We start from the raw sequence: 54,237 nt of genomic DNA, 5'->3' as shown, positions 1-54,237 counted from the left end.
ACTATGTGCATCTGCAGATACACCAATCAAAATACTTGAAATAACCCCAATAAAATGACTAAGAATGAAATATTTTAAAACGAAGATAACAACCAAAGGCAGAGTGTAAATAACAGTAGTCTTTGTGATTTTTTAACGCATTTAAAACAGAGCCAATTTGAAAAAAATTTTAGTTGTTCGGAAAGAGAAAAAAAAACTGAAAATGTGAATGAAACCATGCAGTTCCCTGTCCTCGTTGAGCGAATGTATCCGTTTCCCTTCACAATAAAGTGCCAAATCCCAAAGGTCCATAACAGCCAAACAATTTAATAAGATACATTCAATTTCATTGTGCAACATCGTGTGTCCGTTGTCGTTGTTCAAGTCCGGCGACAACGGACGTACATACGCCAATTGTAAGTCTTTACGGCTAATTGCACTTCATTCTACGTGCTTTGGGTTCTAATAAATAATAATAAACACAATGAGAAGGGGGGAAAGTCGATTTTTCGGGGGGTGGGGTGTTTGATTTTTCCTCAAGTTTTGGAGTGCGGGGGGATGGGGGGGGGGGGGGGGGCAATGCTGTGTAATACCGTGATTCCCAACCAGTGCGCCCTGGCACATTGATGTGAAAGAAAAGAATCTGATATCCTTCATTGCTCCAAAATAATCTAGCTTTGTTCAGCTATCTATGCCGTTTATGGATAGTGACACAAATCTTTCACTCCATGGCAGGAGGTACGCAAGATTCTTCACCTGTGAATCAGTTTGTGACATTTGTTCCAATTCTAACACGGGCCAAAACCGGAGTCTTTAATTCGACCTGCAGGAGAAATTTGAAAGTGAGGCGGAAAAAAAACATTTTGGTGGGGGAGGAGGAGGAAGAATAATCATTATTTTGGTCCTTAGACTAGTGGGAGCAAAGAAAATGTTTTGATTTGAGCTCCCCTTGAAGTACTGTATTTTTCAGTTCCAAATGCCTGCAGCCTAAAGTCCCGTCTTGAAACACGACCCTTGTATCAGGTGCTACGATGATAAATCAAAGCATCTTTTAAGGTATCAGCAATTAAGTTCTTGGTTTCCCTTCTCTTTTTTTTGTTTGCTTTGAAAAATCTTGGGACGATCATTTTTTTTCATCGTTGTTTGTACAATGAATGTAACGTTTGCAGTCAGTGGTTGTAGCCATCTATATGTTATGCTATCTAGTCAGCTATCTAGTTAAAGATATATTTGCTTGAAGTTGCTGAGATGCTATTTTTCAACTGTAAAATATGTGCCTTGGCTCAAAGGTTGGGAATCGTCGCTGCAATAAACAAAAATCATATAAAAGTAGAAAATACCATTAAGAAGCACCCTGAAAGCAACATTTTCCCTCTTCCATCTGGAGCGTCGATTGAAGGTCTGCGCATGCGCGTGGAATGCCAATTTCGGTCCACCTGTCGCGGAGTATTCCGTGGTGCGTTCGCAGCCACGTCGGAAGTTCAACAATTACGTCAAAAAAGTTGAAAAAAATAAAATCCTGTGGTCCTTCATTTAAGAAAAGCAGTCATGGCGGATGTCTTCGCCAACGGGTGACGGCGTCCCTGCCTGGCGAGTCCGGCGAGCCGCCGTCACAGCTGCCACTGCCCGGCGGCGGCGGCGGCGGCGGCGGCCGCCGCCATGTGTGTGCGGTCACAGAGGCCGACGTGGTGCCGCTGTACCCCGTGGAGGCTGGCGCTCGGGTGGTGGGCCGTCGGGAGGCCGGGATGCTGGGTGCTGTGGCACAGCTGCTCGCTGTGCGCAAGCCACTCGGCGTCTGGTCGGTGGGTGACAAAAAGAAGTCATCAAAAAAAAGCGCCGTGAAATCCAATGTCATGCACCAACAGACACAAAATGGCGGCCGTGCTAGTTACGATAATGTTGGAATTAACGTTCGTCCAAAACTCAGCAAAAAGACTCATTCACTGTAATTAAGAAGCAGTTCAGACTTTTTTTTTTTTTAAAAAAGTCAAATAAATAAATGTCCTGATTCAACCCGTGTTCTAAGTGGCCACAGTCATTGGAGACACCTGCCCACCTATAATAAGTCCCGTATGAAAAATATGTGACTTTTGCCAGCAGTTATATTTTGTGCTGCGCCGTCACAGCGGCGTACAACCACGCCGGGTAACACGGAGGGACTGTTCCTAATAATTCGGGATGAGGTATAAATCACTCAAATATCATTAGACGCGCTTTCAGTATGATGTCACTGTCAAGTGGGACTGTGGGAGTATTCGGCGCCATTTCGGCTGAATTTTTGACAACAAACGATACAAAGATCAACTCAGTGGGAATGTAATTCAGCTCTGTGGTTCGTTTTACTCCTTCTTGCTTCTTCCTTGTTTTTTCCCCCTCTTTTTTTAAGTCTCCCAAATTCAAATCAATCAATGAAATAATCAATAAGACGAGTATGATGTCAACTCTGGTTGATTGATGGATTTATATTATAAAACAATACAACGTCCATATTGGCAAACTAACGATCAGAAAGTACAAATAAGATATCCAAAAAGTACAAGGTTACGTATAAAGATAACTGAAAAATGTCTTTAAGTACAGTAACAAAGTATTTGTACGTTGTTCCGAAAACCTTTACCAATTTCAAACATAAAATAAACAAAATGGACATGATCACTTTGCACCATGTTTCCGTTGTGAGAAGTACAGTAATGAAAATGTGTTTACTTGTGTACTTCAGAAAATTTCAGAGTCTGTACTTTAAGTCAAGAAATTGAATCAGTCCTCGTTCTTTGGCCACTTTTGTTTTTATAGTTGGACTTAAGCGCCCACTTTTGTCACCTTGGGTGGTGCCGCTATAAACACAAATAAATTGTTACGATTCCACAAATACTCGTAGTTCATTCGAATAAGTAACCTACAAGTCAAACGATCAACCCAAAGTGTTAAAAAAAAAAGTCAAAGTGTAAAAAGCGGCAAATGTTGACGACGGCTCTCGTTACACGGGCGCATGTAGCGCCCAGATACCAAGAAATTACACTTGTTTGTCGTATTTCTTTGACCTCATTTGCCCGCTGAATGGCGCCGAAATGTTCGGGCAAGCCCTCGTCGTCGGATGGGTACGCTTGAACATCGCCGCAACGTACAAGTCAAACGATAAACGCCGGTGAGTGTGAAAACCAGCACGTTTTTATCGGATTCTCGGCAAAGGCCTGATGGTGTCCCTAATGTTGTGTCTGGTTATGAAATCAGATTTGCCAATTTCGCTGTATGTTTAAAAAAAAGGGGCTGGGGGGGGATGAAACACATGTAACCTTGGGTGCATTAAGTGGACCAAAATCGCTTCTGAATTCACGTGTTAATTCTAATTTACTGTATGCCACTGAATGCAACATTAGAGTTTAAGACTTTCAAAATGGTTGGAAATTGTACTTGCACTTTGTGTGTGTGTGTGTGTGTGTTTTGCCCCATTTATTTTCCGTCATTCTTGATGGATTTTTCTTTAATATTTCACTGGACGGATCACATTTTAATGTATTCTTACTTCACGTTATGTTTGATTTCATTTCATGTCATGATTTTTTTTTAATTGATACAATATTTTTTTCCTCATTAATTGTACTACAGTAGCATTTTAAATTTCTATCTTAGACGTTTTTTTTGGGGGGGGCGGTCATGATTGTTGATATTATTTATGCAAGCTTCTACTTTTTTTTCTTCCAGTGGCCTTTCTGCTTTTTTTTTTATTTTAAACCCCCATTTTAGCCTTTCATGGTGGTGTCGAATTTAAATTCAAACAAATGCAACTAAACACACTCACACACACTCACTCCCACGGTTTGTTCGGCGACATCATATTTGGACTCAACATTGCAGAATATTGTTGGGATCGTATTTTGCTTTGTCGCATTTACACAAAACTAGCTAGACGATCGTTTGATGCAAAACTGCAAATTGCGTCGAATGAAAATTAAAACACTCGCGAAATCCCTCCGCGTGACGTCGCCACACACACCCTCATTGAAGTGTACGCGTACTTCTCACAGCTTATCTGTTCGGCGGAATATTATGGGATGTCGGCCGACTTCTGATAACACAGTGAAAGATTTCAAATAGTTTGTTTCCCAGCAGGCACAACGTGTGTGTGTGTGTGTGTGTGTGTGTGTGTGCGTGTGTGTGTTTCCTAGTCCACGAGAAGTCACACGATGTCAATCAAAGTTGTCTTTTCAAATGCAACTTCCCAAGTGCTCATGTGGAAGCCCGAGTGCCCGTCCAAATCAAACAAAGCGAGGTCCTCAGAATTTTTATTATTTTAATTCTTGTTTCAAACTCGTCCTGTGGAGCTTTTAACGCGTGAGATTAAAATATTATCGCACGCGCAAATTCATCTAACTGCAACCGATTCCTCCGTGAGCCTCCCCCCCAGCGCGGTGCAGCTGCGCGTCGAGCCGAAGGGGTTGGAGAGGAAGCCCGGCGGCGGCCTGACAAGCCCCCCCCCCCCACACCTCCCACACCCCCTCTCCCGCCTCTTCGGAGAACCGCAAAAAAGAAAAGCGAAAGCAAAATCTCGCGTTGACGTTGAGTATTAAGGTTGATTTACATCGTGTCGTGTTACACGTGTTTCCGGGGTAGGGGGGCGGGGGGGGACAATGGCGGCTTTTCGGATTTGGCTTGGTATACCCTTTAACGCACGCATGACGCAGCCCACAAAAAATGATAACCACACTTTTGAAAGTGAAAAATCCGCTCAGGGATGCTGAAAGAGATGTCGACACACACACACACACACACACACACAAACACACACACACACACAGGGAGTGAGAGCAGGCGAGGAGGCGTGCATCCGACTTACTTTGCTGCTCGGTAATGGATCGGATCCCCAGAATGTCGGTGACCGAGTGCGACGAGGGCCATATCCGGTGCATGGCCATGTGTCCGGGGAGCGCGGGCACGCCCGGCGGCGTGGCCACCTTGGAGCCCGGGTAGGAGTACAAGTGGTTGTAGGGCAGGGCGGCGGGCTGCGGCGGGTGCGCGTGCGGGTGCGCGTGCGGGTGCGTGTGCGCGTGGGCCTGCGGCGGCTGCTTGGCCGCCTCGTAGGGGCCCTGCTGAGCCAGGTTGCCGATCTTGTTGCGCAGGATGCGGCTTATGGAGCTGACCGAGGGCAGGTTGAACTTGTCGCACACGCCGTCGGCGAGCAGCCGGTCGCGGATCTCCCAGGCGAAAATGCCCGGGTCGCGCTGCTTGTACGTCCGTATGTGCTTGACCACGGCGGGCGTGGTGACGCGCGGCTTGCTGCCGCCGATGGCGCCGGGCAGGATGGAGCCGGTCTCGTTGTAGCGCGCCAGGATCTTGCTGACGCAGCCGTGCGAGACGCGCAGCTGGCGGCTGATGTCGCACGGGCGGATGCCCAGCTGCGCCAGCTCCACGATGCGCAGCCGGATGGCGTTGGGCAGCGGACGGCCGTTGACGAACACGCCGCCCAGCTGGTTGACCTCGCCGAAGGCCGGTTCTGCGGGCCGCAAGGGCGAGAGCGCTTGGTTAGTCGCCGCCGGGGGGGGAGGGGGGGGGCTTCCCAAGACGCTTTTTTTTCTGTTCTCGCACTTGATATCAATTCCACCGAGATGCGACGCCTTCGTGTTATTCTTTGCAAGCTTCGGAGCCCAAGTCACTAAATCCGTTTTTTCTTCTCCGGATGCACTCAAAAGTCAATCTGGGGTAAATTCAAGATCAACTGCATTTTTATTTTTATTTTTTGCACGCTTGCATCATCATGCTGAAAACCAAAAAAAAAACGGGAGTTCACGCCGCAAGGCCGTAATGTCTTTTACGCGTGCATGCGGAATCCCAAACACATCAAACGTCATCCATGAGTCGTTTATGCTTCGGTTATGCTTGACTTGCTTGCACGCGAGTATCATGCTGAGACTCAAATGTTTCAAAGGCCCCAAAACGAAAGAGCGCCGCGTGTCTTTTGCTCTATCGGATGCAAAATACACGCTTGCGTCTTGGCGGCTTACATTTCAAGTCTAACCTCGGGATACATTTTTTTTTATTATTCGCAGCACATATGCTGGCGTCATGCCGAAACACGAGCATGAGCAAATCTACAATTATATATATATATATATATATATATATATATATTTTAGATATATCTAATATTTAAATAAATCACAGCCCGAGTGGTTGCGATACACTTTTTTGGAGCACGGTGTCGAAACGCCAAGTGTATCGATAAGAAACAGTTTTGCGCGTCGTCGAGTTGAGAGTCAGTTCGAGTGGATTTTTGCTCTCCGATCGCGCTGCCACTCACGCGCATCGTGCGATGGCTGAAACTCACCTGCGCGTGTCACTTCATGACAGGCTCGCGCATTGCTTCATGCTGAAACTCGGGAGTCGATGTCCGAAATTAAAGTATACGCGCAAGTGTATGTTCCTGCGTGTACTTTGCTCGGATCAAAAGCAACTGCAAGTTGCTTTTAATTCATTTTGCAGAAAATACTTTGGATGGGTTTGATTTTATTTATTTATTTGTTTTTTTTTTACTCGATGCAGAGATTGTCCAGCAATGTGGCTGCAAAGTATAGTTATGCATCCTGATAAGATAAGATAAGATAAGATATGAGTGTCAAAAAATGGCAAATCTCATCATCAATATTTTTTTCCAATATAAGGCTGAGATTTACATCTAGGAAAAAATAAAAATTAAAAAATAAGCTCAAAGCGAACTATTACAATTTCCATCTCAACGTGCACAAATGGCCAAATGCTGAAACTCGAGTGCAGAACACGAAACACTTGGAGGTCGTGCTGACATTTGGGTGCGTCCATATACATTTGGATTTACAATTTTTATTTATTTTTATTTTATTTTTTGAATGGATGCACCGGACTGAGACTTGACTGCACAAAACGCCAAGCAGTGACGTGATTGCGTTCTGGACGGTTCCTTGCCGAGACCGGCGAGTCTCAAAAGGCGAGTCTGGCCCAAATAATGCCGAGACTCGAATGTCTGAAAAGTATGAAGATGAATTCCGAGCTGGATCGTTATTTGGATTTTATTTGCTCCACCGCACGCGTACCGCCTTGACCCCCGAATACTGAAAGTCAAGCGTGTCCAATCCCAAACGGGTTCATTTCCACAGCGTTCATCCTGAATCGAATGCTGAGATTCGAGGGCGTACGTTCACGCTCGGATTAATCTGCTTTTGTTGTTGTTGTTGTTGTTGTTGTTGTTGTTGTTGTTGTTGTTGCTGCTTGGGACGCGAGTGGGGCAAAAAAAAATCAAGTCCAAAAGGCCAAAAATCGAGACGCGAGTGAAATAAAACTGCACAAGCCGCCTCATGGCTTCATGGAGCTCTTCTATTTTGTCATGTTACGCCTCGATTTTTTTTTTGGGGGGGGGGGGTCGGTCCTATTTAACTTTTTCAAACCTGTATTATTTCTCTCACATTCCGTTTGGCATTCGGACGTCAAAGAATTCCATCGCACATGCAAAAGGGGGGGGGGGGGGGAAATCGAGCCCACTTGGAATCATTTTGACGCTTCACGCCGAAACACGAGCAGTGTTTTGAAAGTTAGCTTCTGACAACTTTCCGGCGCTGCACCCCCCCCCCCCCCCACCCCTTTCTTCTTACACAAACTTGGACCCGCACGCCACAATCAATCCTATCCGGCAGCCGTCTCTCCGTCCACCCCGCCGCGGGGCGTCCAAAAGTGCCCCCCCCCAACCACCCCCATCGCGCATGCGTGCTCGTTGTCGACTCACCCATGGCGTTCAAGCGGCGAAGCAGGAACACGGCGGCGTCCGCTTGCTGCTGTTGCTGCTTCTGCTCCCGCACCGCGTCCAGCGTGTCCAAAACAACCACCGGGGAAAAAAAAAAAAAAAAAAAAACTCCTCCTCCACGTCGTCCTTCCCCCCTCCCCCCCCACCCCACCTGCAAGCAGCGACCACCCGGAGCTGCTTGCTCTCTCCGGCCCCGGCAGCGGAAAGCCTTGACGAGACGGGCGCGGCGGATCGCGAAGCTCGGATGCGTTTGGCGAAATGAAGTCGGCCAAACTCACGAGGCGGCTTTTTTGGCCATTTCCTCGGCGCACTTCGGAGGCGGGGCCGCGAGAAGGCTTCCTCCGTCGCTGATTGGCTGAGAGCGAGCAAGGCGCGCTGCTATTGGTTCGCGGAGTCTGACATGACACTCGGCCCTCCCCTCCCTCCCTCCCACCATCCTCAGCCATCACTCTGATTGCATGTCACCGCCAATGTGTTTGTTATTGAGACTGATAGTACACGAGTGGCCACATCCACGCTGCGTGGGTGCTGACCCCCCCCTCTCTCTCCTTCCCTCCCTCCCTCCTCCCAGGGAAAAAAAAAATCCCACTTCAAAAATCCGATGTCATACATTTACCCAACAGGAACGAGCGATTTCAGCGATAAAGTGTGACGCAAAAACAAACAACAAGAAGCAAATTCAGCTCTGGCGGGGGCGGGTGGGGGGGGGGGGGTCTTTGTTGGTGCGTTGGGACACGCCGCGACGCGCACGCACTTTGCTGACATATTTTGCCGATAATCTTCAGGTACGTGCTTTCAGTTTTCAACGAGAAGAACAACAACACGGCCTGTTGCTGCGATTATTTTTTTTTAACGCGTAGGCAAACGCACGCTTGGTTTTGGTCGAACAAGTGAACAAAATTGAGCAACCAAAAAAGACCCGTCTGGAGTCTTTTTTTTTATTTTATTTTATTTATTAAAGGAGGTTAATCAACTGTGAAATGTGAACTCATTGTTCGTGTTCTGAAGTACTGTACCACGCCGATGTTTTTGGAGCGAGAACGCGTGATAAATGATTTGTATCATATGTGTGTATACTGTATATATATATATATATATATATATATATATATATACACACACACACACACACACACACACACACACACATATACATATATATTACAACATGGAATCACAATCATATTTATGAGAATGGAAGGCAAAATTTGTGTTTTCCCGCCATAATCCATATTGGGGCATTCATATTCTAGAGATGTGTTTTCTCTCTCTTCGGAATGTATTGCAGATTTTTACTTAATTTTAGATTATTTTTTACTCTTGCGGGGTAGTAAGAATTTTTCTATTTTCGCAAATTTGCTGGATAAAAAAAAAATCCCTGTTCATACGTGTCTGTGTGTGATTGTTGCACGGCCTCCATACACCTCGCTGCGTGCGTCCGTGGAAGGATGAGGCACGGGATGGATGGACGTTCGGGAGCCCCCCCCCCCACACTCCATCCACGGGCCCACGCAAGGCAACGTGGCACGGTCACGCGCGTGAAGGTTGATTTGGGCTCTTGCCTTTGGGATGCGTTGGAGTTGATGGCGCCGTCGGATTCAAAGACGATGCTGGACTTTGATGAAGTTCTGTACGCGCGCTGAAATGTTCCTTTCCCCAAAAACGTCGAAAGAGTCAAATTGGTCGATGGGCCCAAATGTCTTCATTTGCATTTCAATTTAGCGTCTCCATCAATCACTCCGACAAAAAAAGCTGATAAGTTGCAATATATATATATATGTGTGTGTGTGTGTGTGTGTATATATATATATATATATATATATATATATATATATATATATATATATATATATATATATATATATATGTATGTGTGTGTGTGTGTGTGTGTGTGTGTGTGTGTGTGTGTGTGTGTCTATATAGTCTATATATGTCTGTGTGAGGAGGGGGGGGGGGTTAAGAATCATATTTTTTTCCAAGAAAAGTTTGTACTGAACATGAATGAGTTGGGCACGTCGACACCACGCGTTTCACCCGCTCGAGTATTGCACAAAATAAGCTCTTCCTGTTGATGAACCCCGATTTTAGTGTTTTTTTTAGACGTTTTTTTGTCTTTGACCAATTTCATTTCTGCATCATGAGAGGCAATACCCTAAAAAGTCATTTTAAAAGCAGCCTGCATATCATCCGTTTCCGTGATTCTTGTTCGCCCCCCAACCCCACCACTACCATCACCACAAATCAAAATAAATACCAATCGAAATAAATAAATCGTGCTCACCTGAATTATTGGCGTGCACGTCGCTTCTCCAAGTACGTGTGCGCAATTTTACCAGCTTCTTATTGACACAAAAGTGCTGACGTTGACACCTGGCCTACGTGACAAACGCAACATATTGACACGCAGGGCAATTTTTCCAGCTTTTTTTTTGTGTGTGTGTGATGCTTTGCTGTCACTTGTAATAGAAGTGAGAAATGTTGCTTCATATTTCAAACTGCAGCATTCAAAAACCCCCTTGTTGGGCCTCCGTGTCACAGCTTGAAGGCACACCAAGTGACGTCACTACGCGTGGGCATGTTGGCGCTTGCCAAAAGGATGATTTTTTAAAAATAATTATCTATCTATATTTCACCGTTTTAAATTATATATATATATATATATTACCCTAAAAAGTTTATATTATATATATATATTATATTATATATAAGATATAATAATATAATATAATAATATATATTATATATATATATATATATATATATATATATATATATATATATATATATAATTTTAAACGGCGAAATATAGATTTTTCTAGGTTTCAAAATTAAAAAGGTGAAATTGGACATTTTTTTAAATTCCAAATTTTAAAGCTTTTTAAAAAACTTGAGTTATATTTGGATTTTTGTTTTTAGTATTGTTATTTCTCAGTATGTCATTCTGAATCATTCTTCATTCATTCATCCAGCTATTTCAGTGGAACAATGCCGAAGAGATAGGCTATGACATCGTTTGTGTACAACGACACCCCCCCCCCCCCACGCCCGGAAAAAAAAAACAGACCAACATGCTTCAAATCAATCTTTTTCCACTTATGCTTGAAAGGGAGTGGCAAGAACAAGAAGGAGTTGTTAATTTTGCTTGGTCTTAATCGTGTAGCAGGAGAATTAGACAGTAACAACCACCTGCCCCCCCCTCCTCTCCACGAATATAAAATATATGTGTGTGTGTGTGTGTGTGTGTGTGTGCGCGCGTGTGCGAGCACGTGCATGCACTTTTAGGGCCCCATCGAGATGCTACAGCGCCACCCGGCGGTAAAAGCATAAGGTGACAAAATGGGAGTGACAGGTGCTGCTGTCAGTGCACGCAAGCGTCCTGTAGAGGGCAGCAAAGGTTCACACATCGGAAGGAAGCGACGTGCAACGTCACAAGGCCTCCAAAGGGCACGTTTCAAAGACAACACTTGAGGGGAAAAAAAGATTTCGAAATACTTCTAAACACAAACAGGCTCATAGCCATTACTTTCGAAGGCCCACAAAAAGGAATATAACACAGGAGGATTCCACAGTGAGGCTTTTCTGCAGCGACTCGTCTGTCGAAATTCAACGTTTACTACCCACAATGCATTGCAATTATGCGAGAGCTTTTAAACACAATTACATTTACGTGGGAAAACATGAATTATGACGTTTCAATTCAAGAAATAAATAATAATAATAGAAATATAAACCTTTTTTTCTTTTAATCTTAATGAAATGCCCCGAAACTGTTACTGCGGGCAGAATACCTTTAAACGTGCTAGTTGTTGTTGTCGTTTCGTTTTGCTGCTTTGTTCAATTTCAATTAGCGGAACACACACAAAAAAAAAAGAAAAAGTCCACATCAACAGTCAAATGTTATTAACAGTCACGGAAAGTACGGACTTTAATTTAGCAATGTACGAAGCACGTTGCTCAAAAGGGGCGTGTCATATGTATATTTTCATATTTATAGTTGTTGGTTACTTGCTATACTACACTGGTTTTGATAAAGTAAATTGTTTTTTTAAAAAACAAAACATATTTACCATTAAAATGTCCACAAAAGATTCCAAATTTAGGTCACGCATTGAACAGATTTACATTGCTGTCATTTTCTAATTCAAAAAATGTAATCTCCTTTTAGTTCACGTGCCAAAAGTTCATCAATTCAGACCTGAAAAATCCCAATTGACAGCTCCAACTAAACAGATTCAGAGCCTTCCCCATTTCAAATTCAATTTTTTTTCTGAACTTTTCTTTTGATAGCCCAAAATGTTCAACTCTTCAATGATACACGAAACAAAATGATGACGTTCAATATCATTTCACATCAGTCGATATCGTTTGAGTATCTTTCCACATCATTCGACCTACTTCCATATTTGTCACATTTCAGCCGTCAGATGCAAGAATCAACAGTTTTCTAGCGTACTGTGCATTTTTTGGATTGAAATGGTCGAGTTCAAATGTGCGTCCTCTGTTCGATATCGATACAGGCCAGGCGCGGCGCCCACGTGGGCTCCGCCACCCCAAACCCTCTTGGGTGGTCGTCCCTGCCCAGTGTGTGGGGTGTGTAGGGGGGGGGGGGGGGGGTCGGGGGGGGGGGGGTGGGCTTACAAAGGAGGACGATGTCGAGCATTTGTTCCGCGCAGTCGCCATTTTGCGTTTGATTGACGCCCAAATGAGCGCCACAATGTGCGTCACGTTGGCAGGATAAATCCCGGCTTGTTCCGTGTTGTCATGGCTCTCAATGGGAGACCCCCGCAAAGCAACCCCCCCACGCCCCAACCACCACACCCCCGCCTTCTAACCCTCCCCAAAGCGATATTTTTACACGTGTGATGCGATTAGTGTTAAACACGCCTTCACATGCTGCTAATTCCCATTTCGTTCTTCGAGGTTGGGGTCACTTGAAGAGTTTCCCTTTCCAGGGGTGTGAAAACTTTTGCGCGCAAGGGCCGCTTTTGTTTTTTAACATGAGCAGAAGAACCCAGTTCTCCGAGTTTATTTCTTGATTTGGAATTTACACTTTATTTTAAATATTAAATTTGATTTTAAATTGTCAATTGGTCAAATGTTTTTTTTAATACGAATGCTGGATGTTAATTATTATTTTCATGACATGAAATGTATCAACTGTTTTTAAAAGATAATGTTCAGTGTTAATTATTATATAAACGTGTTACCCTTTATTTTTAATGTTACGATTCACTTGAAATATGATCTATTTTTTAATGATTTTAAATGATTTGATTAGATTAAGAAATATTTAAAACGGTCAACGTATAAGTCAATTTCTTTCGTTGCAATAAAGGAACGGGTTTTTTAACGCATTTAAAACATTCCGTGCCTATAGAAAATGGTTAATTTTTACGAAGATATTTGTATTTGATTCATTTACCAAATATTTTTAAAGCAAAGCAATGCGATACAGCTCATCAAATCCTACAAAGTTCCTGTGACACATCTGCACTGTTTCGATATGTAGGTAGACAGATAAGTTCATGTAAATTTTTGTGAAGCATTTATTAGCGAGTTTTAGTTGAATCACACACACACACACACAAAAAATAATAATCACATTTTCTCCCAATTTTGATTTTTGTTAATCTGACACCCTTAAAACTGCTGGGTCAAAAGTAACCCAATTTTGGTCACTTTTATTTTAATAGCTGACTGCTACTTGGGTCAATTTGACTAAAACAATCCCCCCCCCCCCCAAAAAAAAACGTTGATTCAGAACAACAGAAACTTGGCTCAAATTCCCCAAAGAGTGATTTTTCAGGGCGTCTAAAATTTGGTGACAAAATGACTTGGAAAAAAACAAAACAATCCAAACCTTTCTCATTGTGACGTCACAACACACCTTCAAAGACAATGCACCGAAAATAGCCCCAAATAATCCAAAACCCTTCTCGAGATTCTGCCAAAATTCATTCCGGACTCCGACCAAATCCTCAAGTGCCCCCCCCCCCCCACGCGCACAATTGTGTGCTACCAACTTTGCACAAATTAGTTGGACCAAGTCGTTAATTGGACACTTTATATGCAAATTCTAAACACGTTGTTTGGGCTGCAAGGGGTGGGGGGCGGCACTGGGATGTCAGGGTGGGGAGGGGCGTGGTCATTGTGTGTGTGTGTGTGTGTGGTGGTGGGGGGGGGGATATGCTCCGTCGGGGCTCTTGTTGTCACTCGCCACCCAAGACGGTGATTGATGGGGGCGGCAATTAGCGTGACGCGTTGGGACGAGCGACGCGTCTCCTGGTGACTTGTGGCTTTCCTGCGCTCATTCGTCACCACCTCCCGCAACCAAGTGACACCACCGCCGCCCCATTCATCATAAAGAGGGGCGCGGCAGGGGAAGATAGTGAGGGGGGGGGGTGGCTTATATAAAACCCAGGATGTGTTTATGTAAACACTGTTGGACCAGTCCGTCAAGTGGACTTGCCGGAATCCCTTCAAGTGCTTACTCTTTTTTCCCCCCCTCCCTCTCCTAATTATTTATTTGCGCCGAGCAAACACACGGTGGAGGTGGATTTTTTTTAAACTTCTTTTTGGGGTGTGCGCCCACATGGCAGCGCCCACTAAGTTCAGCTTCTCCGTCCGGAGCATCTTGGACCTGCCCGAGCGCCACCCGAAGACTGTGCCCGGGTCCTCGTCCCCTTTCTCGGTCGCGCGGCAGCCCTTGGACCCCCTCACCTCCATCTCGTCGTCTTCCTCCTCCTCCTCTTCCTCCTCCTCTTGGATGCTCGACTCGGACCCAAGCTCCTGCATGTGTGAGTCTATCTTTTTCTGAGTGGAGACATGCATGAAAAGATGGGACAGAATGACGAATGGTGACAGAAAAGTTCGGCAATCACAGAGTTCCTCCATCCGAGAGTCTCGTCAGTCAGAGTAAAAAAATAAATAAAAATAAAATAAAAATGGACATGTGATTATCACCTGCACAAGGCATCACTTATGTGTAATGCACAGTCCAGAGAGCTGCATTACGCAATCATCATCGTTAGAACTGTTGTGATCACGATTATGTGAAACTCAAGTCAAAAGTAAATCGATCCGTTAATTGACCAAAGTGTTGGTTATTTTTGGCCCAATTCGAGTCTTAGAATTGGATCACTGCAGCCATCGAGATGGAAATTTTTCTATATTTTTTTTCGGTGGGGGGGAAGGGGGGTTCTCTGAATTGTTTATTGGTAAAAAATAAAACATTGATCTTCAATTTATTTTTTTTTCAAAAATGAAAATTTCCTGTACAGATAAATGCTATTTAAAAATAGATAGTTTTGTGGGGGTTTTTTTACAAAACATATCTGCAATTAGACAATTTATTAACATAAACGACTGTTATGTTAATATTTTCACTTTGTTTGACTATTTTTTTTTAATACTTGAAATTTTGAGTTCACCAACTTATATTAGTTGAAAATAAGGGACATTAAAAAGTGACGCCCACCCAGGTGAAAATCTGGTTCCAGAACCAATCAAAATTAATGTCAAAAAAGAAAGCCATTCATTGCGAATTAATTTCTTAATATTTTTTAAAGCAGGTCTTGGTTTGTTTATTTGTCACTGTTGGACCTCTGAATGACAAAATTGGAATGAATGCCATTAAAAAAAAAATAATCCCAATTTTCAGTGAGTAATTTTATTCACGAAAAGCTGACTTGTGCCCCCCCCCCCTCCATCCCCACCCCCGCCGCAGCCTGGGACGAGGGCAGTAGCCTGGAGGCGTCGCCGGACTCCACCGAGCCGGACTCGCCGTCGCCGGACGCCGAGCCTCGGCGCGCCCCGGCGGAAGAAGCCAAGAAGCAGAAGAGCAAGAAGCGTCGCGTGTTGTTCTCCAAGGCGCAGACGGTGGCGCTGGAGCGCCGCTTCCGCCAGCAGCGCTACCTGTCGGGCCCCGAGCGAGAGCAGGTGGCCCGCCTGCTCAGCCTGACGCCCACCCAGGTGAAGATCTGGTTCCAGAACCACCGCTACAAGACCAAGAGGGGGCGGGGGCCGGCGGACGACCCGCAGGAGATGCGGCCGCCGGCGCCGCCGGCGCCCCCGCCGCCGCTGCTACGCAGGCTGCTGGTGCCGCTGCTGCTCGGCGACGGGAAACCCTTCCGCGCCGCCTCGTGCGTGCTGGACTGCTCTGGGGCCTCCCCGCAGCCGAGGACTCTCCGCTGGGCCCCGGGCGCCTACCCGGGCCTCCAGCCGCCCGCAGCCGCGGCTCTGCCTCCGCGCCATCAGCACTTGGAAAGCCCCGCGGCCTCCAGGCTGGCCTGGGCGGACTTGTGGGGCGACTCGGTCCACTTTGCTTCGTTCAAGTGACACCAACCGACTCCGAACAAACGCAACTTATAGATGTTGGGAGATCTCTTTGCACTTTTTCTTTCGGCGTATTTCCGCTACTTATATTTTTGAAATGTTGTTCACATTTTTTCGTAATTGTGGTAGCCTGTAGATCTTTTTTTTTACTATCCGGTGCTATATGTATGTTATTTCGTTTGCTGAATGATGCTCAATATTATGCAAATTACAGGTCAATATTATAGAATGGATGTTTAAAGGGAAAACGTCTTCCTGAAGCTAAATGTTGCATTATTTCTCTTGTAAAGGAATGCATAAATAAACCATTTGTATATGCTGTTAAAAAGTACACACACACACCCGACGTGTATTTATTTATTGGAGGTCAAATTGTTGGAACAACAAAGCAAGATTTTTTTTTGCTCCAAAACAATTTTCGGAGAGTGTTTTTTTTTTTTTTACTTCTGATTTGACGCTTGGGGGAAAATTAGACTTGTCAAGTCGTATTTTTGTTGAAAATTCACATAAACTTCAATTCTTTTGTTGAATTCGCCAACTTTATTGACTGGAAATTTTGCCGTTTTATTTCGTGACCATTAATTTGAATACTAACGAAATAAAATGACAAGAAGAAATGTAAAATAAAATTAAACGACTCACCAATGTTCACTGAGCCGCACATGTACGCGGGTGTCCCCAAACGTTTTTAAACGCACCGTAGCTTGTAAGTGGCCAGCCGTGCTGTGATGTTTCCTTGCTGCCTTGGTAAAACAATCCAGTGTGGCTCCAAACACCGAATCGGTTCCGTTGCGAGCAATTGGCATTCCTAACAGTACCATTTTCAGCGTTTCTCAGAGGCTGTGAGCCACGGCGGGTAGCGTTCATAATTCCTCGTCTGAAAATGACGGACAAAGCCTTTTCCTTGCTGGGACACGATATTGTAACACAATATATACTTTTCGTGGAAGGTCCGTCTTGAAAATTGCGCGGAAACTAGTTCCGGAAATCAGATCAACGTTTTCTTCTTCGGCCATTTTGGGGTTAAAATGCAGTGATAGCGCCCTCTAGCAGGCGCTAATCCAATCACCGAACGCGCACATCCAATCTCGACGTAAATCCTTCATGCTGGCCCCGGTGCGCAGACTCGTGATCTGATTGGCTATTGCAACCCGAATGTGCCCGTTCACTTACTTTAATTTACCTGGCAACACAAGCTATCTGAAATACGATTGGTTAAGAACTCTACCATTATAAATAAGTTATTTATTGAGTAAGTGGAAATAATATGACGTAAAGAATACAGAGAATAATTTTGATGACATATTTATGGAAGTAAAATAAATTGCATTTATGTTATTCTCAGAAAAGCATTCAATTTACTTTTCTGATAATGTTTAGGCCAGCAGAGAAGGCCGTGCTGGCCCTGACGGAACGCCACTGACAGTCTTTTACATCTTGAGTAGACTGGAAAGTCTTTTCCAAAGTCATTTTCGCGAGACCGCCATTTTAATCCGCGACGCTAAAACACGACGCGAAAGGCGGAGAGGAGCAATACGGAGAACAAGTGTAGTTTTCATCACCGAGAGACTGCGAGGGAGGCTCTTTGTAAGACTGCGTAATGAGTGTTTGAAGTCATGTGGGTGTTAATGCTGGATGGCGGTGTTGCGCGGGGGGCAGACAGGGAGGGGGTCGGGTGGTCTTGTGTTTTCCCGCCCCCCCAGTAATGTTGTTTGCTCGTCCTGTGACCCCGCAGCCTATCGTCCTTGTCACCTGGTCCTTTGTGGCCCTAGCCGGGGCCACCTTGCATCACATATGGAGGAAGGAGGGGGGTCTTTTTGTCTCCCCCACCCCTGAATGGACCATTGTCTCCCCCCCCCCCCCCCCTACCACCACCACCGCCACTTTTTCTTCCCGAGGTGGGGGTCCGCAAAGGAGCGAGACAAAATGTTTAGTGTTTCAATTTGCCTGATGTTTAATCAGCCCCTGCGGGCAATTTATGAGCACGGGGGCCACAATGCCGTTGTGGGTGTGAGCACGATGGGGCCTTTTGGGGAGGGCGGACAAAGAGCAGCTTTGAGGGGTTGCCATTGGTGTCTTCAAGTTGCCCCCAAGAATTGGCGGCGGCCCGCTCATCCCGTCCCGCTTTTGACTTGCTCGTTTCACACCAGTTAACTGGCCGGGCCGCTCGCAAGCTGGAGGAGTTAGCGGATATCGCGTTACTCGGTAGCCGAAGAGAACCACCGATAGAGATACCGTGACGGCGATAATTACTTGTTGGAAATCAAAATTGAAAAAATAAACAACGGGTTATATCGAGGCGGTTTTGTTGCAGTTCAAACTACTTGTGGTGGCCCGGTGAACCAGTGGTTAGCGCGTTGACCTCACAGTGCAGAGGTACCGGGTTCAATCCCGGCTCCGGCCTCCCTGAATGGAGTTTGTATGTTCTCTCGCGGCCTGTGTCGGTTTTCTCCGGGTACTCCAGTTTCCCCCCACATTCAAAAAACATCGACGGCAGGCTGATTGAGCACTTGAAATTGTCCCAATGTGTGAGTGTGAGCGTGGAGGGTTGTTTGTCTCTGTGTGCCCTGCGATTGGCTGGCAACCGGTTCAGGGTGTCCCCCGCCTACTGCCCGAAGACAGCTGGGATAGGCTCCAGCACCCCCTAAGATCCTCGTGAGGATAAAAAAAAAATTAAAAAATTTATACGTAGAGTCTGACTTGCTTCAAACCGTGTCATGAAAATGTTACTGGAGAGCCAAAAAGAACCAGGGGCTGATATACTGAACGTATTCTTGCAGTTCAAGCTGCTATTCGTAAGAAAGCAAAAAAAAAAAGAAAAAAAATAGAATGAAAAGGTTTTCATTTGTGTAGCATTGCAATATTATGTCCACTAGATGGCGGACAAACACTCCTATTGCCAGCGCGCAACTTCAGCGGCCTGCAGTAGTGTTTTTTTCCAGAAGGGGGCGCAAGCTTACCGTGTTTTTGTACACTGGCCCGCGTGTGACGCCACCAGGAAAGTCTTTATGCTTGACAGGTTGAGAAAATCACATTCAGGGTCTGTACTGAAAAAAACAAAAAACAAAACACATTTCAAATACTATACTGTTGCTATATTACTATAATCACACTTTCTAATTTTTCTTTCGTGTTTGTAGTTCAAATGAGGAAAAAAAAGTCATTTATATAGTATTAAATAGACAACATTTTTACCCTACAAAAAGAAAAGGCATAGAAAACGATCTTTATCGTATAAAATACATTTGCAGGCTATAAACGATAACAATGTATTTTATACCACGACGTATTTTTAAATGAACAAACGTTTCATGTTGAGAATACATTGTGGATTTTAAAATAAAAATTGATTTTATATTGATTTGATTATTTTCTGTTTCAAATGATAAATCAGGCCATTTCTATATTTGAATCGTAAAAATGTTCGTCGATTGCTACACGTCATAAAAGAACGATATTGCAAAATATGCATTGCATTTTCAAATTAAAGTTATGCTGAAGAGATAATATGTTGAAAAAATGTATTTCATATGGTGAAAATAAATGGGAGCACGGTGCGTTTATTGAACATAAAAAAAATATATTCCAGGATGACAGTACATTGTTTTTCAAATTTTTTGAAAATGGATTTGGAGAGTACACTGAAAAAAAATGGATCAGTTGAATCTTACCGCATTTTATTTTGTTAAGTGTTTCCACACTTAACAAAATCATCTGGAGGCAGACACACATTTTGAAGTGGAGGCATAGCCGTCTTCAAGAATGGATCTGGATGCAGATGATTTTATTTGGAAATCAAATGGAGCACATTCACCACTCCATTTTGTATGTGCGTGTGTGTGTGTGTGTGAGAGGGCAGGCGGGGGCAACTGTCCACTTGATTTCCCAATTTCATCGCCGGACTCACAGTCACATGCGCACGTGTCCATAACAAACAAACACGGCGGGCCTGCGAGGGCACGAACACTCATGGGGGGGCTGGGGGGTGGGAGTTATTCAAAACAAAGCGACTATGAGGACCGAGTGTGTTGTTCTCCTCTCAAGTCTTCCCGAAGACGAAGTACGAAGACGTCGACGCCAGACAGCCCACTGGCCGCTCTCGCGACGCTCATCAAGAGGCCCTCAGCAGTCAGTGCAGTTAATCAAGTGCGCGCTGACGTCACCACAGACCCCGCCCCCTCCACCCCCTCACCTTCCTCCGCCTTAAACGCGTGCTCCGTGGACCTCCGGAGCCAGCCACGGACAGCTCCCGCGCCAGCCAATTAGCAACGACCAGGAGCACTTGCCACAACTACGAGAAGAGGGACATTTATTATTATTATTATTTAAAAAAAATTAAAAAAAAGAACAAGAGGAAGAGGAGACAACCCAGCCCAGGACAAATAATGTCGATGAGCCCCAAGCATACGACCCCCTTTTCCGTGTCCGACATCCTGAGTCCGCTGGAGGAGAGCTACAAGAAAGCGGCCGCCGCCGCCGCCGCCGCCGCCGCCGGCGGAGGAGGCGGAGCGGCGGCGGCCAGCAACTTGGGGGGCTACCGGCAGCTTCAGGGCTCCCACTCGGCCATGCAGCAGCAACACCACCACCATCACCACCACCATCAGCAGCATCACCACCACCACATGGGACCCAACTCCGGCGGTGGTGGCGGCGGGGGCGTTGGGGGCGCGGCGGCAGCGGCGTCGTACCACATGAGCGCCGCCGCGGTCAGCGCGGTGGGCGGCTACTGCAACGGCAACGTGGCCGGCGAGCTGGCGCCCTACCAGGACGGCGTCAGGGCGGCCGCCGCCACCGGATGGTACCCGGCCAACCCCGCCGCGGACCCGCGCTTCTCCACTAGTGAGTACACGCACACACACACACACTCACACACACACGGGAACAATTTTCAAGGACGTTTTGACGGCAACAACGAACATTATTTAGGCACACTTTTTAAAAATTTCCTCCTGCCAAAACAGGGAAAATCATGATAGTTTTTATGATTGAAAATGTAAAAATAAAATATGCTATCCCCCCTTCAAAACTATCAAATACAAAACATAATTTAAAAAAATAATATTTTTTTTTTACCATATTCACCCCCTATCCCCATCAAATGTTATTACTCGGGATATTTTCTGTATAATTTAAAAAAAACTTTTGCGTGGTGAAAAAAAAATGCTCGCGTTTTTCCAATTTAAAGAAACATTTTTTTTCCATTTAGCGCTTACTTTTTTAAACTTATATGTAGAGAGGTTGCACGTTTTACAACGTAAACAACCATATTCAAATTCAAAATATAATTTTTATTTAAAATATGAAAAAAACAGACTATGCGATGCTTTTTCCCTTTTCAAACTAACACATTTTATATCGAGATTTTAAGCGTTGACTACATTTTTATTATTTAAAAAATAGAGAATTATCATGAGTACCTTTGACATGTCTCCCCCCCCCCTCCCTGCACTCCATATGCGTGCGTTGATTCGTCTTGTCACGAAATAATACAAAGAACGTGAAAAAAACATTTTTACTCTTGAAATTGAAAAAAAAAATATCGAGAGTAACAAAACCTTTTTTTGTGTGTAATTGTTGACATCCATCACAGCAAAACACCCCCCCCCCACCACTTTTTACTATTTCATAATGTTGACGCGTTTTACATTTGAACGTTTAGTTTTTAAATGATAAGACTTATATTGATAAATACTGACATAATTTAATACAAGAAAATTGAAAAGAAAGAAGGGAACATTTATTTTCATTTTCAAATGAAAAAATGGCAAAATTGTACTGTTGGAAACTCGAAAATAAGACCTTCCCATTTAAAATTTGGAACGTATGTCGAAATATTCATTCTTAAAACTAAATACTGGACAATGTATTGTTATGAATAATATAGTATCAATACGATATTTTTACGATTATTTTTTTAACTGAACATATTTGCATGTTCATACATTCAAGAACATCACATTTTTTCGTTTTATTCTATTAAATCATTTCATAACAATAGTTGACTCCTCCCCTTTTATGGACATTGGCAGTTAACATTTCAAGCAAGTTACAAGAAAACCCCCCCCCAAAACGGTTCTTTTTTTTTTTAAATAGAAAACAAACCCACGTTTTTATTGTAACTACAAAACCCTTTCTAGTCTAGTAGAAAAATAATTTTACTGTTCAAAGTTGAACATTCAAACTTCTTCAGATTTTTTTTTTTTTACCATATCAAAATAGAAAAAAACTCGGTGCTTTCATACTTATTTTGTGACAGATTCTTGCTCCTCCAAGTATCGGCCGTATTTTCTCATGTAAATAAAAAAAAAAGTATTATTATCATATAACTACAAGCAGCAAATAATGACTTTGTTTAGGATTTACAACGAAGAAAACAAGACTTTAGAATAGCAATATGAAGAAAGAACATTTGTAAATAGAAAATAAGACATGTCTTAAGTACAGTAAAAATTTAGAATAAAAGTCAGTGCTTTATGCGTTTCCTTTACATATGAAAGTGGTTTCAATCCGAGTTCAAAATGAACACGGGTGGGCGGGGCTGACCGATATTTTGCCGACGTCACCTTTTGTATGCAAATGCCAACGTTAGTGAATTGGCATTTTTATTTTATTCCTTTGTTTTTGCAACTCATGTTGTTTGGGGGGGGCAGTGAAAGTCCCCCTCTCCACCTCAAGATGTACGCCCCTGTCTCTAGCTTTCAGGGAACCACTTTTTGGGCTACTCCGTCGTGGTTGTCATAATTTTTCAGCGCGCCAAATGAGCAGCAAGTGATGATTATTTGTAAATTTCCCATTTAATAGCAGTAACGTGCAGTAAAAATGGCACTAAAAGTGTTGTTGGTGTGCTTAAAAAACCTGTTGAATTGAATCATGGTCATCTCAGGTGATGAACTTGTGGTGCGGTGATGTCATTTTTTTTCACGCGTTCATCTCGCGCATCAAGTGTATAATTTCGATTGAAATCCAGTCCAAGGATTTTGTTTTCTCCCCAGTGTACACGAAGGACCAAGAATGCAACATTGAAGCACTTTTTATATATTTATATATATATATTTAATATATTTTATAGATTAAATACACACCTGCCGTTTTGGCACCAAAAGTAGAGTTAAGGAAGAGTAATTCACGGTTGCACGTGATAAAATTGTGGCAAATATTTGATACTAAAACAGACTTTTGAAAAAAAAAATAATTTCATTTGCTTTATGAAATTATTTTTTTACTGTTCAGTTGAAGATATACTGACCACGCAAATGCACTTTTGGAACTTTACGTTTTTTTCCCCTTGGATTTGGGAAAGTATTTCCTTTGAAGACCAAAAAAATTGCTATTAAAAAAAGGGAAGACTGGGTGCATAGTTTTTACATACAATTTTGCTTTTTGAGGTGGAGTTTGTGCACTGAATAAAAATATATTTATATTTGTGTTTGTGCCCCCTCCCCCCCCGCAGTCTCCCGCTTCATGCACGGCTCGTCATCGGCCATGAACATGGGCGCCATGGGCGGGCTGGGCGGCCTGGGCTCCTTGGCCGAGGCCCACGCCAAGGGGGCCGTGCACGGCTCACTGGGCTCGGCGGTGCCGCGCCGCAAGCGGCGCGTGCTCTTCTCGCAGGCGCAAGTGTACGAGCTGGAGCGCCGCTTCAAGCAGCAGAAGTACCTGTCGGCCCCGGAACGCGAGCACCTGGCCAGCATGATCCACCTGACGCCCACCCAGGTCAAAATCTGGTTCCAGAACCACCGCTACAAGATGAAGAGGCAAGCCAAGGACAAGGTGTCGCAGCAGCACATGCACCAGCAGGAAGCGGGCTCGGCGTCCGCCTGCCAGCAGCAACAGCAGCAGCAGCAATCGCCCCGTAGGGTGGCGGTTCCGGTTCTGGTCAAGGACGGCAAGCCGTGTCAAGGGACGGCGGAGGCCCACCAGCAGCAGCAGCAGCACCACCACCAACAGCAGCAGCACCAGCACGGCCACGGGCATCCAGCGCCGCCGCCGCCGCAGCAGCAGCAAGCCGCCAACGTGATGCTCATGTCCGGCCAGCAGCAGGTGGGCAGCGCGGGCCAATCTCCGGAGCTGTTGGGCGCCGGGGGGGCGCCGCTGTCGCCCGCCTGCCCTCAAGTGGGCGGACTGTCTCACCTCAACTCGCCAGCCGCCGAATACGGAAGTGCGCTGCAATGCTCGGCGCTCTTGTACGGCAGGACGTGGTGACCAAAAAGGGTGGCACGAACGCGAAATATTTCGCCACAAGAACACATAAAAAAAAAAACAACAAAAACTTTTCATGGGAAGGATTTTTCGGACTCGCTTTTTTTCTACCGCAACTCGTGGGATTTATTTATGTAAATTATATCTACTCTGATATCGATATCCATTAATTTTTTTTTGCCCTCGCCCCCCCATGTAAAAAGCCAACACCCCCCCCCTCTATTGTTGTACAGTTCTTTTTTTTGTTATTGTCGTTTGGTATTTGTATTATTTGTAACTTATCATAGATATTTGACTTACCACACACACTAAAGTCCTATTAATAAATTATGGAAAGCTGAGCAACGCCCCCCACCCCTAATTTGTGGAATGTGCTGACAAAGTGGCTCGTGATATCTTTATTTATAAAAAAAAAATACAAGTAACGCGACAATGAAAACATAATGGCGTAGTCAATTAAAATAAAACTTCAACAAATATTATCTTCATTTCAATTAAAACGTTTATTTATGTGCATTTTATTTGAATTGCCCCTTAAGCCATACATTTAAATCTATTTTAAAAAAACATGATTACATTTTGCATGAGTAAACATGTTGGTTATTTATATACATAGTAAAAAATATAGTTTGTGTCTGTAAGCATTTAAAAAAAAACCTTTGTGGTTTTTTCCCGATTATTTAGCACATCGTTATTGTATGGTGGCAAAAAAAAAACATCCCATGAACAACATCGTAAACCATAATGAAATGAAAGTGTCAAAACAATCCACATCTCTCGTGTTATTAGTCACCCTCCGCCCCCCCCATTTCATGATTGGTGATTGTTGACCGTCCTGTTGCTTTTCCCTTTTTTTTTTTTTTTTTCGTTTGAAGTCCTTCGGGTTTGTTTTCTCTCGCCCCAAGGCTCTGTTTTCCGTGTTGACGGCCACGGGATTCGAACGTGCTCGATCACGGGCGAGCAAACAGCGAGTCCATTCTTCGGCCCGGCCCGTTTGCACAGCCAACTGCGGCTTTTTGTTGCCTTTGTCTTCACGCGGGACTTTGGGCTGCGGGAGTCGGCGCACATCAAACAGCAGCTTATCTTATCGTTTATCGCCAATCAATCAGTGCAGCCGACGGATCATTAGGAGGGGCAATTCCAACTAGTTCTTTTTTTTTTTTTTTACTTTAAATCAGGCTCTCTCTTTTTCGAATTTTCATTTCATCGTGTTTGAGGCTGGGGGGGGGGGCGTAAAAAGCGGTGCTAATCATGATGGGGTGGGGGTCAGTCATTCTCCCGCCACCTAACAATGCGGTTGCTAAGCAACGCGGCTACGTGCAGGTCGTCTCATTTCAGGGTGGAAATAGCTTTTCAATTCCGTGTTGACACATACAATCGTTTCAAAATGATTCATCGAACAAGCGCGCGTGATGTCAAACGTGTGCAGGTGATATGATATGCAAAAAAAAAAAAAAAAAGGTACATATACACATCTCGCATTTCAACTTTAGGCCTTCAGTGACGTCACATACATGAACACAATATAGGCTCGTCAGGCAGCACTTAATTTCAGGAGCATCAAGTATGCGTTCACAATTAAGAGCAGGAAACTAAATTTACAGATATTGTCAAAAATAAAAAAGAGGATTAAAAAAAAATACTCAATAAAATGCCACCCAAATGACGCTGTGTGATCATAAATGAGTCTGTCCAATAAATTGCGCAATGTCGCAGTTTCATAAGACACCAACCATACAATAACAAAACAAACTATTCTTTGAAAATAAAATGAACAGATCATTTGCATCTTGAGAATAGGCTATACAACAGCAAATAACTGAAAATGTTGAGCAGCTGAGATTGAACGAATTTTAGTGCACAAAGCTGACTACAATGCGCCATGATTAATTTGATACATTTTTGTATCTTTGTCGTTTTATTTCGCGACCATTAATACTAACGAAATAGAATAACAAGAAGAAATGTAAAATAAAATTCATTTACTCACCAACGTAGTGCCTGTTCACTGAGCTGCAGATCGACGCGAGTGTCCCCAAACGTTTTTAAACGCACCGTAGCTTGTAAGTGGCCAGCCGTGCTCTGATGTTTCCTTGCTGCCTTGGTAAAAAAAAAAAAAAAAAAAAAAACTTAAATTGGTAAATCCAGTGGAAGGTCCGTCTTGAAAATTGTGTGGAAAGTAGTCCTGCAACCAGATAAACGCCTTCTACTTCGGCCATTTTGGGTCAAAATGCAGCAACAGCTCCCTCTAGCAGGCGCTAATCCAATCACCGAACGCGCACGTCCAGTGTCGACGTAAGACCTTCTCGCTGGCCCTGGTACGCAGACTCGTGATCTGATTGGCTATTGAAAGCTGACTGTGCCGGTTCATTTACGGCGCACAGGGGCCTGCTCTGTTTCAGCTCAAGGCAAGTTTAATTTACCTGGCAACACAAGCTATCTGAAATATGATTGGTTAAAAACTCTACCACAACAAATAAGTTATTTAGCGAGTGGCTTTCAATGTTATTTTAAATAACATTGAAAGGACAGCGGCCCTCCAGGGCCTGACTTCGACACCTGTGGCTTATGTAATACAAGCCCCCCCCCATTGTATTTGCATTTGTCATATTAATATTTTCAATGTGTTTTTTTTACACCCCCGCTAATACAGTGGCCCTGAAGTGCAAAACACAAAAATAGGCCAAACAACCCCCCAAAAATGAAACACAACAGTAAAGAAAACTACACCCACAAAAAAAACCCAACTACAAAACCAAACACACCGGCAAATTAAAAACATAAAAATGAAACAAAACAACAACAAAAACTAAATGCAACAGTTTTGAAAAAGTACAAAAAAATCATCACGAAAGAAAACAACAACCATAAAACCCAACAGCGATGTAGATCTTGCCCTACCTCAAACAACCTTAGCATATTTGTATTTTTCACATTATTTTGTATATTTTCCCTGTACTGAAGTGCAAAACAAAAGAAATAAACAAAACAACACTAACAAAACTAAACACAAGAGCACATAAAAAAACAGCAAAACAAAGAAATCAACAAAACAGCCAAACCTAAACACACACACAAAAAAAAAAACCATAAAACCAAATAACTCCACAAAAATCAAGTAAAGAAAAGAACAAATGAGGATGCTATAATGTCAATTTTTCTCCTAATTTTAATCTTCCAGAATTTTTGCAACGAGTGGTTGATGTTGTTATGGTGATTCGACATATGACCAAAGGTCATCACTACTTGGTGATGTCTGATCCACAAATTTGGTGTCAGACGCCTGAAACACACCAACTTTTTCATAGAAGCTGAAAAACATGTTCATTTTTCAAATCCGCTTTCCAAATTGGTTCAAATCCTCCAAAATTCTTGTGCTTTAAAGGGATGCTGGATCTGGGTATGCCCAAAAACGCATCGGCAATCATCCTGGGGATGTTCAAATTATTATTATTAATGTTTTTTTTTTCATTTTGTGGCAAAACATTTTGAAAAACCTCAAATTTTGTTTGCAATGATCGACTCTTTTTAAGTGATCGTGCTGCATTTGGTATTTACCAAATAGCATTTGCGAATTTGCTCCAAATTATGTCTGGGTTTTATTGCAAAAGTGGAGTCATTCCTGCTAAATTGTAGCCGCGACTGGCTTTTTAAAGTCCGGCTCATGCCTTTGTTTGCTCCAAGGAAAGGAAATTGCTGCAGGCATGGCCGCGACGTCAATAGCAGAAGAAGAGGGTGCGGAATCGCGAGGCGTTTTCTCCTCCTGGGTCAGCATTGGCATAATGTAGCCACGCGGTGCCTTTTGTCCAACGCCGGCAAAAATGTAAATTGCTCACGCGAAAGAGCTCAAAAGGGGAGTTCGTCAAGGATCGTCTGCAGAAAAGTCTCGGTTTCGCAAGGATGCCAGCCGGCCAAGGGCGCTTTGGTTTTGTCCTTTGCGCCTTTGACTTGAACAAAGCGGGTAAATGCACGTCGTTTTGTTTAGAGCGCAAACGTAGCGCGGTCTTCATTAAGCTTCGAAATGTGTCGCGTTTGCTACACGTCACTGCAAAATTTGCAAAAAATCCGACAAAAGCGTTATTTCACTTGTATGCGGCATAACAGCTAAATGCAGCTTCAGCGTGTTTATTTTGAAACCATTAAATTGACCTGCAGACATCAGACCTCTTTTTTTTTTTTAAAGTTTGGCATCTCTAGTGAGTACCACCTCAGAAAATCCATCTGGGTCTGACCCTGATTCTAAATGGACTCAAAAGTAAATCCATTAACGCTTTGAAGTGTCTTTCTGGCCAAGGTTTGCCAGTCATTCCCACGCTAGTCATTAGCTAAGCAGATGCTACATGCTATTTACATCTGGTAACGCCGAATGGTTTGAGATTTGCCGATTGAGTCAAGGTTTCAACGCAAAATATAGGCAATCGTTTCAAAAAAATTGATAGATGGGGGTGGGGGTGGGGGTGGGGGGTGCTGGCTTTTATTTCTGGCGAATTGAGGCTGTAGGCTGCAGGGCCCCGACAATGGCGAGTGTTGACGGTGTTCTGTCCCCATTATTGGTTTCATTGTCAAAGCGAGCCGCGCAGATTGCCGCCCTCTCATCCAAATGCACAAGTGTGCCCTCCAAATTCCGCGAGGGCTCGCCGCGCATTTGCATCCCATCAGCCTACAACCTCATTCAGCTCAATAGCGGCCGCTTTTCATCGGGAATGCCTTCGACCGCTGTGTGCAAGCTTTTATTGGGAGAAACACAGGCTGGGCCAAAAAAAAAGGAGGTGGACACCAATTTTCTGCGAGGAAGGACGGAAGGCAGGGAAGAAAGGAGGAATTGGGGGACACAAGAGGTGTCCAATGAAGGAAGGCAGCAAGGAAGGAATGAGGAAAGGATGGAGGAAAGGCTCAAGGGAAGGAATGATAAAAGGATAGATGAAAGTAAGGAGGATAGGAAGGATGCAAGCAAGCAAGGAAGGCGCAAAGTAAAGAAAAAAAACAACAAATGAATGAAAGATGGATTGAAGGACAGAAGGAATGATAGATCGGAAGAGTGGAAGGAAGGAAGGATTAGGGAAGGAAGTTAGGCGGGGTGGATGGATCAGAGGAAGGGTGCAAGGAAAACAAATGTAGGAAGGAGAGGACCAAGGGTGCATGAAAGGCAGGAAGTTGGGAAGGAAGGAGATCAAGGATTGAAAGATGATTGGAGGAAGGAAGGAAGGAAGGAAGGAAGGAAGGAAGGAAGGAAGGAAGGAAGGAAGGAAGGAAAAGTGCAAGAAATGAGAGGAAAGGAAGGAGAGGACCACGGTTGAAAGGAAGGAGGGTGAAATGTAGGAAAAGGATGGATGGAAGGATTGATGAAAGGATGGCAGGAAGGGAGGAAGGCCGGAACCAGGGAAGGAGCATCATGGCCACTTTGGTCCCCACGAGGCCGGCACACGCAAACCCTGCCCCTTCTTTGAAAGCTCCGCCCTCCTTTCCAAACGTAACCTTGACTTGAAACCCGCACGAATCCCAACCTTTTCCTTGAAACCCGAATAACTTTTGACTCGACGTGTTGACAAAACACGATTGGAACGAGGCCGTTTTCCAACCGCATGCCGCAAGTGTGCGTTCCGCTGAAACGTGCCAGGGGCCGGCAATCCCCGTCCCCCCCCCCCTCCCGGCCCACCCCAGCTCTGTGTACAGTCGCGGTCGGGGGTCCATTGGGGCCCAACGAGGCATGACTAACCGGGTTAAGGCCACACTTTCTCTGTCAGCGTCCCGCCGAGATAACTGCAGATTGAACGAGCCCGTCAATGGCCTAGCCGGGGGGGCATCGGTGAAGGGGTCAATGTGAAGAGAGAGAATTGCCTCGTCAATCCGCGGCGGTAAAAGCCAAGGAAAATGTGGCGAGTTGCCGACGGACGACCAGAACGCCGGCCGCCGGCCGAGATGTCATGGAACAAGTCAAGTCAACAGTAGTGCTGTACATGGAGCGATTTAACATGCACAAAAAACAGTAAGACAAATCGCTAATAAAGGCGGTAGAAAGCACCAAACGGTAAAATCAAGAACAAATCAAAGTCATGCCGAGTCGAACGCCAAAGTCCATTCTGAACTTTACCCGATGAAAATATTCGTATTAAGCCGGCAAAAGATTCCCTTTGAATTATCTTCAATGTCATCGTGCTGTCGGGGGGGGGGGCTGGAAAGCGGCCCGCGGGCCGCAGGTTGCTCACGCGGCAAGCCAATGATAGGTTGCCGGCCTTGAATGTTGCCACACAATACGCAATCAAGATCCCCCCCAAAACGTGACAGCTTAATAATCGAGCCACCGTCACCATCCCGAGTTGAGGAAAGGCACAAACGTCCATTTAACCCCCCAGCCAGGACCCCCCCCCCCCCCCAAGGTTCGAGGTAAATAGGGTCTGCCACATTAGGACCTGTTGAGACTGAACATATTTTCTCTTCCAGCTTGCAGCGGATTAGCGTTGGGTCGGCGCTGATATCGCACCCCCCCCCCACACACACACACTGCTCCTCCCCCCTCTTTCTTAATAAAATGTCATTAGGAGGAATTCATGTGACACAAAGGGGGCGACAGTCAAAAAAAAAAAAAAAAAAGGTTGACTAATTATATAGTTTGCGGTGGCAGAGGCTGCAGGCAGGTGGCTGGTCCATCATGCAAATGGCTGAGGCGGCGCAATTAGCCTCTGGCAGCCGCCTCAATTAACAATTAGCTAACATGCAATTGTGCCGCGCGACGCCTCCGCCGTCTGCCTTTTTTGGGGGGCTCAATTGTCACTGTGTAAGTTTTCAATTGCTCAGTAGGAGACGCGCTTTTCTTAATGCGGTCAATTTACAGGCTCGGCGAACGGAAGTCGACCACAAGCGGATGGGGGGGGGGGGGGCGGGGGGGTTCTCTTGACAAAGAGGAAGTTTCAACGGCGGAAGTGCAGTTCACTTTGAACTGGCAAAACAGGGTCGGACCGGAACCGGTTTCATCCGCTGGATGGAAGCTCGGAACGGAATTTGTCATCTGTTCTCCAAACGTAAAACCACATTCAGAAAATATGGTGAGAAATGCTTTTCAATGAACACAAAAGCGCTCTTGAATTTGTAATCTGATGAGAATTGTTTTGTGGTGGGGGGCGCGGGGGGCGGGAGTCTAAATTTGGTAGATGCATGCGTTTCGACAGACGGAAGTCTTTTAAAATTTGATGTGATTCTTTTTAAGGAAAACTGTTTTATTTATTTTTTTTTGGGTGGGGGTTATTTTAATTTTTTTCCCCCCCAAAAAATTTAGGTGAAATTCAAAATTACTACTTGCCTGTTAGCTATGGTCAGGGTCCAATGAAAAGCATGTGTGGCCACCTTTCGTCACTATCTTCGTTTTTTTTTTGGGGGGGGGGTCAAAAACACAAGTACCGTCTACATTTTGGTTGGATTTCTTATTTCCGTGACAAAAACTCAATAAATGTGGAGCTACGTGGTTTTTGGTTGGCACTCTGCAACCAAGTGGAAATTTAGGAGATTTTTTTCTCCCCCTCTCTGATGATTTCTTCCAGATTTAAAAACTAAAAAAAAAATTGTTTTTTTTATTCGCCAACCTGCAGGTATGGAGAAACTTTAATCAATATCACACGGCGAATAAATAAATCAATAACAAGGCCAAAATTGAGTTTGTATGCAAGCATCTCAGGGCTGACGGGCAGCAAAATTGTGCCCACTCGTTTGGCAGACCGCAAGCTGCGTCTTGAAGCTTTTGCTTTTCTAACCCCTTCCACTGATCCCCCTTCACCACCACCAACCCCCCCCCCCCCCCCCCTCACCCGGCCCACCCACACGCTCTCATTATTCCCGCTGGCCTCCGACATGACACGGGAACAAAGTAGACATTAAGCGACATTAAAGCCGGGGATGGAAGTAATCAGGAAGCCGTTATCTCTTAATGAAGCCAAACTCATGCGCGGCAATCCACACAGACTCTAATCAATAGAGCCCCCTCCCCGGACAAAGAGAGAGGCGGGTCGGGGGTAGGCTGGGGTCGCTTTCTGCGCCCCCCACCCCTCCCACAAATCAATTAGAATGCTTGTTTGCTTTGACGGTCTATTTCCATCAATTACGCGTTCATTAAAAGTAATTTGTCAAGACAACACTAAGAAGACCTGTCCTGTCAGGAGGGAAGATTACTGGATTAGAGGGGAGCCCGTAAAGCCCCCCCCCCCCCTCCGAGATTTCAAATGTGAACATATGTGGTTTTCAACGTGGAAATTCTTCCAATATTTTCAATTATTATTCCTCCCAGAAGTTAACATGTTCCATTTAACTTTCGTGACCCTCAACCAATGATGTGGCGGGCCAGATCTGGCCCCCGGGGCCTCGAGTTTGACACCTGATCTTGAGATAGGGGAACAAGAAAGAACAAGAAATATTTATGAGTGGTGACAGAGCGAACTGGAATGTCTCATCAATTTCTTGCGTTCTCCCAAAATACAACCAAGACGCGGATTGAACGGCCTTGAATTTGCAATTTGATGAGAAATTTTGGGGAAACTGCCGTTGTGGAAAGAAATGCCAAACAGCTTTTTTTTTTCTTAGTTTTTTTTTAAACTGACAGAAACAAGACACACCCGTAGGGTTGAACAACCTTGAATTTGAGATCACTACAAATTCTACAGCTGCCAAAAGAAATAAGATCAATAAAATATGGAGATGCGCGATTTTTTTTTCTTCTATTCGACAAACACAAACGACACACAGCAAAAAGAGCTTGAATTTTGAAATGCCTTAACATGATCATTACAGGGCCCCCGAAAATTTATGTTTACTTCCCCGCTCAAAAAGATTTTTTTTTTTAGTACAGATAATGGGAAAAAAAAAATCAAAATTATTTTTCGTTTTTTTTTAAACATCACAAAAAACAGCAACTGGAAGGGGTGTGTAGACTTTTAAGATCCCGCGACGGGAATATTTTATTGTGAAATGAAAGAAAGAGGACTTTTGTGTAAATTCATTGCATCTGCGCGGCAGAGGCTGTTTTACACCACCATGTTCTGCATGGATGATGGATTTATCCTTTTTTTTTTCTTTTTTTTTTTTTTTTTGGTAACGCTAAGCAGCACAGTTGCTTTAACCAAAGGTCCCCCAGTTGGTTGCTATAGCATTCTCAAGCACCACTCTGCTAAATCCCCACCCCCATGCCGACCTGCTCTGCACACTTGTAATAAATTATCCTCAAGTGAAGTGAAAAAATAAAATATATTGGTTGGAAAAAAAAAAAAAAAAAAAACGATCTGGAGCGGCGCACTGCAGTGAATCACACCCTCGTAACTTTTTTTTTTTTTTTTGCACGCCGTGATCCTTTTGGCAGTCTGCCGCTGGACCTTTTTTCATTTCGACCCATTGCCATTGTGTTGTCTGCTGTTACGCAATGTTTCGTGCCATCTTTAGGATGTGCCTCATGCAGAGAGCGTGAAGTGCAAACACACGCGAAAGGGGGGACGAGGAGCAAGAGGCGGCAGCCATTTGTTGATTAATTAAAGATGGCTCCTCCCCACCCAATGCGCAAGCAGGAGGCAAGTTTGCGGCGGTGTGACTCGCACTCCTCGTTGCCGTCATCTTTGCCAAATTGAATGCAGATTGAAAATATATTTTCGGCTCTTGACTGGGCCTATTCACAGCCTGTTGAATCGACGGCGCGTCAATAAAAGGCTCCCCCCCCCGTTTGGGAGCTTGGAGTGATTGCACTTTGCGTGCACTTTGAGGAATGCTGCGCCAAACGCCGAAGTGCCGATTGAAGCGGCAGACGCGCAACTTTCATATTATTGCACGCGAGGCTTTCCCCCTCCTGGGCTTTTTAGTGGGGGGGGGGGGGTGAGGAAACTATTTGGCAGCCAACAAAGGTGTATAAACGTACACTTGATCAAAATTTGGAAGGAATTTGAGGGGGATTGAAACTGCAGGTTTGAAAATGAACGCAGTGGAACCGCAAAGGCTGAAGCAGGAGCGCGGAACGACATTTAAGGCTTTGGGGTGAATTGTAGTTCAAGTTTGGCTGATAGGACTTTTTTTTTTCAAGGCTGATGCCAATTCCTAGATCTGGAAGAATAAAATTCCGATTACCGATTTCCTGAGGAAAAAAAAAATCATGAATAAAAGGAATTTGTTTTTGTTCCCCTGATGTTTACACAAATTATAAAAGCCAGAGGAGAACATTTTACTCTTTTATGTTACTTTGTTGTTTATCAGTGCTGTCAGGCGATTAAAAAAAGGTGTGATTAATTAATTAGGCGTGTAATTAATTAATCTAATTAATCTATTTTTTAATCTCATCTAAAAATGTAACAATAAATAAAATACAGTATGCACATTTATAGATATAAAAACATGAACGTGTAACACGGTATAATAATGTCCATTACAAATATGTCGATACCGTATCAAGAAAATATTCAGTCCACAAATCAAAAGTGCCTCTTCCCCCACTTTGGCGCTCCCCAAAGCTGTTTACGATTATCTGTTGGCCTCAAACTATGCCATGATTTTGTCGCCATTACGGAGGATTGTCAAAATCGTCGACTTTGCCAATTCGTCGACTCGTCTGAGTCCGGGTGACTCCATTTCGAAAGTAATTACTAAAACTAACAAAAATGCAACTAAAACAGAGCATATGGGGGAGGGGGGGGGGCAATGACTCTAGCAACTAATCAAAGCAAACCGAAAATAAAAGTCAACACAAAATAAAAACTAACCATTGTTAAAAAAAAAACCAAAAAAATACTTTTTTGTCAATAAATACACTTTATATATCAAAAAAACTAACTCTAAAACAAATAAAAATGAAAATAACCCACTCTAAAACCTAATCAAAGCAAACTGAATTAAAGGAAGGGGGGAAAAAAATAAAAAAAGATTGGCACCTTAGTAAATGTGGCCTGCAGATCCATGACTTCCTCCTCTCGTGGGCTCCCCAGCACCACCCGGGATCGGTCGCCTGCTGCGTTTCTGGCAAGAAATCAATAGTGATGGGGGAGGTGTGCTGTGGGGTGTGGGGCGTCCTAATCATCTGTACATTTACCATCACAATCAACAATCAAAGCCAGGACGCGCACCTTTCTTTTTTTTGGGTGGGGGGGTCGGGGGGGGGGGGGGGCTACCGAGCGCAACAATTTCCCGGCTGACTGTGAAAAGGCGGTGGCAAATTAGAAGCCTCGGCTCCCGTGAGCGGCGCCTAATGGCTCTGATTTGTGAACTGCTAAACGAGGTTATGTAAATGAGGCTGAATAGAGGCAGCGGGACCACCAGGTGACAGGTGCAGGCGCTTAAAAAAAAAAATTATATTAAAAAAAAAAAGTGGGGGGGCATGATGATGCGTGTCACCAAATCAAGAGCAGCTAAATGCGACCTGTGAGAAAAGTGTCACATGTAGAGCGCGCTAAACATTTCACAGTTGGCCTAAAATTCCCCACTCTGTTTTCTCACCGTTATCAGCTGTGTCCACGTACCACAAAATTTTATGATTTTCAAAAAAACTCGAAAACACACACACAAACATGGAAAGAACACAAAGTACTGAATTTAAAAAAAAAAAAAAGATCGCCAATATTTGGACATTCATTGCAGTTCTGCAGTCCAAAAAAAAGAAAAGAAAAAGTAACTTCAAATTTGGGGATTTTTTTGTGGGGGGGCACATAAGATAAGAAAACCTTTATTTGTCTCACAATGGAGACATTTACAAATTTGTTGAGATTCAGGAATTCATCTTTTTGCGACAGTTAGAGCAGGTATTTTTTAAAAAAGTGTTTGTTGAAGAATTGTTTCTATTTCTGTCCAGCACACAGGATATATTTCAAAATATATTGAAATATTCTTATATTTTCTTCTCAAACACAAACATTTTTTGGTATTTTTTTAAAGTATACAAATCACAAAATCTTCACATAAAGTACTTTCTTTTTGAGGGTGTGCAGGAGGAGTGGGGGGCACATGACTGGAATTGCTATTCAAGGACCAAAACCCAGGCATCTTTTTTTTTTTTTTTGGCCAGACAGACAAATAAAGAAAACACATTTTTTTGTTGTTGTTTTGGGGACGAAACAAGACTTCATATCACAAAATTTGGAGACAGTTGTTATTTGTTTTCGTCTGTAAGAAAAATTTCTGTTTTTAAGACATGTCCTAATCACACAGCCATTTTTATTTTATTTGTAATTGTGATTTTTAAAAAAAACCCGAAAAAGACAATTACAATTTTTGGATATTTTGCCGCCATTTTTATTTCTACAGTGTCGTAGTGTAAAACTACTATGCCAATAATCAATTAACTACTTTGGAAATACTTTTCATTTATTGTTTAATTCAATTTGTGTGTTGAAGTCAGACATCAGAAACACTTTAGATCTGTGAGGCGAATTAAATAAGCCTTTTTTTTTTTTGGTTTTGTACTTATTTCGTAACTTCTCGCAGTGTGGGAGCATCGTGAGCATGGGCTCCGTCTGTCAAACCGTGTCAAGTGTTACAGGTCCGCTCCCATTTTTTTGGGTGGGAGTCGAACCCAGACAAATGAAACCAAGGGACTTGTCTTCAGACCCCCTTTTCCTAAAATGATTAACCCATCCAGAGAGCTTATATGAGGCGCGTGAGTGGCACGGCGCTTTCTCGTTTGCCAGCAACTGTCATTTTCCCGTTGTTGTCCTCATCCGTCTCTCTCTCGCCATTATGTGCAAAATGAATAGAGGAGGTAGATTTTCCCACAGTCACTCAACATGGGCAGGCGCACACACACAAAAAATCACCATTGTGGCCGGCAATGCCCCTGCTGAACAGGCCGCTCTGCACTTAACAACAATGTTCTCATTAGAGGGTGACTATGCTTTATTGTGAGTTATCAAGTGCAATGTTAACTGTTAAGCATGTCATTTTTCAACGGGAGCCAGAAGCACATCATAGTGTGATTTCCCCACCACCACCACCACCATTTAGCAGCGGTTACGCGAATGAATTTAACAGATGCTGTCTGCATTAAATGTGCTTTTCTCTTGTTAAGGGAGAAGTGAGAGCTATTCAAAACATGATTTAGAACCGGAAAATGAAACAGTCTGTGAATAATTACAAACGCAAATTAATTACAAGCACCTTGAAAGTGTTTCCCAACAAAAATATACAAAAAAATGAAAAATAACTGAGCAAATTAGGATGTAAACACTTGTGAAAGTGCATCTTCGTTGGCCCCGCCCACATTTCCTCATGAACGTTTCGTATTTCAAGGCAAATGAGAAGTGTACAGACGGAAATGGTCTAAAATTTGAAAATAAAACTGTCACTGGTGGTAAATCAAAACACTTTAAAACTAAATTTACCGATTTAAAAAAATGTAGGAACAAATTAGGCCGTACATTACCTATCAAGCGTGAATGCGTTCGTTCTCTTGGCTCGGCGCACACAGTGACGCCCACGTTTCCGCCATCATTTCCTCTCTTCCAACCAACCAGCGTGCAAATCTACTCTCCACGTTTTTTTTTTTTTTAGCCACAATAGCAAAAACAATGAACCCGACCGGGGAGAGTTTTTCTCCTGCTAAGGAGTCCTCCAGTGCTACATTGTCCAGCTACTCGGGCTGCATGAGTCTCCTGCTCAGGCTCCTGTCCGACGTCGTGGGAGAGGTTGGTCCGGTGTTTGTTTCCGTAGCGTTTTTAAGCGCGGAAACCAGCCAAGTTGATGTTGTTTGCTAGCTCACATGCTAACGCTTCTAGCTTCTGTTCGGCATCAGTCTGAGCAGAACATTACAGAAAGCTTTAGCTAGTACATAGATAATCACGTTATATCTTTGCCCCCGAATAGTTGTGGTGAGTTTCAGAACGTTTCGGAGTAAACGTGTTTAGCCGACGTCCTGGCAGAGGTAACTGGGTCTGTGTTACCATAGACTTATGTAGATGCCTCGCTGAGCCTATTGGCCCCTTCCTGTGTCAGCCTCGCAGCCATATTGGATGGGGCAGATACTGTGTGACCATAAACTAACATAAGTACATGGACTGAACTCTATAAAGCGATAAGATAACAAGTGCCCATAATCTGATGCCTATGAATGTGTTTTTTTTTGGTAATAGGTAAGCACCAAACCAACGTATTTTTTAAATGTCTTATTAACTGGGCAACTAACTTTCCCCCATTTAATTGAGTTTGTCAGGAGGATTTTTTTTGAGTGGCTTTTGTTTATGAAAGCTCGGTCAGTGTTTCCAAATGATACGTTATTATGTAGATCTTGTGGTTTCTTTCTATTTTTTTTATAACGATAAAGTATTATACGTAATAAGAAATTGATCAACTATTAAATTAGAAAAAAACCAGTCCAAATTCAACCTCTCAGAAAATAATAAAAAGAAAGCTTTTTGCCGCCCAAAGAATATTCGAAATACTTGTTTGATGCAGTTCGTTTTTAATTCGTTTTGTGTCCCAGCTCAAATTAGGTGACGGCGTTTTGAGAATGGACATCAACATGGACGCCGTGAGTCCTCAGTCGTCGGACGCCACTCACGCTTACGACTGTCTACAGCGGCACATCACAAAGTTACAGGTACGCTACAAGCATTGGGATTTTTTTGTCATGCGTGTACTTATTTTGACGTGACAGAGAAATCCAACGCTCTTGAGTTGTTGTCAAAGCACAGGGATGTTGTATTTTGCTCCAGGCCGTGTGCGAGAGCCTCAAAACGCTGGCGGAATCTCAGAGTCGCGCGTCACCCGAGACCAAGAAGGAAACGCCGCGTGACGCCGCGTCTTCGTCTGCCCTCCGACTCCCCACGCCGCCGCCGCCTCCGCCTCCCGGCGCAGCCGATGACGTCTTGGTGCAAATCCGCGCCGGCAACTCGGAGGTCGGTTATGATTAATCATCGCCTCATTAAAGCGCTCGTCGCATGGCGGGTTTGGATGGGAAGAGGCGGGACGGGGTGGGGTGGGGGTGGGGTTAGGGGGGCGGAGGGTCCTTTAGTGACGTCGTCGTGGCGAGAGCCCGCGTCGCTTGGAAGGCTTTGAGAGCGGGGGCCCGGTCCTTGATGGATTTATGAAGTGGATGCTCATTACTCTCAGATTGGATGTGGATGGAGGACAAGAGGCCCCCCCACCCCCCATTCCGTTCTGCATTTATTTTGCTAGCCAAGCAAACAATATTCCATCACGCCACACGTGTTATACCTGGAATTGCAATTGTCATTCCACATCATGTAAATTGCAATGCAACCCCCCCACGCCCACCCCCCTTCACGCCCACACACCTCCGCCGCCTCGTTCCGTTTTCTCATCACGGCAGCGGCGCAGTTATGCTCGGCGGGTGCCCTTTTGATGGCCGATCAATCCATCGCCTGTCATTACGCGTGTCGTCCCCTCCAGATCGAGCGCAGGATATCTGCATTTATGGAGCGCAAGCAGATGGAGATCAATGAAAACAACGTGCGCGAGTTTTGCAACGTGATCGACTGCAATCAGGGTGAGCGAGGCGGCCGATGGGGAAGGGTGGGGGGTGGGGGTTGAATGTGTCGCGGTGTGGAGTGGGAGCCTGCGCACAGATTGCCAATGTTTGGGAGAGAGCTGATTTCCAGCGGGCGAGAGGTCAGGCTGAACCGAGCTGGAGTAGCTAACGGCCTCCAAAAATGCCGTGTTTTTATTCACGCCATTTTTTTTTTTTTTGCCGCATTTGTTTCGTCTTCAGCACAGGACAGCTGCGCCAGAACCGACGCCGTGTTCACGCCGTACCCCGGCTTGAAAAGCCACGTGAAAGGTGGGGACTGGAAAAGATGAAAAGCTCAATCACGGTCCATTTACCGCGCGCGGCGCCTAGCTTGCGCGCAATCACCGGTGGTGCCATGTGTTCAGATTCCCAAACATAGAAATGCTGAACCGCTTTTCAAAAAAAATGAATTGAACAGATACATACACACAACAAATAAGACTCCATTTAAAAAAAAAAAAATTTGGGTGGTCACAGTCATACGAGTGGTGAACACACACGGGCCTCAGACCCGAACGGGAACCCAAGGAGAAGCCGGAGATCAGGCGCGAGTACGCCCGGCCACGCAAGACTGCGGTAACTCGGCCATCGAGGAGCGCCTCAACAACATCGAAACTCACCTCCGACTGCCCACAGGTAGCAGGAAGGAACGCTTCTTTATTGTCTTTTTACCTCTGTGAATTTGAATTTCGCCGCATCATGAATCATTTTTGCGATGTTTTTCTGGCAGCGGGCCCGGTTCCCGTCAGCGTCTACCAGAGGCTAAAGAAACTGGAGGACCGCATCCTGCAGTTGGAGGGACTCTCGCCGGAGTACTTCCAGTCAACGGTGAGGACGCGCGCGCTTTATTTCGCCCCGGAACCGAACGGCATCGTCAACGCGGCTAATTGAAGTTGCTAGCTTGTTCCGCGTCCGCCGTTAGTAGCAAAGTCACCCGTGGGGCGCCGTTAGCCGCCCGCGGTAAAAAAAAAAAAAATGGAGCCTCCGGCAGAGAATTTGGAGCTGGCGGAGGCAAGAGTGTGAACCAAAAAAAAAAAATGGCTGGCAGGTCGCTCTTATGGCGAAGAGGGAGAGGTGCCATGTCATCGGCCATTTTGTGTGTGTGTGTGTTTTTTGTTGTTGTTATGGCGATAATAGAAGTGTGTCACTCAGGTCACATGACTCGGTGCAGACTTCCAGTCGTCCGTTTTAGGACTGGGGACATGCTCGGCCAAACTTGGGACTGTAATCAGGGATGGCAATTTTTGCGGAAATCTGCCGTTTTATTTGTTAAATCGGATCATTTTTGTGAATCGTCTAAATCAGTTGAGAAAATTTTGGGGGGGGGGGGGGTCAGGTACCTTATCGTGGCATTTTCACGAGCTCTCCCGATCAGTCTTTCCATCTTCCGATTGTAAACAGCCCTGCGATTGGACGCGTACGATGTCTTACCTGTTGTGATTGGTTGCCCCTTGCAGGCCACGCCCCCTTTCCCGCTTTTTTTCCCCCATCACGAGCCATTGCCGTCCTGTGTAATAGAAAATTTTGAAATCAACATATAGTCCGTTTGTATTCCTCGTGATTTCCGTGTCATTCAAAATAATCGGCAATATCGATTTTTCTTTCTTTCTTTTTGCATCATCATGCACAGCCCGACATCTCGGATGTGGGAGATATCCGGCGCAGTCCAGAACGCACGCGTGAATCTGGGTGAAGGACCCAGGCATCAAATTTTAAATCATAAAATAAGATGATCATCACCTTTGTAATCATGGAAATAAATAGATTAAAGGATTTTTCAAACTCGGCGAGCCAATATTTTCGGGACTTCACGCGTCATCGTGAGCAGATGAGCGCAATGCTACGCGGCTCGGCGGAAGACGCGGGTTGTCCGCCGCTGCCGCGCATGTAGCGTAGCGTAGCGACGGCATTCCCAAAAGTGCGCTCGAGATGAGCCGCATTCGCGTCTCTTCCGTGCGGCTCTTGATGCCGTGCTGCGCTCTTCAGCCACTTTTGACTCGCTGCATGTCGAGTGTTTCGGAATAAACCAACATGGTCTTTTCTACTCAAGAGTACCACTTTTTTTTTTTGGGTGGGGGCTGGGGGTGGGGGGTTGTTGCTCAACCAGCTCCACGCAGTTGCCTCCACAACAATGTCACAAGTTGGCAATAAAACGTACGGTGACTTTGACTTTTTTTTTTTTTGCTAATCACAAAGTTGTGTACTTTTGTTGTAGAACCTCGCGCACAAGAGACCCAAGACGTCGCCCGCTCAGGTACAGCCGCCAATTTTGATTTCCTTGAATCTCGTTTGTCTTTTTTTTTTTTTTCGGGTCGTTGCTGCGGGGACTGACTTTTGACTCTTGACCTCGGCTCCCTCAGGCCTGCAGCCTGACCGAACTGGATGAGAAGATTAGCGCCGTCAAAGCAGCCCTGCTGAAGAAGGCCGGCGAATTTGGCCGCGTCTACAGACCCGATTATCCTCTCTGAGCTAATTCGGCCCAACCGTAAAGTCGAGCGTGGAGATGCGTGGACGCCACAGGTCTCGGGCTGACGCCGAAAAGCGATGACGAGGAAACGGCGCCCGTTTTTTTGTCCCGGCCATTTCCGTGACAAATACATTTGGGACAGAAACCCGAAAAGGCTCCTGTGGGCTCATTTTTGCTGGAATTTTTTTGAGTGCAACGCTCGCCTGTGAAAATAAAAGTTGATTTAGCGCTTGAAACATTGCACTTGTGGTTAATTCCATTTCCACATTTGCGTTAGCATCATTGCCGGCCGATGTCACAGGAAGTACCATTTGTCAGTTGTGAATATTCCATTCCGTGGCTTATATTTAGTTTTGTGTGTTTTTAGGTGAGTGTATGCTACATGCTAGCTACGTTAGCATCCTGCTGTGTGGGTTCCATTTCCTGTTCTGATTCATTGTAGGTGTTTATTGATTTTTTTCCCCTCCTTTTTCCATGCTTAGAATTTGCATACACGCTCTCCACGTTAGCATTAAATCTGCCTAATTGTGTCTTTTTTAGTTGAGTGTATGCTACATGCCAGCTACGTTAGCATCCTGCTGTGTGGGTTCCATTTCCACTTCTGATTCATTGTTTGTTTGTTTATTGAACATAAAACATATACAGTAATAATTTGACAGAAAATACGGTGTTTATTGATATTTTTTTCCCTCCTTTTTCCTTGCTTAGAATTTGCATACACGCTCTCCACGTTAGCATTAAATCTGCCTAATGTGAGCAGGCACACGTTTATGTTGTAGTAAGTTTCACTTCCGGGTTCTAATCTGTTGATATTTTTGTGCCTCTTTTGTCATTTCCTTGACAGTCAGTTTCGCATTTGCTAGCTAGACGCTATCTATTTACGTTAGCATCTGCTTGGTCGACGGAACTTTTTGGCGTAATTAACGTCAAATGGATCGTACGAAGTTTTTCCCGTTTCCAAGTTCAATTTTGAGACGCACACACACACACAAAAAAAAAAACAACTGCTTGAAATCAGCGTTAAAGGTTGCCAGCGATTTGTCTAACAGACACGCAGACAAATCAAACAACCTGCTCGCCGCGAGAGTGCGCACGTGCGTGCGCCCGCCGCGCCGCGTAATTGGGAGGAAGCTGAGCGAGGGCACCTGATTTCTTTGCCCGACTGCTGCGCTGCTGATGATCCGCGCTAATGGTTGTCATTATGACAAATGACCTGATTATGGCAACTCTTGTTTGCGAAACATCTCGCAGACCCAACAAAGCAGCGCCGCCGCCGCCGCCGCTGCTTAAACGGGCCTCCGCTGCGCTTGACGCCGCCGTCGTCTTCATAAATGACTAAAGCGACAATTTGTTTTTGTTTTAAAGCATTTTCAGTCAAGCTAGCTTGTTTTGTATCAGCGCTCTTCAATTTCGTCTCATACTGAATTCAGTGTCGTATTTTTATTATTTAATCATCGCACAAAGACGTATTTTCTTGCCAAAGCCGTCTTGAAAGATTGACATCACGTCAAGGGCGGAATGTCAATGACGTCGACGCTCGATCGACAATTCGTCGATTTGATCCGGCCAGTGATCAATAACTGGCACATAACGGTGCCAAAGTCGCCTTCAAATTCGTCCATCTTTGCGTGACTGTAAACCGTTTAATTCTCCCGAGATGCTTTTTGTGCGTCACGTCACTACTTTTTCTCTTTGATTGATGGAGTGACCTCCATACAATAGAACTTGCATTCTGGGGTCTTTTTTTTTTTTTTTTAATCTCGTTTCTTTAGGTGTTCCTTGTTTAGTTTTTTTTTTGGGGGGGGGGGGGGCGCGGCTTGGGTCCTTCTGTGGATGTTACATAGACAAGGGGTCCGAAATGTGCAGGGACCACTTGAGCTGCTGCAACGTTGACAAATGGATTTGGGGTTGGGGGGGGATGAGGGGGGGGGGGGGGCTCTGTTCTCTGGAGGTTTTTTTATTGTTCCCCTGGAGCTTTTTGTCTCCGATGCGGTCCCCTCATGAGGGTTAATGAGGACAAATTGCTCCGAGGGTAACAAATGGATTATGCGACGGGACAAAAGGTTGTATGCGACGGGCCAAGATCCGCCCATCATGCGCCCATTGAGCCCGGCGTCCTCCTCAAGTGGCTCGCCAAATATCTCATTATCTTCATCCTGCCTGTTTTTAGTCCATGTCGAGGGTTGCGGCCTCCTGCGGGGAACTTCGGCTAACCGGGCCAGAAACTGCGCCGCTGTTGTACAAATGATGGGGGGGGGGGGGGGGGGGGGAGGCCTGCCATATTAGAGTCGCAGCTAGCAATCAAGAGGCCTGACTTGAGTGTGGAAAAAGAAAAAATAATAATAATCTACAATTTTTTGTAATGTTAGTGGAGAAAGTTGCAACGTTATTAGAACAGTTTTTTTTGGGGGGGGGGGTCATTCTATGAAGGTGGAACCTGGTGGGTCATCCTTTTGTGCAAGGTGTATTTCATGAGCGCTTGAAAACAATCACCGATTTCGACAAAATAATTCCGACAACAAAAAATTAAGAACAAAGACTAGCACTAGCTAGCACCAAAAACAGTCAAAGCCAAGGACTAAAAAAAGGAGTCTGAAGAAGAGTTTTAAAGATCGGAAGTGAGGGGGAGCTTGCCGAAAAGTTCATTGCAAAGAAATTTCCATCCCCTCCGAGCCTCAACTCAGTTCTCGGTATCTCTAATGGTGTCTGGTCCGAAAACCGGAGGCACCGGGCGGATGCAGAGAAGCTCAGAGAGCCATTTAAAAAATCGGAAAACAAATCATAGGATCTTCAAAAGGAAACTCGAAAATGTTGAGGGAGCCAGCGAATCGACGCCAGAGTCGGAGTGATGTGCTCCCGCTTACGAGTAGCAGTCAAGAGGCAAGCGGCAGCATTGTGGAGCAACTGGAGACGCTTCATGGAGGATTGGCCGACTCCAAAGTCAAGTGCGTTCCGGTCATCCAGCCAGGATGTGACCAAGGCATGAATGATTTATTGATTCATTTATTCCAGCGAAACGCAATAAAACAGAAGGCAGTGTTAAAAAAAGAAAAAAAATATCGTAATGTCAAAAAGGAGGGGGGGGGGGAATCCAAGAACCAAAATTGTAGCATAATTTAGAAGACGTCCAACTCACGAGATTTTAATTTGTGAAGTGCCTGCTAGTCTTTGGAAACATTCATTCATCTTCCGAGCCACTTGATCCTCACTAGGGTCGCGGGGGGGTGCTGGAGCCTATCCCAGCTGTCTCCGGGCAGTAGGCGGGGGACACCCTGAATCGGTTGCCAGCCAATCACAGGGCACACAGAGACGAACAACCATTCGCACTCACACTCACACCTAGGGACAATTTAGAGTGTTCAATCAGCCTGCCACGCATGTTTTTTGGAATGTGGGAGGAAACCGGAGCACCCGGAGAAAACCCACGCAGGCCCGGGGAGAACATGCAAACTCCACACAGGGAGGCCGGAGCTGGAATCGAACCCGGTACCTCTGCACTGTGAAGCCCACGTGCTAACCACTGGACTACCGGGCCGCCCTCTTTGGAAACAATTAAAAAAAAAATTTTTTTTTTCTATTCCCGTTAGCGTGGAACCTCCGAGGTCACACGGGCGGCGTTTGTCCTTTCACGCTAACAACAAAGCATCCACTTTCACATTGACTCGGGACTAATTCCCGCCTGTCAATCAGCCCCACGTCTCACCAAGTCTTTTGGGGCGAACACAGAGGTGTTCCTTGTCAACGTCGTCGTAACCCCCCCCCCCCCCCCACCCCCAACACCCTTTCCGCCTGTCTTTTGGATTTTACGTTTTTTTTTTTCTCTCCCCTCCCTCCGGTGAGGTCGCCGGAGAGGATTCATATCTATTCATATCTCGGCAACTCCTAATGGGCTCCAAGCCCTCCAGAAAAGAGAAAAAAAGCTCTTTTCCTGTGACTCTCGTCAGCTCCAGTCTTCATTCACAACCGGGTGGCTCGGTGTCAAAAAAGACTGTTGCTCGTTTGAGCCCGCTAACAATGAGGAACAAGGCTGAGTCTCGAGCGCTGCTGGGGGGGGTGGGGGTGGTTGGGGGGGGTGGGGGACAAAGGACAGAAAACAGGCTTTTCACTCGGCAGAACATTAGATTCTGACACACTTTTTTTTTGCCATGGCGGGTTTTCAGGCACCACCACCACCAGCAGCAGCCCCTTTTTTTCCTTCCCATCATCCTGAGTGCTGTGGCTCTGCTCCTTTTTTTTCTTTTTTGGAGAGAGACCACCTGTTGGCAACAAGCCCGTTCTTCATTACAGGCAGAGCCATTATCGCGGGGTGAGGAGCGCCACAGGCTAACTTTTTTAGCTTAACCCTGCAGAGGTTGCTTTCTGTTGCTGCTGGAAAATCAGTTTTTTTCCTTCGCCACCCCCTCCCCCCACCACCACCACCACCGCGTGGGTAATTTTCGAGCCCTTTTGTTACCCGTGAGAGGAAGTGATTCATTTGTGCCCTTGTTCGTCGCAAAATGACACAAAACAAAAGGACGGTTACAGAGCCGGAACACTCACCAAGCACCACCGTTGAAGATCGCGTATGAAGATGATGAGCACGTTGGGGGGGGAATATTTTCTATCCGAAAATGTTTTGCAACAAAAATGTTTTTAATTTGCTGTCAAAAATGAAATTACCTACATTTAAAAAAAAACAAACGACTGTGAATCCTCCTTGTATGATGGTTATGGATGTTTACATACATGAGCACAATGAGACTTTCTACAGTTTACTTGTGGTATTAATATTTCGTAAAATTGTACAAACGTATTCCCCCCAAAAAGCTTGGGTTCATATATGAGTTGATTAAGAAATTAAAGAAAAAACTTTAACCATTTTAAAAATATATTCTGTCATTCATTTGTTCAGAAAATGTCTATTATTTATTATTTATTCATAAATTGTCAATGGAATAAGAGCCACCCAAAATGACATGTTTGACAGAAATATTTTGCTGCCAAAAAAAAAACATCGAAATTGTAGAACATTCATGAAATTATGAAAAATTCTACAGCATATATTAAAATGTAATTTTTTTGTGAACAATGCATAAATGCATAAAAGTTTCCAGTTTTCCTCGATGCCCTTGAAGGCACCATTTCCACTTTTTGCACACTTCCCGTCGAGTGGCTTTTTCGGGGGCTCGGCGTTTCACCTTCTAACCTGGGGACGAATGGAGGAGGGAGGCGACAAAGTTGTTGTGATGCACCTGTGCTCCCCGAGAATAAAGGGGAGCGTCCCCCCCCCCGGCCCCCCAGCCCCCTCCCGGAGTCCTCGGGCCTCAACAAGTCAGCTGCTCCGCGCCACCGCCGGCCTGAGCGGAGTTAAATGTGGCAGCGGGAGTGGAATTCAGGCAATTACAATCAAGTCGGGGTATAGTTAGAGCGCGGGCCGCGGCAGCACCTGAGCTGGATGCTGATGAGACACTTAGCCCCCACCGACAACCAAGCCCGAGCTCCCCCTTCCTGCCCTCCGTCGGCGGAGCGCAAATACTTGCCGAACTGTACTTCATTACGGAGCGTTTCTCATGGCTCCGCTGCGTCCAGTGTGTAGACGTTAGATTTTTGATTTTATTGAAGTCTATTGCAGTGGTTCTCAAGATTTTTTTTTTTGTAATTAGACTGCCCCCAGGTGGCGGAAGTGGGCGCATCACAAGTCAATATCTGTTAAGTTTAATTTTTTTTTAAAAGGCACAAATTCTGATTCCTTAGATTATGTTTAATTGTGTCATTGTTTATAAGATACAATACGGTAGAGTTCTGTTTTGGCTTTTTGAAAACGAATTCACATTTTTTTTAGGGCGGGGTGGGGGGGCGTCGGTCGGGATGGATAAGACATTTAGATTTTGGGGTACCTATTTTGATGCGAGGTGTACATTTTTAAACGGCTTCACCTACCACACTTGATCAGTTTTAAGTTGTAATATTACTCTTCGCCACTAGATGGCAGAACACTCAGTAGCACTTCCATCTGTTCCTCTCCATAAGGCTAAAAAAAATAAAAATAAATAGAGCGAGGTGCTCTATTTACCTTCCGATGACCTTCCGTGACCTTCCGATGGAAAAAGTTCAGTATTGTGTACCGCAGTGCGTCCTGGATGCTTTGAACCGTTGACAGTTCGTTGACGGTGCATTAAATTGCCAATCGCTTGCAAAACGGGGACCTTTTTTTTTTTTAAAGGACCGTTTTTGGTACCTGGGGGTTCAATCGTGAGCCCTGCTGGTGACCGCACAAGAAATTGTACCTCAGAGGACAAGAATAGAGCCCGACAGTACCCGTTTTTTTTTTCTGACTACGTACGGGATGCCGCGTGTGCTTCGGTTCAGTGCTTTGTCACAGGGAGGCATAAAGTCAATCGCCCTCCATCGGCTGTAATGGACTCTCATCGGTCAAGCGTCTCCGAAACGTTCCGGACATTCCCCAGAAAAACGTTATTTGTGCTACGAGCCTCTCGGCTTTTATTACGTGCTACACGCTTCCCATGCGGTGCTGTTCAGGAATATCTACGACTCGGAGAATATGGAGGGGAGGCATAACGACGACACTCTTGCGCTCTTCAAGCCCGGTCAAGCGTCCCCCGCCACCATTTTTTTTCTCCCTTCCCTGTTCTCGGATCTTTTCCCGGGAGAAGAGGTAGAAGTGAGATGGGGGGGGGGGGGGCGCCCGCCTTCTCTCTTAGGCGGCGTACTCGGTGTCCAAGCGGAACAAATCGACACAATGTAAATATGCTGGTGGGCTCAGATGGTTCTCAAATCGGAATTGCATACCAGGCAAACTTCAGTTCGGTAAAAATTAAAAAATATATTTGAAAAAACAATGAGTAGTCTTTTCTTTGCGAATGTTACAAATCACTACAGGTTCATTTTTGGGGTGGGGGGGGGGCTGAAAACGCCATCCGTTTCCCATTTTTCTGCTCAAAGCAAAGCCATGTCAGGTATAAAACGATTGTTTTGGTGCCATGTTGTGGATAAGGAACTATGTGGATGTAAGAGGAGGAGTTTCATTTCGTCAGGCCACACGAATAATGAAATGCAGCCATGTTGTGCCATTTAGAGGCAATTATTAACCTCTTTTTTTTTTTTAGAGAGGCGGGTTTTCGCCATTTTCAGCAGTGATCAATTCTTTTGGGCAATTATACAAAACAAAAAAAAATTGCAATTTTTTTTCTTTTGTCTGTTGGCATCAGCGATATACACAAATCAAGAAAATGGTCGGTATTCCTCTTCGTGAGAGAAAACCTTGACAGCGGTCACAGATTTTGAAAATGACACAAATAAAACAAATAACGCGAATGAACCAATGGGAAATCAGACATTGCTTTTGAATTGGTGTTCATCAAAATTATTTTAAAATATAATAATCATAATAATAACAAAACAGACCTGGCCAAAAGTGACCATCTTGGAATCAAGAGCAGTCAGGTTATCAGGCGGCAAGTTCTCACTGTGATGTCACCGTGATGTACGGCGACATCGCGTGGACTACACGAAACATAGACCGGAGGAAGCAAAAGGGGGGGGGGGGGCGTCAGCAAAGCGCCTCTGCCTGCAGTTTCTGTGCCACGATGGTTGTCTTTTGATTCTCTTGCCAGAGACTTGGACAGCCACCGGGGGGATTGTCTCTTTGAAATTATTCCATTTTGCCCAAGAAAAAGAAAATGGATTGCACTGATCCTGTTTTGTTCCCGAGGGGGAGGGAGGATCGTGGTTGTCGGGGGAGAGGGGGGGGTTAGTATTATCCCAGGCTGACACCGGTGGCAAAGAGGCAATCACAGTGGCCCCGGCTCCCGACAAAAACACTCCAACTGCGAGGAGAGGAGGAAATCACACCACAATGATGGCCGACTCACCCGCGTCCGCCTTTGGCAGCTGGGCCTCGGCAGACGCCGCCGCCGCAGCAGCCCGGCTTTTTCTGCACTGACGCCATGAAAATCAGCAGCTGGAGCGCACAAAAAGACGCGAGGGCTGCACCTACCGGCGTGCATCAAGTAGCACCATTCGAAGCGCTAATGCCTCCTTTTGAGGCTCCAAAATGGAAGCCCGTTTACATTCGGCATTTATTTTTTTTTAAGGTTTCACCATGTCGTTCGTTCGTTTTTTTTAACAGAACACGTTTTTCAAGTGTGGCTATTTTGCAATATCCGCTGATTTTTATTCCGCACGGAATCAATTTAACAGGCCGATCTGAACGCAAAATGCAGACTAGCTAACCGTTAGCCACTTGACAGTTAGCAGCCGAGGCAACGCGGCCATCTCTGCGTACACTCTTGTTGGCCGGCGTAGTCGCAGATACTACGGTGTAGAACATGAAAACGGTGACCCCCCCCCCATCCCCCAACCCCCAAATGTCTGTCGGAATCAATTTAACAGGCCGATCTGAACGCAAAATGCAGACTAGCTAACCGTTAGCCACTTGACAGTTAGCAGCCGAGGCAACGCGGCCATCTCTGCATACACTCTTGTTGGCCGGCGTAGTCGCAGATACTACGGTGTAGAACATGAAAACGGTGACCCCCCCCCCCTTCCCCCAACCCCCAAATGTCTGTCGGAATCAATTTAACAGGCCAATCTGAACTCAACATGCAGACTAGCTAACCGTTAGCCACTTAACAGTTAGCAGCCGAGCCAACGCGGCCATCTCTGCGTACACTCTTGTTGGCCGGCGTAGTCGCGGATACTACGGTGTAGAACATGAAAACGGTGACCCCTCCCCCCCCCCCCCTTTCTCCCCCAACCCGCAAATGTGTGTCGGTAAGCCGCCTGCTGACAAAACAAGCGCCATTAGAACGTCAACTTCAGCCACCCCGTGTTAGTATTCAACAGCGTCACCTCTTTCGTGCGCCCTACCTGGGGATCAAGACACGAAAGAGAGCGACCTGACCCCCCCTACCCCCCCACCCCCAGCGATACACCCCAGCCCACCCCCGCTATTAGCAAACAGACAAGAGCCCAGCTGACACCGCTCTCAAGATGTGCCGTGCAGGCGGAGGACTGTGATTACAGAGCAATCCTGAGGAGAACTCCGCCTCACTTACACACATGCACACACACACACACACACACACACAACACACACACACACACACACACGCGCGCGAGCAAACACACGCCTTGAACCACAAACTCACCGATCTCTGAAAGAGATGTTAATCTCCCACCCCGACTTGCCTCGCCTGCCATGGCCATGAATAATCAATAGGCGGCCATTTTCTTCCACAACAACAGGTCATTTCTCGAGAGTACCCCCGCAGCAGATTACAAGACCCTGACTGGAATTTCATCTTTTTGCCGCCAGTGCGTGTGTGGGAGTGGCCGTCGGTGTGTACAGTTAAGCTCCCAAATTGCATGCGCTTATTCTAGCCAGGGCCAGATAAATAATGGGCATTTTTGGAGGGCTTTCCCCAGACTTGAAAACAGCATGTTTTGGTCACGGGCCCCTGGATTTTGGGGGAAATTCCGATTCAGCCCCCCCAAAGACAAACTCATCATTTCCATCATGTCCTATCTTGTCATGTGATGAGATTGAGACAGGTAAATGGTGTCCATTTATTTTTTTTCATGCAATCTATAATTGGGATGCGATAATTATTCATTCATTCATTCATCTTCCAAGCCGCTTGATCCTCACTAGGGTCGCGGGGGGTGCTGGATCCTATCCCAGCTGTCTCCGGGCAGTAGGCGGGGGACACCCTGAATCGGTCGCCAGCCAATCGCAGGGCACACAGAAACGAACAACCATCCACGCTCACACTCACACCTAGGGACAATCTAGAGTGTTCAATCAGCCTGCCATGCATATTTTTGGAATGTGGGAGGAAACCGGAGCACCCGGAGAAAACCCACGCAGGCCCGGGGAGAAAATGCAAACTCCACACAGGGAGGCCGGAGGTGGAATCGAACTCGGTACCTCTGCACTGTGAAGCCGACGTGCTAACCACTGGACTACCGGGCCGCCCTAATTAATTATAATTAATTATAATTAATAATTAATGCGAGATTAAGAGACGGATTACCCCTGTAATGCCCGAGCCATCAAGGAATAGCCAGAAAAAAAAAATCAGATTTTTCATGAACCTTTATAAAAAAATCCACAAAAATATTCTTGGCCATCTCATTTGTCATATCACATAGATAAACACGATGTACTGTAGATCACATCTGAAAATCATATTTTAAACCCGCAGTACCAAATTGGATACGGATGATTGAATGGAATATGAAGAATGAGTTACATCATGAAAACGCATGTATCAAATATGACATGTTAGGGTTAAGTCGGTTAAAGGGCCAAGAAGGGATTGCACGGGCTGCCCCCTGACGCAGGCGCGCCCGCATACACGCCCGGCAAGAACTGTCCCGGTATGACCCGTGGCACCCAAATCAATCTCCCGTCTCTTCGGTTAATCCGCGATGGCTCCCCGCAGATCACGACACTAATAAGATATCGAGCAGGTGAGGCCATCGGTTTCAGAAGAGGAGAGGCCTGCCATCTTTACAGGGGGGGGGGGGGGGGGCACGGCTGGTTTTGGGCTCGGGGGGGCGCGGGAGGGGCGGGGGGGGCAAGCTGGCACAAATCCAGTGCAATTACGCTTGAGAGAGAAGACGAAGAAGTAGCAGTGATGCTGGAGAAAGCAGAGAGAAGAGGTGGGAAGGGAAGGGAGGTAGGGGTGGGGGGGGGGGGGGGAATCGATCCCATCTGGGGTATGATGGTTAATTAAAGCAGCTCTTGAGCAGGGACTGAGGATGAGAGGCTTGGCCGGGGCTGGGGGGGTGGGGGGGGGCTCCTGCCTGCCTGCCTGCCTGGAGGCGCAGCTCTGATTACTCCCGCAGAATGGAACGTTTCTGAGCCATGAAAGGGGGGGGGGGGGCGGTGGAAGGGAGTGGGGGGGTGGAGGTTGCTCGTGCAAAACGGGGAGGGGACGGGAAGGGAGGAGGTGGGGTTACTCCCCCCCCCCTCGCCCCCCCCCTCGCCCCCCCACACACTTGAACGTACGTCGGAAGGGGAGCGCAAACATTGAGGGTAAACGCTAATGAATTGTCACGTCGAGTTTCGCGACAAGATGAACTTAAAGGAGATAAGCGGCACCCCCCCCAAAAAAAAAAAAAAAAAGAGGCCATCTTGACACTTTATTAGGTACACTCGAACAATGGAAGACGAGAGCGCTTTCAATGGCGGCAGGCGGTTTTTACGAGAGGCTTCCGCAAGCAACGTTGGACGACTTGAACGGGTGTCAAATGCAGCTGCCGCTTGTGGGCCAAACGCGTCAATTTTGCAAGGCCATTAGGTCACCGCCGTGCCACTGAATGGATTTGACGGCGCTGCTAACGTACGCTAAAAAACAAGATTTTCTATTTCTTGCGTATCATCAGATCGGTTGATTTTTTTATTTGAGCCAACGACGCAACGGTTGCCGACTTTCATGCGTGCGACGAATCGACAAATTTCTGCATGTTGATGGTAAAATCGAGATTTTTGACTCTGATGCGTAAAACATCCACCTGATGTGCTTGAGGAAAAAAATAAAAACGAGGGTGGATTTGGAATCAGCGCAAAACCAGCAAAAAAATAATAATAATAATCATGATCAGGGGCGGCCCGGTAGTCCAGTGGTTAGCACGTTGGCTTCACAGTTGCAGAGCTACCGGGTTCGATTCCAGCTCCGGCCTCCCTGTGTGGAGTTTGCATGTTCTCCCCGGGCCTGCGTGGGTTTTCTCCGGGTGCTCCGGTTTCCTCCCTGGCAACCGATTCAGGGTGTCCCCCGCCTACTGCCCGAAGACAGCTGGGATAGGCTCCAGCACCCCCCGCGACCCTAGTGAGGATCAAGCGGCTCGGAAGATGAATGAAGGATGAATGAATCATCGAATCATGTAATCGAGTCCTTCAGTTCAGAGGCTGCAGGTTCGTATACGCGCTACGGCCTTCCTATGTGCCGTTTGTCCGTGACAAAAATATATGGAATATGTTGTAAAATATTAGATGGGCAAAAATAAAACACC

The 54,237-nt window shown here is 45.4% G+C and overlaps 4 protein-coding genes across 4 annotated transcripts; 3 read left to right on the top strand and 1 right to left on the bottom strand.

The window, feature by feature from the left end:
- Positions 1–286: 286 nt before the first annotated feature.
- On the bottom strand, positions 287–7,896 carry pax9 (paired box 9). The gene is made up of 3 exons (XM_052085593.1): positions 7,730–7,896; positions 4,814–5,470; positions 287–1,774 (listed from the first exon to the last, which is right to left on the bottom strand). Exons 1-3 carry the CDS (start codon positions 7,731–7,733, stop codon positions 1,590–1,592), a joined length of 846 nt encoding a protein of 281 aa, XP_051941553.1. The 5' UTR covers positions 7,734–7,896; the 3' UTR covers positions 287–1,589.
- Positions 7,897–14,205: 6,309 nt separating this feature from the next.
- On the top strand, positions 14,206–16,420 carry nkx2.9 (NK2 transcription factor related, locus 9 (Drosophila)). The gene is made up of 2 exons (XM_052085594.1): positions 14,206–14,544; positions 15,474–16,420. The coding sequence occupies exons 1-2, from the start codon at positions 14,340–14,342 to the stop codon at positions 16,082–16,084; spliced, it is 816 nt and encodes a 271-aa protein (XP_051941554.1). The 5' UTR covers positions 14,206–14,339; the 3' UTR covers positions 16,085–16,420.
- A 3,951-nt stretch (positions 16,421–20,371) lies between these two features.
- nkx2.1 (NK2 homeobox 1) lies at positions 20,372–24,621 on the top strand. Its single transcript, XM_052085586.1, has 2 exons — positions 20,372–20,920; positions 23,532–24,621. Exons 1-2 carry the CDS (start codon positions 20,467–20,469, stop codon positions 24,281–24,283), a joined length of 1,206 nt encoding a protein of 401 aa, XP_051941546.1. The 5' UTR covers positions 20,372–20,466; the 3' UTR covers positions 24,284–24,621.
- Positions 24,622–37,744: 13,123 nt separating this feature from the next.
- On the top strand, positions 37,745–42,463 carry mbip (MAP3K12 binding inhibitory protein 1). The gene is made up of 9 exons (XM_052085591.1): positions 37,745–37,911; positions 38,706–38,822; positions 38,938–39,120; positions 39,635–39,731; positions 39,954–40,022; positions 40,230–40,388; positions 40,483–40,580; positions 41,968–42,006; positions 42,113–42,463. Exons 1-9 carry the CDS (start codon positions 37,795–37,797, stop codon positions 42,218–42,220), a joined length of 987 nt encoding a protein of 328 aa, XP_051941551.1. The 5' UTR covers positions 37,745–37,794; the 3' UTR covers positions 42,221–42,463.
- The last annotated feature ends 11,774 nt before the right edge of the window (positions 42,464–54,237 follow it).

Source organism: Hippocampus zosterae, chromosome 14 (genome assembly GCF_025434085.1).
Source record: "Hippocampus zosterae strain Florida chromosome 14, ASM2543408v3, whole genome shotgun sequence".
In the NCBI taxonomy this organism is placed as follows: Eukaryota; Metazoa; Chordata; class Actinopteri; order Syngnathiformes; family Syngnathidae; genus Hippocampus; species Hippocampus zosterae.
This window is presented reverse-complemented; position numbering and strand designations above follow the sequence as displayed.

Coding starts and splice junctions, on each gene's coding strand:
- pax9 (XM_052085593.1), bottom strand. Junction 1,775..4,813: donor ATCCATTACCGAGCAGCAAA/GTAAGTCGGATG, acceptor CCCACCGACCAG/ACGCCGAGTGGCTTGCGCAC.
- nkx2.9 (XM_052085594.1), top strand. CDS start 14,340: ATGGCAGCGCCCACTAAGTTCAGCTTCTCCGTCCGGAGCATCTTGGAC. Junction 14,545..15,473: donor GGACCCAAGCTCCTGCATGT/GTGAGTCTATCT, acceptor CCCCCGCCGCAG/CCTGGGACGAGGGCAGTAGC.
- nkx2.1 (XM_052085586.1), top strand. CDS start 20,467: ATGTCGATGAGCCCCAAGCATACGACCCCCTTTTCCGTGTCCGACATC. Junction 20,921..23,531: donor GGACCCGCGCTTCTCCACTA/GTGAGTACACGC, acceptor CCCCCCCCGCAG/TCTCCCGCTTCATGCACGGC.
- mbip (XM_052085591.1), top strand. CDS start 37,795: ATGAACCCGACCGGGGAGAGTTTTTCTCCTGCTAAGGAGTCCTCCAGT. Junction 39,121..39,634: donor TCCGCGCCGGCAACTCGGAG/GTCGGTTATGAT, acceptor CGTCCCCTCCAG/ATCGAGCGCAGGATATCTGC. Junction 39,732..39,953: donor CGTGATCGACTGCAATCAGG/GTGAGCGAGGCG, acceptor TTTCGTCTTCAG/CACAGGACAGCTGCGCCAGA.